The sequence below is a fragment of the Coffea arabica genome, chromosome 5e (assembly GCF_036785885.1).
Source record: "Coffea arabica cultivar ET-39 chromosome 5e, Coffea Arabica ET-39 HiFi, whole genome shotgun sequence".
NCBI lineage: Eukaryota > Viridiplantae > Streptophyta > Magnoliopsida > Gentianales > Rubiaceae > Coffea > Coffea arabica.
The window spans coordinates 7511466-7583554 of record NC_092318.1 but is presented as its reverse complement, the minus strand read 5'-3'; the positions used below and the strand labels follow the sequence as shown (position 1 = coordinate 7583554).

General features: G+C 36.7%; 1 protein-coding gene and 1 long non-coding RNA gene across 2 annotated transcripts; one reads left to right on the top strand and one right to left on the bottom strand.

Annotated features, from left to right (window-relative positions):
* The first annotated feature begins 36448 nt into the window (after positions 1-36448).
* Positions 36449-38038, top strand: LOC140006203 (uncharacterized). Its single transcript, XR_011813836.1, has 3 exons — positions 36449-36883; positions 37303-37451; positions 37841-38038. It is a non-coding gene; the product is annotated as an uncharacterized lncRNA (long non-coding RNA).
* Positions 38039-52711: 14673 nt separating this feature from the next.
* LOC113743815 (uncharacterized) lies at positions 52712-53458 on the bottom strand. Its single transcript, XM_027271915.2, has 2 exons — positions 53414-53458; positions 52712-53320 (listed from the first exon to the last, which is right to left on the bottom strand). The coding sequence occupies exons 1-2, from the start codon at positions 53456-53458 to the stop codon at positions 52712-52714; spliced, it is 654 nt and encodes a 217-aa protein (XP_027127716.2).
* Positions 53459-72089: the final 18631 nt, after the last annotated feature.

Here is a 72089-nt window from a genome sequence, read left to right as displayed (position 1 = left end):
CTTGAGAGCCACCCGTATCCTTTTTATCTCCACAATTAATGTGTGCCTTTGCTTACTTTTGATGAATTGAAATGAAAAACTTTATGCTTATGTGAACTTTGCTGATTGAGTGGTATTATCTCACTGGGCGTAAGCTCACCCTATTCCTTTTGTTTTCCTTACAGGAAAATAAATATTTTTGGACTGCAATTGATAGTTGGTTGTCGAATTGAGCTAGTTGGACATATCTTTTGTATAGCTCATTTATCGAAACCCTAAATGTACTTTTGGGACCGTTTCTCTTTTGATTTGGCAAACCAGACATGTATCCACTTTTGAATACTTTTGTATGCCACTTTGGCTTGTATCTGCTAAATTTCAACGTGTAAATATTTGCTTGATGATTGGTTGGGGTTTCAACGGGTCGGTTACTATTCATGGCCGACTACGATTTTATTTTTTTTATTTTGACATTTTGACTTGTTTACGCGCGTTTGTAAGATCCGGAACGTATTAAATCGCTCTAAACTGAACCGTTAGTCCTGGCGAGAGTTGGGCAGGCAGTCCGCTAACCCCTTTGGTTCGCCTTAGGGGAAGGTGGGGCTGTCACATACTCACCTTGCAACCTCAAGAAAAGAAACAATTTAGCACCTCCTCTTTCCAAACCACTCCACCAACTACCTTAATCCTATCTTACAAATGATTTTTATGGAGAAAGTTAGAGTTTTATCGGTTAGATTTGAAGATTGAGCAAGCTTGGGATGAAGAAAGTTGAAGGCTTCTCCTTTCTTTTCTCTCTAGGAGTTTCGGCCAAGAAGCTTGAAAAATGAAGATGATTTTGGTCAATTTTTGGTATTTAGTAAAGGTGATGAATAGTAAGTCAAATCCATCCTCCAATGGTTACATGACACTTGTCCATTCCTATGCTTGATCTCATCCTTTTGTCTCTCCTAACACCAATCCATTTAGGTAACCCCTAATTATCTCTTAATACCTAGTAAATTAATCCCTGTATACAAAACTTGCCTTAATCGGCCGAATTTTACCGCACAGACCCCACTAGCGGGTCCCACGTCCGGTATACACTCTTAATTTCTCATGAACTAACTTATACTAGAAAAATAATTTTAAAACTATATTTACGCATAAAAATTATCTAAAAATTTTTTCTAATAAAGCAAATATAGAAAAGGTGTGCAAGTAAATAAGATAAAGCCTAGAAAATAAAAAAAAATTTCGAGTTCTCATACTCTCTCCCCCTTAAAAGAATTTCGTCCTAGAAATTCCTTATCACCCTTCTCCGGGATACAAAAATTGTACTACTTCTTTCTCACAGTCAAATTGAGCACCATACTTAACAAACCAATCCGTACCCCCTTTTTCTGACCAGGCACATTGAAGTCTTTAGTATAATGTCTTCTTCCTTCCCAAATTGTAATTCTTATATACTATTCTAGTGGTCAAACAGTGGAATATTAGGATCTTACCTTCCACGCTTTCAAACGAGTCAGGGGCTTGATGTTGCTCTAGGGCATACATCCGAACCGACACCTTCGGTCCATTCTTTTGCCCTTTCAACTGATCAGGGTTGGTCGTGGTTGGATGTTGGTTCCTACTCCCTTATCGAGATCGGCCTGGACAGTTTGCGATTTGGTGATCCGCGATTCCACAACGTAGACATTTTCTTCCTTTCTTCGAGCAGACATCCTCCGTGTGATTCGACTTCCCATAGTACCCGTAGGGACCACGAAAAGCAGATACTGAGCCTCTCGATGATGCACAACTTGATATCCCCGGTAGTTGTACTCCCCCGTTTCCCCTTCCAATCTTAGGAGGCGTACCCTTATCCTCTTGCTTTGAGCTACTATTAGGCCTTTTTCTTGCCTTGAAAGTTTCTAACTTGTAACCTCGCGCTTTCAACTCGTTGAGCTTTCTCCACTGCATCACTAAAGGCGTTGAGTTGGGCTATAGCTAGGTCCTTCTAAATCTCAACGTTTAATCCTTGGACAAAATGCCGTATCCTCCTTTGCTCAGTCACGATTAGTTTAGGAGCGAATTTAGACAATCTGGTGAACTGGCTCTCATATTCGGCGACAGTTTGAGTTCCCTGCCGAAGTCTAATAAACTCATATTCTTTCTTTTCCTGGATCAGAGGTGGAAAATACTTCGTATTGAATTCTCTCATGAAATTCACCCACGTCCTTAGGGTATGTTCTCTTTCCCATTTCAGTTTTATGATATTCCACCAAGAACGGGCCGCTCCCTCCAGTTGGAAGATGGCAAATATCACCTGTCGCTCTTCGGTATAGTGTAGCGCGGCAAAATATCAATCATCTTCTCTATCTACCTCTCGGATACGTCAGGGTCTGGTCCGCCAAGAAATTTCGGTGGCGAAAACTTCTGAAATCGTTCGAGGGCTCTATCCCCACCCTCTATGTGATTACCAGGATTTTTCGGCTGATGAATAGGATTTTGGCCTTGATGTTCTACTACGTGAGCGAAAAGGTCGGTCATACGTTGGATAGCGGCAGCTACCTGAACGTTAGGGTCCACTCCAGGTTCGGGATTAGGTCCAGGCATTGGTTCCCGATTTCCTCCTTCATGAGGTTCCGCGCCCCCGGCCCCGTTCACTACGAGTACTCTCCATTTGGTTTAACCAGTCTAGGGTTGAACCGCGAATACAGTATTAAAATCAAAGTATGCAGGTACAAGTGATAAAAGTAGGCAATATACGTATAGCACATCTTTAGCAGACAAATCACACAGTAACAGTCAACCTGATACAAGCAAAAGGAAACATCCTTCGTGATACTAACTAAGCCAATGGTACAAGAGCAACCAATTAAAAGCTTTCCCCTCTCTAGGGCTCCTGCCATAATCTACGAGAATAACACAATTTATGTCATAGGCAGGGTTAATCATCCTTAACGATACCCTAACACATCACTTGACGTTCCATAGAATCAAATTTCTAGTCCGCCCAAGTCATTTCTAACCTAGGCTCTCATCTATTTAGTAGTTGGATACAAGAATCCCAAAATAAGATAATTCACAATTTGGGCTGGCCAGTCCCAAGGGTAATTCATCTACAATCGAGATTCTTACCTGACCTACAGATCTATTATCTCCAAGTACCACGATAAAGGTTTAAAACCTATAACATGTCATAATGCAATGCTTATGCTCAAAAGAGCACTTAAACATTTATACACATTCACAAAATCAGGACCATAACACCACTTGACCCCATGCTTACTCCGTGAAGAGACCACGCGAAACAGCTCTGATACCACCTGTGACAGTCCCACCTCCCCCTAAGACGAACCAAAGGGTTCGGCGGACCGTCTGCCCAACTCTCGCTAGGACTACTAAGACGATTATACATAAGTCAAAACGTTTCAGAATATAATAGCGCGCTTAAACAATTCAACCACCATGAAACGGAAAACGAAAATCGTAAGTCGAAGATGAATAGTGACTGCCACGTCACAATCAAGCCGGATTGGAGGTAGTGGCTGATCGAAATTTTTTCAAAAACCTTTATCAATCCGGCCAAGATCTGGCGAATTTTCTGCCGGATTCTCCTGCAGGATTCCCACCAAAATTTTTCCTTCTGCTTTCAAATTCCCAACCTTTCCGAAATCCAATCGAGAACAAATAACTTCATATAACCCTAGGGAAAACATTTCCAAGCCATAACAACACATGAACATGATTAACACTGTTATATATACACATGTTTGCAAATTTACAAATCCAAAATGAAAATGTTCGATCCAAAATACATTTAGGATTTTCAAATTGTCGAGGAGCTATACCCAAAAGAACAAAAGAATTTCTAATTAGCTCAACTCATTCTGCAAACCATCGAAGTTCCAAAAGATTGTTCCCTATAAGAAAAACAAGGATAACGGAACGGGGTGAGCTAGAAACTCAATGAGGTACCAAAAGTATAACAGTAGAAATCATGAGAAAACACTTTTAGGGCACATATACACATCAAGTAGGAGAAATGAACGAACACCACAATTTAAAGGATACAGGTGGCTCTCAGGAGCCAAATCCCCGTTGCAATACTTGATCCAGCCTCGTTGACCCTCCGTCAGCATTTAATGAAACACTCATGTCCGTAGACCCCTCTTACACCAAACAGGAACAGAAATGGTAATACTCGAGTATACCGGAATAAAAAATCCCCATACTCAAAGATTCCATAAGTACAGGCACCCATGGATTGTCAATTTCCTCGACTAAGCCCTTGCATGGCTCAATTTAATTATCTCCCCACGAGATTGAGCTCCGGTTTAACAGGAAAGTCGCTGGACTCACTTCCAAACGACATCATAACAAGCGCAAGTAACAGGTTCAAGTTCATAACAGGTACAAGTAATAGATTTTAATTTATACAGCACATGCAAGAGAACGAGTGTAATAAAGTACACCCTCGTCTCATTCAAAATAATAGAGTTCACAGTTATCCATGTCACAAATTTCAAGTATAGAGAAACCAATTAAACAACAATCCAGGGGAGTGGTACACTCACCAGTTCCAACAAGGATAATTTCAAAAGTTTTCTTCCCAAGTGTGGCTTTACTCGCCGGCACCTCGTAGAACAATCAAGAGCAAATACTTAAGACTTGACTCTAAGACCTAGTAAATGAAATTCTCAAGTAAAACTCGGTTACGAGTCATATGCCTATTTAAATGAACCAGTAATGCAAAGCAAAGAGGTGACTTCGGAGTGAAAAGATAACAATTGGTCTTAAAGTCATGAACAACCTCAAAACCCTACCTACAATGATTGACCAACTCTAAATTTGAAGTAGAAAATGAAAGTAAGATCAATACTAGGAAAACAAGATTTTCCAGTTTTGCGCAACCCTATATGAAAAATCACATCTCAAGTTTTGTAAGTCCAAAATTGATAAAAGTTATATCATTTGAAAATACATTCAAAGGGCTACAACTTTCCAGAAAACACCATGGTAAGATTCAGAACGCAAGTCAGTCAAATTCAAGTTTCAAGTTGCTGCTTATCCAGTGAAAGACAGAACAGGTACAAATTTTCAGTCAACTTTGAAAAATCACCATAAATTACACAGAAAGAAACAGGGTCTGAAATTTACACGGTTTATAGCCCTATGAATTTAGTTTAAAACGCAACAAACGGAACTCAATTCCGATTTTCCTACATCAAAATATAGTAGATTCCCCTAGACTGCTCAAGGGTCCTTCGAAAATTTCAGCAGCACTTCCCCTAGATTTCCGTACTTTACCATGCTACCATCAACCACCAAATTTCATAACAAACAATCACCATAGCACATACCAATCATAGTCTAGGGAACACCCTTAAGATACAACCAATTGGTAGCTCCAAAACTACCCCCAATCATGATCAAATTAAAACCCTAAAGTTGAAATTTTCCGTACAAAGCGGAAATTTTTCGCAACTAACTACAATTAACACACCAAAGTACGATTTAAACCATACCAAGCCATCATCCATGGCCAACCAACAGTAATCCTATAAAATCAGAAAAATCATGAATAAAATAAAAAGTCATCAATCTCTACCAAAAGTCATGAAATCTTTCACAAAATCACTTTATTAACTATCACAAGTCACTAATTTAACATCATCAAGAACAAAGAAAGAATTCTGTAGCTACTCACCTTGCAACCTCAAGAAAAGAAACAATTTAGCACCTCCTCTTACCAAACCACTCCACCAACTACCTTAATCCTATCTTACAAATGATTTTTATGGAGAAAGTTGGAGTTTTATCGGTTAGATTTGAAGATTGAGCAAGTTTGGGATGAAGAAAGTTGAAGGCTTCTCCTCTCTTTTCTCTCTAGGAGTTGCGGCCAAGAAGCTTGAAAAATGAAGATGATTTTGGCCAATTTTTGGTATTTAGTAAAGGTGATGAATAGTAAGTCAAATCCATCCTCCAATGGTTACATGACACTTGTCCATTCCTATGCTTGATCTCATCCTTTTGTCTCTCCTAACACCAATCCATTTAACTAACCCCTAATTATCTCTTAATACCTAGTAAATTAATCCCTGTATACAAAACTTACCTTAATCGGCCGAATTTTACCGCACTGACCCCACAAGCGGGTCCCACGTCCGGTATACACTCTTAATTTCTCATGAACTAACTTATATTAGAAAAATGATTTTAAAACTATATTTACGCATAAAAATTATCTAGAAAATTTTTCTAATAAAGCAAATATAGAAAAGGTGTGCAAGTAAATAAGATAAAACCTAGAAATTAAACAAAATTTTCGGGTTCTTACACTTTCTCCCTTTTAAAAGAATTTCGTCCTAGAAATTCCTTATCACCCTTCTCCGGGATACAAAAATTGTACTACTTCCTTCTCACAGTTAAATTGAGCACCATACTTAACTAATCAATCCGTCCCCCCTTTTTTCTGACCAGGCACATTGAAGTCTTTAGTATAATGTCTTATTCCTTCCCAAATTGTAATTCTTATATACCATTCTAGTGGTCAAACGGTGGAATATTAGGATCTTACCTTCCACGTTTTCAAACGAGTCAGGGGTTTGATGTTGCTCTAGGGCATACACCCGAGCCGACACTTTCGGTACATTCTTTTGCCCCTTCGACTGATCAGGGTTGGTCGTGGTTGGCTGTTGGTTCTTACTCCCTTATCGAGATTGGCCTGGATAGTTTGTGATTTGGTGATCTGCGCTCCCACAACGAAGACATTTTCTTCCTTTCTTCCAGCAGACATCCTCCGTGTGATTCGATTTCCCATAGTACCCGTAGGGACCACGGAAAGCAGAGACTGAGCCTCTCGATGATGCACCACTTGATATCCCCGGTAGATGTACTCCCCCGTTTTTCCTTCCAATCTTAGGAGGCGTACCCTTATCCCCTTGCTTTGAGCAACTATCAGGCCTTTTTCTTGGCTTGAAAGTTTCTAATTTGTAACCTTGCGCTTTCAACTCGTTGAACTTTCTCCACTGCATCACTAAAGGCGTTGAGTTTGGCTATAGCTAGGTCCTTCTGAATCTCAACGTTTAATTCTTGGACAAAATACCGTATCCTCCTTTGCTCAGTCACGATTAGTTCGGGAGCGAACTTAGACAATCTGGTGAACTGGCTCTCATATTCGGTGACAGTTTGAGTTCCCTGCCGAAGTCTAATAAACTCATCTTCTTTCTTTTCCTGGATCAGAGGTGAAAAATACTTCGTATTGAATTCTCTCATGAAATTCACCCACGTCCTTAGGGTTTGTTCTCTTTCCCATTTCAGTTTTATGATATTCCACCAAGAACGGGCCCCTCCCTCCAGTTGGAAGATGGCAAATGTCACCTGTCGCTCTTCGGTATAGTGTAGCGCGGCAAAATATCAATCATCTTCTCTAGCTACCTCTCGGCTATGTCAGGATCTGGTCCTCCAAGAAATTTCGGTGGCGAAAACTTCTGAAATCGTTCGAGGGCTCTATCCCCACCCTCTATATGATTACCAGGATTTTTCGGCTGATGAATAGGATTTGGCCTTGATGTTCTAATACGTGAGCGAAAAGGTCGGTCATACGTTGGCTAGCGGCAGCTACCTGAACGTTAGGGTCCACTCCAGGTTCGGGATTAGATCCAGGCATTGGTTCCCGATTTCCTCCTTCATGAGGTTCCGCGCCCCCGGTCCCGTCCACTACGAGTACTCTCCATTTGACTTAACCAATCTAGGGTTGAACCGCGAATACAGTATTAAAACCAAAGTATGCAGGTACAAGTGATAAAAGTAGGTAATATACGTATAGCACATCTTTAGCAGACAAATCACACAGTAACAGTCAATCTGATACAAGCAAAAGGAAACATCCTTCGTGTTACTAACTAAGCCAATGGTACAAGAGCAACCAATTAAAAGCTTTCCCCCCTCTAGGGCTCCTGCCATAATCTACGAGAATAACACAATTTATGTCTTAGGCAGGGTTAATCATCCTTAACGATACCCTAACACATCACATGACATTTCATAGAATCAAATTTTTAGTCCGCCCAAGTCATTTCTAACCTAGGCTCTCATCTATTTAGTAGTCGGATACAAGAATCCCAAAATAATATAATTCACAATTCGGGCTGGCTAGTCCCAAGGGTAATTCATATACAATCGAGATTCTTACTTGACATACAGATCTATTATCTCCAAGTACCACGATAAAGGTTTAAAACCTATAACATGTCATAATCCAAAGCTTATGCTCAAAAGAGCACTTAAACATTTATACACATTCACATAATCAGGACCATAACACCACTTGGCCCCATGCTCATTTCGCGAAGAGACCACGCGAAACAGCTCTGATACCACTTGTGACAGTCCCACCTCCCCCTAAGACGAACCAAAGGGTTCGGCAGACCGCCTGCCCAACTCTCGCCAGGACTACTAAGACGATTATACACAAGTCAAAACGTTTCGGAATATAATAGCGCGCTTAAACAATTCAACCACCATGAAACGGAAAACGAAAATCATAAGTCGAAGATGAATAGTGACTGCCACGTCACAATCCGGCCGGATTGGAGGCAGTGGCTGATCAAAATTTTTTCAAAAACCTTTGTCAATCCGGCCAAGATCTGGCCGGATTTTCTGCCGGATTCTCCTGCAGGATTCCCGCCAAAATTTTTCCTTCTGCTTTCAAATTCCCAACCTTTCCGAAATCCAATCGAGAACAAATAACTTCATATAACTCTAGGGAAAACATTTCCAAGCCATAACAACACATGAACATGATTAACACTGTTATATATACACATGTTTGCAAATTTACAAATCCAAAATGAAAATGTTCGATCCAAAATACATTTAGGATTTTCAAATTGTCGAGGAGCTATACCCAAAAGAACAAAAGAATTTCTAATTAGCTCAACTCATTCTGCAAACCATCGAAGTTCCAAAAGATTGTTCCCTATAAGGAAAATAAGGATAACGGAACGGGGTGAGCTAGAAACTCAATGAGGTACCAAAAGTATAACAGTAGAAATCATGAGAAAACACTTTTAGGGCACATATACACATCAAGTAGGTGAAATGAACGAACACCACAATTTAAAGGATACAGGTGGCTCTCAGGAGCCAAATCCCCGTTGCAATACTTGATCCAGCCTCGTTGACCCTCCGTCAGCATTTAATGAAACACTCATGTCCGTAGACCCCTCTTACGCCAAAATCCCGTTAACCAAACATACCCCTTACCGGGCCCGAACGCCAAACAGGAACATAAATGATAATACTCGAGTATACCGGAATCAAAATTCTCAATACTCAAAGATTCCATAAGTACAGGCACCCATGGATTGTCAATTTCCTCGATTAAGCCTTTGCATGGCTCAATTTAATTAACTCCCCATGAGGTTGAGCTCCGATTTAACAGGAAAGTCGCTGGACTCACTTCCAAATGACATCATAACAAGCGCAAGTAACAGGTTCAAGTTCATAACAGGTACAAGTAATAGATTTCAGTCTATACAGCACATGCAAGAGAACGAGTGTGATAAAGTACACCCTCGTCTCATTCAAAATAACAGAGTTCACAGTTATTCATGTCACAAATTTCAAGTATAGAGAAACCAATTAAACAACAATCCAGGGGAGTGGTACACTCACCAGTTCCAACAAGGATAATTTCAAAAGTTTCCTTCCTAATGTGGCTTTACTCGCCGGCACCTCGTAGAACAATCAAGGGCAAACACTTAAGACTTGACTCTAAGACCTAGTAAATGAAATTCGCAAGTAAAACTCGGTTACGAGTCATATGCCTATTTAAATGAACCAGTAATGCAAAGCAAAGAGGCGACTTCGGAGTGAAAAGGTAACAATTGGTCTTAAAGGCATGAACAACCTCAAAGCCCTACCTACAATGATTGACCAACTCCAAATTTGAAGTAGAAAATGAAAGTAAGATCAATACTAGGAAAACAAGATTTTTCAGTTTTGCGCAACCCTATATGAAAAATCACATCTCAAGTTTTGTAAGTCCAAAATTGATAAAAGTTATACCGTTTGAAAATACATTCAAAGGGCTACAACTTTCCAGAAAACACCATGGTAAGATTCAGAACGCAAGTCAGTCAAATTCAAGTTTCAAGTTGCTGCTTATCCAGTGAAAGACAGAACAGGTACAAATTTTCAGTCAACTTTGAAAAATCACCATAAATTACACAGAAAGAAACAGGGTCTGAAATTTACACGGTTTATAGCCCTATGAATTTAGTTTAAAACGCAACAAACGGAACTCAATTCCGATTTTCCTACATCAAAATATAGTAGATTCCCCTAGACTGCTCAAGGGTCCTTCGAAAATTTCAGCAGCACTTCCCCTAGATTTCCGTACTTTACCATGCTACCATCAACCACCAAATTTCATAACAAACAATCACCATAGCACATACCAATCATAGTCTAGGGAACACCCTTAAGATACAACCAATTGGTAGCTCCAAAACTACCCCCAATCATGATCAAATTAAAACCCTAAAGTTGAAATTTTCCGTACAAAGCGGAAATTTTTCGCAACTAACTACAATTAACACACCAAAGTACTATTTAAACCATACCAAGCCATCATCCATGGCCAACCAACAGTAATCCTATAAAATCAGAAAAATCATGAATAAAATAAAAAGTCATCAATCTCTACCAAAAGTCATGAAATCTTTCACAAAATCACTTTATTAACTATCACAAGTCACTAATTTAACATCATCAAGAACAAAGAAAGAATTCTGTAGCTACTCACCTTGCAACCTCAAGAAAAGAAACAATTTAGCATCTCCTCTTTCCAAACCACTCCACCAACTACCTTAATCCTATCTTACAAATGATTTTTATGGAGAAAGTTGGAGTTTTATCGGTTAGATTTGAAGATTGAGCAAGCTTGGGATGAAGAAAGTTGAAGGCTTCTCCTTTCTTTTCTCTCTAGGAGTTTCGGCCAAGAAGCTTGAAAAATGAAGATAATTTTGGTCAATTTTTAGTATTTAGTAAAGGTGATGAATAGTAAGTCAAATCCATCCTCCAATGGTTACATGACACTTGTCCATTCCTATGCTTGATCTCTTCCTTTTGTCTCTCCTAACACCAATCCATTTAGGTAACCCCTAATTATCTGTTAACACCTAATAAATTAATCCCTATATGCAAAACTTACCCTAATCGGCCAAATTTTACTGTACTGACTCCACTAGCGGGTCCCACGTCCGGTATACACTCTTAATTTCTCATGAACTAATTTATACTAGAAAAATGATTTTAAAACTATATTTATGCATAAAAATTATCTAAAATTTTTTTCTAATAAAGCAAATATAGAAAAGGCGTGCAAGTAAATAAGATAAAGTCTAGAAAATAAAAAAAAAATTTCGGGTTCTCACACCGATCACTTATGTTTCATAGATATAGATGAGCAGGAGTCTTTCTCAGTCAATTAATTCAGATACATGCAAGAAATTTAGCATTAATAAAAGTTTCCTTTCAGAGTTAATGTAAGGAACGGAATAAAATTCAGACGCTCTTCTTTTCCAATCAAACACTTTATCCCTAGTTACCCCTTTTGAACGTTCAGAATGATTATTTCGTTTGGCAACCCCTGAGAATCGTAAATCCCACACTAGAACAAATTTGAATTTTAACAGAAGAAAGCTGGAAAAGAAAAGAAAAACTTCAGAAGATGATGGGAAGGCAGAAGGTCGAAATAAAGGGAATGAAAGAAAAGAGAATCTCGGTTAAGCATAAATTGGGGCAAATTTTGAAAAGTTTGAAGGAATGGTAGAATGCTGAAAGAAAGGAAATGAAAGAAAAGAGAATCTCGATTAAGCATAAATTGGGGCAAATTTTGAAAATTTCAAAGAAATGGCAGAAGACTGAAAGAAAGGAAATGAAAGAAAAGAGAATCTAAGTTAAGAATAAACTAGGGCAAGTTTTGATTTAACCCTAAAATAGGGTTGATGCAACAATGCGATCTCAAATCATTTAAACTACTTTTGAAATCCGCTTTCAAGTCTTAATTTTTCTAAGCACTCCTGACTTCTATTCTTTGTAATATCTCTGTTAAGAAATTTTCTAATTAATTGGCAAATGATGTTCATATACTGATACCAAAAAATTTTTTAGATGTATTTCTGAATTGATTAGGTGTCTGGTTGACACTGCTCATCATGTGAAAACCCGCAAGGACGCCTTTAAAAGAGAAAAGGAGAAAGAAAAAAAGGAAAATAGGGGAAAAAAGAAAGAAAAAGGAAAAAACAAAAGGATGAAGGGTAATCTTGGTGAAAACCCGAAATGACGCTAAGGTAGGGTTGCACAAAGAAAGCAAAGGTGACTCAGTTCATTGGGATTCCTTTTCACATTGTGGTTTTTCTGCTGGCATGGAATTTCGAACGGATGATATCCAAAGGATCAAACGGGGCATTTTGTTAGAGGCCAAAGTATTTTGGTCATCAACATAGATTGCTGGATTTGTGATTCATTTCTTTAAAGTCATCTTTTCTTTCAATGCAAGTCGATGGTTGTGAGAACTCTCACTTTAAAATACAATTCTTCTAAACTACATACCTTGCCCTAAGATTTAAATCACTTATAACATGTCCTTGCCTTGCATTCTACATGCATTATAACATTCTCTGATATTGCACTTTATTACTTTTATTTGAATTGTAACATTTTCTTGAGTTGGTTTTATTTTATTTTACCACACACACTTCGATCAAATATTATTTAATTTGTGGTTGGGACTTTATATGATAGTTTAGAGGTGTTAAATAGATATTGGAACATTTGGAGGGTAGAAACATCATTAGTCAAAGATTAAGGGAAGAAAGGGCCAAGATTGGGTCAAGTGGCAAAACCCTAACCGCACATCTTGTTTGACCTAAGGATTAGAGTAATTTTAAACCAACTTTGCTTCATTTCTTTCCATTAATTTCGTCCACCATTAGAGCTTCCAAAGGAAGGAAGAAAACTCCATCTTCTTGCTTTTAAACTCTAGCTTGATCTTGAGCAAAAATCAAAAGTGAAGGACTTGAGTTAGTTGAGTAAACAACCTCCAACCCTAGTGTGTGTTTCAAGCAAGGAGCTTTGGTTTTGATGGTTTGTTTTGGTGGTTCAAGCTTCATATAAGAGAGGTACCTGAACCTTAAATCCTAGATTTCTTGTGATATATGATGTGTTTTAAGTTTTGATGACAAGCTAATAGTTGTTTGGATAGTATTTGTGGTGAATCTTCTTGAACTAAACAAGGGGTAGTAGGCTTGGTTGGTTTGCCTACCATGTGTTTGATGAAATATTTGAGCTTTGTTCATGGTTTTTCTTAAAGTAATAACATGTTTTAGACCCTTTTTGAGTTAAAGATAACACTTGACATGTTGTTTAAGTGAAAAACAATGATAGGATGAAGGTTGGTGTTGTATGAAGAACTAGTGGACTGTTTTGCTTCTCATGGCTGACCGGTTTTGAAGTGGGAGGTTTCTCCTTGATTTTATGGTCCATTTGCAATTTATTTAAGCCTAAGAAGCTTGGCTACACATTGGTTCATGGTTTGGTGTGAGTTGAATGAAAAATAAGCAAGAAAAGTGGTTGTTTTGAGCAAGTAGTGGGCTGTTTTGATTCCTTTGGTTGACTAGACTGTTTTGGCTCTTTAAATCAATTATTTGTGTTGCATTTTGAGCTCCCATGATACTAGTTAACTTGCTCCCCTGTTTATGAACGCTAGAAGATTGAATTGGGTGAGTTTGAACCAAAACAATGAAGTTAGCAACAAGAATTAGTGTAATTTTGTTAAGGCATTGAAGCTGATCAGAACTGAAAAATAAGCCATCTTTTCCGAGATACTGGTACTGATAGGAAATGAACTAGAGTGTGGATTTGGTACCGTTGGAAAGAACTTTGAGTCTAGTTTCCAACGCCGCTGACAACACCTGATTCCGACCTTCCTACAGTGAGATATAGCCATTTTTCCAAAACTGCACAGGCGCGACTGTTTTATCCGCGAAGAACACTTAGAGCTTGAATGAAACTTTTCTTTTGCCCAACTTTCTTGCACTTGTCAAACTTGTTTTCTTATGACTTTTACTGTATTTTGGGCCTAACTTACATGGTGAATTGAGTAGATTTAACCACTCACTTGGTCATCTAATGAGCTCACATTTGGATTGGAATTGAACCTAGATCATTAACAACTTTTACTCGTTACCCTAGGATTGGGAAACGGAGGTGAGGTTTACCGCGGAACTTGACGATTAAGCTCTGTATTTCTTAACAGGCGAGTATTCCAAGTACATGAAAATATTTACGTGGAATGTCTTCTTGCTTGAATAGCATGCTTATTTAGTTAAAGTAATTGCTTTTGAATTTATAATCCTTGGGATGAGGATATACTTTATCATATTCGATCCTTTGTAGTTCACTTCGTGACATTCATATGAAATGAAATGCTTTGTTTGCACTTGACATGTTGGTCACTCGGATGGTTATCCCACCGACTTACGTGTTAGATGCTCATTATTGTTAGACAATGCTAGGTACTTGATTTCTTGTCTCATAGACAAGTGTGTACTTTATTGCACTTAACCTCGCTTGACTAAACTTTTGATATTTTGTTAAAATATGTACTGGTTGTTTTGTTATAACTGATATGTGACCGAATTTGCTAAAGAGATTTCTAATTCTCTCCAGTTTTTCTTATTTGATCAAGTTTTCGTAACCATCCGATTTTCAACTGTTTGGACTTGAAATACTTGAAATGCTTGGAACATGATATGCTGAACTTAATTGTGACTTGAACCTGTTTAGGCGAGTGTGCTCTTATGTACCCTCAATTGACCCGACTTGACTAAGTACTTGCTATCTCCCTCACGCATGAACAAGTAACCTAATATGTATATGACCTGTATATATTTACTTGAAATACTTGGAATACTTGAGAATGTGAATTGCTGGACATTTCTTGTGACTTGATTCTGACTAGGCAAGTTGTCCTTATAGTGCTCGACCTCTCCTGTAAGGATCGAAGACAACCAAGTGGAAGAAATAAATAATGTAAAGATCACAAACGTAATAATAAGTAAATAAAAAGGAAAGAATAGCAAACCAATTAACTACCGAACTCCTCTTGAGCTTGTAGATTAATTCAAACAAGTTTCTTCAAGTTGATGAATTACAATCACTCTTGTGTACAAAGGAAGGTTCACCTCCTTCTTGTCCCGAACTCCACTCGATCAAATTAGAAAGTTTTACTATCCCTCAGGACAACCCTCACAGAACTACACTCATGAAGTATTCACGCACAAATGAAAAGTTTACTATGAACCTCACACCACTAAGATTACAAATCTTTCTTGAAGAGTGTTTTCTTACTAAAATTACTCTAGATCTTTTGTATCTTTAGTGTGCAAAAATTATTTGAAAATTCTGACCATACTCTATTTATAGGAGACCAATAAAGTGTTTCATTAATGCTTCCAACGGATAGAAAGTAGCTGAACAGTCAACTAGCCATTGGAGTATCGGACGTCCGGTACTCCTGTTTTTTACGTCCGACAGCAGGCAGTGAGTTTGAGAAATTTTTTTCAATTCTATTGGACGTCCGGTGCAAGCTCTTTGTGCGTCCAACAGCAAACAAAGAGATTCGAAAAGTCATCTTGTTTCTATCGGACGTTTGGTGGAGACATATTCAGCGTCCGATGGTTTCGTCGACTTTGAAGGATCCTATCGGACGTCTGATGCTTGCGTCCGATCGAGGTCAGTGAGCCAGGGAAAATGTCTTATTTCCTTCGGACGTCCGGTGATGGAGTTCTTCATGCGTCCGAAGTTGTGCAATGATTATCGGACTTCCGATCCAAGCGTCCGACAGCTTTCAGTAACCTTTGTCCTTTTCAATGCACTTGAACTTTGAATCTGATTTGTTTCATAGTTGAAAGTATTTCTTGAAGAGATATTAATATTATCCATTGTTTTGTAAACATCAAAAGTTAAGGACCAAGGTTAACATCCCCTTCTTGAATGATCTTGTACTCGCTTGTGCTTGCACTTGAATGATCTGTACTTGTGTTTGTGCTTGTGTTTGACTTGTAAGTGTTGAGCGCTAGTATGTACCATACTCAATCCGAGTGGGAGGTACCTCTCATCCCGTTTCAGTACTTTTATCCTGATTAAGTCAATTGGAGAGTTATCTTGTCGACACTAGTGCTGAGTGGTAGCATGTATCACACTCTATCCAAGTGGGAGGTGCATCTCATCCCATCTCAGTACCTCTATCCTGTTTTGTCGAGTGAAGTATTATGTTCTCGACTAATTGGTATGCTCGAATATTACCATCACTGTTTATTTCTGAATGCGGAGCGTTAAGTGATAACTAACGTCTCCAAACTTTATTGTGTGAGCATTGGACAACGGCCAACGACTCCAATCTTGATTACTGAATATTTGGGGGCTATAAGTCATATCTTGAATTACTATATATCTGGGACTATAAGTCCAACCTAGGGTTAGTTGGTTGAATCGAGCCGGCAAGGGCTTGGTCGAGGAGATCGACGAATCTTGAATACTTCTTGGACGTTCGAGCCCGGTAGGGGGTGATCGGTGGATGAAAACTGGTGTAAAATAGGGATCTATGAACGTTATACTTTCGTGGTTGACAGAGAATCAACGGATCTTGATCAAGCTACTGTGGAACTTGCTCCTGAGAGCAACCTATATCCTTTGACATGAATGTGTTCCTTACTGTACCCTTTTGCATGTTTTATCTGGCTACTTGCTTAATTATATACTGGATTATGATCTCATTGAAGTTGACTTGTTTCTCGATGTCTGAATATACTATCTTGTCTCGTATTTTATCTACTTAATTATTTGGAATCTCACTGGGCTTTTAGCTCATTCCACGCCATTTGTTTTCCTTACAGGAATGAGAACATGAGAGGTTGAATTGAGGAAAGCGTCGATCTTTCTAAGATTGTTAGTTGCTCGAGCGTGCACGTTATAGATATCTAGCCAGTTTGTTTGGTTCGATTTTTTGTAAGTTTGATTCTTTGATTGTATTTATAGGTCATGTGGATGTTAGGGGACCATGAGCGTATATGTTAAGGTTGTAATAACTATTATTTTTTTGAGGGTTTTATTTGTAAATTTTCATGATTTGTGACTGAGTACTAGCGAGAAATGGGCACGCCCTAGGGAGAGGTGGGGCTGTCACAATGGTTATTTTTTGCAATACTTTGGTTTTTGACATTTTTGTATAAAAATTCTTTGGGTGTTGCATAGTTTCATTTGTCTCATTGAATTTTATCAAATGACAATTTCCTCAATTTATCGAAAGGTGCATATGTATAAGTTTTCATGTTAAGTTAGCATTGGAAGTTAAGGCAACCGAGATGCAATTTGAGGTGCAAGGTCGGGTTTTGTAACATCGAGGAAAAAATGTCAAAATACTCATGTTTACACGTTTCTTGAAAGTCGGACCGATCGAATGGTTGTGGTATTATTTTGATTGTTTAACACAGCAAAACTGGAAAAAATTATTTTTGTAGTAAAGTCATGGAATGTCACCCAACAATTAAACATTCAGGGTTCAAATAGAAGAGGAAGTGCGAATCAAGGCCTTAAGGAGGAGTAACAATGCCACAATGCAAAGCAAATGATTGGTTGTATAAAAATTGATTCAAACTGGAGCAATTTTTGAAAAGATTCTTCAGGTAAGTATTCAAGAACTTTTTCATGCAATAACGTGTCTTTTATATCCGTTAGCATCGGGTCCAACCCACTAACGTGTCTTTTATATCTGTTAGCATCGGATCCAACCCACTAACATAGCTTCTATTACCGTTAGTATCGAATATATCACACTAACATGTTTTCTCTATCACCGTTAGTATCAAGTTTATCTCACTAACATATTTTTTCTTTCACCGTTAGCATCGAATATATCTCACTAACGTGTGTTGTGTTTTTCTATCACTGTTAGCATCGAATTTATCTCACTAACGCATTTTTCTTTCACCGTTAGTATCGAGTATATCTCACTAACGTGTGTTGTGTTTTTCTATCACCATTAGTATCGACTTTATTTCACTAACGTGTTTTTTCTTTCACCGTTAGTATCGAGTATATCTCACTAACATATTTTTTTGTCACCGTTAGCATCGAGTTTAGTGAGACTTTCACCGTTAGCATCGAGTTTATCTCACTAACGTGTTTTTTCTATCATCGTTAGCATCGAGTTTATCTCACTAACGTATTTTTTTATCACTGTTAGCATCGGGTTCATCCCACTAACGTGTCTTCCTACTTCCGTTGGGATTGAGTTTTATTCCACCAACCTCGGCAGGTTTGGGTTGTATCCCACTAACCGTTTTCATCTCGGTTGGACTTGAGTTTTATCCTACCAACCTCGGCAGGTTTGGGTTGTATCCTACTGACCTTTATATGTTTGCTTATTTCAGTTCCAGCAGAATAAATATAGATAAGTATTTGGTGTCTACATCTTTGTCTCGAATTTCTTCGAAACTCAGACAAATTTGAGACAAAGAGGGGTAAGCTGTAGACACCAAAATTTTATTTATTTAATTCAATTTTAGCTTTATTCTTTTTTATTATTCTTGTTTTATTTTATTTTATTAAATGATAGTTAGTATTTATTTTTTCTTATTTTTATAAATTAGATTCATAATTTTTAAGATATTTTTGCATTAAAATTCTGAAAAGGAAAATTTTCACAAAAATATGTTTTAATCATCTTAGATTCGATTTCTTTAAAATAAATGAAAATTTTGTAATGCAAATTTCAATTAGGAATTAGCTTTTTCTTTGTTTACCTAAATTGATTTTTGAAAAATAAAAATATAATAAATAATTAAAGATAAAAAAAGGATAGGTGGAGGCCATGCACCATGGCTAGGTGGGGTGAATGAAAATAGGACAAATGTCCTCATTTTGTTGACACCACATTTAGGGAGGGGGGTAGGTGGCAAGACACTTGAAACCATAGAAACATTTGGAAACAAAAAGAAAAAAATAACAGGGAAAAGGGAGAAGGAGATGGGTAGCTGAGGAGGGAAGAGAGAAAAAAGAGAAAGAGCAAGAAGCCAAAAAAAAAAAAGAAAGCCACGGGCTGAGGAGGGAAGAGAGAAAAAAGAGAAAAAGCGAGAGAGCTGGGGAGTGACGGGCTAAGGGAAAAGAAAAAACTGGGGGAAAAAGCAAGAAAAAGAACAAGGGTTTCGGGGAAGAGAGGAGAAACGGAAAAAGACAGAAGCAAAGGAAAGGAGGGAAAGGGCGGACGAAGAGAAAAACAGAGGGGCTGATTGAGGAAGAAACGAAGCAAGGAAAAGCAAGAAAGGGGGAACCTGGAAAATTGGGGGAGAGAGCTTCGTGGCAAACAAAAGAGAGAGAGCAAGAGAGATAGAAAGAGAACACAGAGGGAGATAGAGAAAACGAGAGAGGAAAAATATGTGAAAAAAAAAAGAAACAAGGAACAAGAAAAGAAAGCTGCAGACGGATGGAGAGTTTGAACCAGTAGCAAAAAGAACAGAGGAAGAGCTGGGGTAGCTGCCGCTTGCCGAAATCACCCACTGCCATCGCCATCAGAATTTCGAAAAAGCATTGTAAATAAGAAAAATTTCATTAGATCACCAATTCAAGGGAGGTACATTCTACTCCTTTATTTTGATTTTACTTGATCCTATGTGTTACTATGTGATTTTATGTGTGAAATTGCATGCTTGTTTGAATGTTTTTTATTTATTTATTCACTTTATTTATTTTAATTTTGTATATTTATTTTAATTTAATTTTTGATTATTTGAGAGGCATTTAAATGCCAAATTGTAATAGTTAGGTTATCATTTTATTTTATTTCATTCTTTACCCCTTTAGATTGTAGTTAGGGCCTGCTAATGTAATAGTTAAGTTTTTATTTGCTTTATTTGCTTTTTGTATTTTGTATGCCTATGTGTTACGTGTTACTCACTTTTTTAGGGTCTTGCATCTAGATATCATGCTTATGTGCTATGTGTTTTATGTGATATTATGTGTTTACTTGCTTTTATTATATTTATATGAATAGTTTAGTTATAATTAATGCATGACATCACCACACTAGTTCAACGCTAGTTGTGGCATTTTTTTTGGATTCAACATTAGTCCAACGCTAATTGTGGAGAAACAAGATAGAAAACCTCTAACTCCAACCTTGAATCTTGCTTTGTTTGAGTTGAAACCACAAAACTAAACCGATTAAACTAACACCAAAGAGCTAAGGAAGCTTGTTGTGGAGTTGTTTGAAGAAAAATAGCTTGGTTCTTCACTTTCTTCAAGTGTTTTGGAACATATAAATCTAAAACTTCCTTTTCCTTTCTTGTTTTAGCAAAATATGGGATAGATGTCTTGAATCTTGAATTATGTTGGATGATACTCTAGTTTTGGTAAAGAATAGCGAATTTCAGCTAGGGTTTGTGATTTTTCAACTTTGATTTATGATGGTTATCTCTAATATGTTGGTATTGAGCTTGGAAATGGAATTTGTGAGATGATTAGTGGCTTGATTGTGATGTTTAGCCTTAAAAGATGAACTCTTAGCTTTGTCAAGCAATTTCCGGCTTTGATGAGTAGTTTTAGGGTTGATATGCAAAATTCCAGCATTTGGTGGTGAATTTCAGTTCTGCACTGTTTCTGGACTCAACTTGGGCTGCGAATTTCTCTATGTTTTAGATTGAATCTGTGACGGTCCCACCTTCCCCTAAAGCGAACCAAAAGGATTCGGCGGATCGCTTACCCAACTCTTGTCAGGACTCGCTACAGTTCTCAAATAAATTACAATGTAAATCTCAAATATTATATCAAATACTCCACGAATTTACATACTACAAGTGAATCAAAATTCAAAATATACATGAGATATTCTATCCGGTCACACTAATAAGTTAATACAAGTGTTTCCTTTGCCTCGAGCCCTGTGGAGAGGAAATAAATATTTTGGGGTGAGTTAGAAACTCAGTGAGTGTCCAGTAAAAATCAATAATCAAATAAGTTACATAATAGTGCATTTAGATGATGTCATGAATCAGTGATCAAATGTAGGTCTATGTCTTAACTTCGAAACGCCATAAGATTCATCTCAATCCGATAAGTGTAGATTCAGTTGTGATTAAAATGCCAAAAGGTGAGAGTAACTTGATGATTTTAGAATTTCCTTTGCTTGACATGATATTTGTGATCTAGGATTTGGACTTGAGTAAGGAAACTATCTATGATGGATGAGGATCATGAGCTGTGATTGGTAAGTGATTCCAAAACTGTTTCCAAAGTTACTTTTCAAACTATTTCTTGCACTGTTTACTCGATTGTATATCATGTGTGCTTGCATGTGTGCCATGCAATAATTTAGCTCAAATGAGTGCTTGGAAGTCTTGTGCTTAACACCAATGTCTCCACCTTAATGACACTTGACTTGCCTTGAATGTTGGAGCACCGATGGCTCTCTTGTATTGCTTGATTATTACTTGATTTATTTGAGTGTTGGATGTTTAAGTACAATGATTTCACCAAAAGCATGAAAGTTATAAGGAATTGAGTTAGCTTTCGACCTGCAAAATTTCAGATCAATTGGATCATTTTAGCTCATGATTTGGCCAGAGTACTCCTGACTGGACAAAACCTCTAATTTTCCTAACCTATTTTTAATGAGCTTCTGACTATCCATTTTTTACCCTAAAAATGCGAAAACTGGGTGTCGATGTCTCATAGGAAATGTAGGTCCATGTCTTATCTTCGAAACGCCATAAAATATACCTCGATCCGATCTACCTAGCTACAGTTATGACCAAAACCCTGAAGGATGACAAATCCGCCATTTATAAGTTCTTCTTTAAACTGGTTTTCAGCTTTAGTTCATGGCGATAAGTTATTATTTGGTTTGTTTGGTTAGTTTTGAGGCCTTGAATAGGTGTATATGGTTGGTTATCACTTGTGGTTGGATTGGAGGTTTGTTGGCTTGTGAATCCAAGTTGTACTTGGATGGAAAAATGGATAAATACAAAGGGCATGCTACCCAAATTTTCGCTCGAAGGTTCAGTGAGTGAACTCGAGACTTGAGCAACGACTCGAGGTTGAAGCGAACTTCGATTGTTTATGGTATTCGAGTTTTCTTTAGTAAAAGGTACATAAGTTGAAATTTTTGCCGAAACTCGTACCCTTTAAAAAGTAAAAGTAGCAACCCTTAAAAATACAATTTTCTCGATTTTCCATACCAAGTGCGACTTCCAAAGTATAAATCACTTCTTTATCGAAACTAAAAGAGCGAGTATGAATTTTCTAGAGTTTGATAAGCCATATGACTACTACTTAAACAAGTTTCATTTACTTGATTTTCTTAAAGCGAAACTCCTATGTTTTGAACCCTAGTGGATTTTAAACTCTTAAATGATATTTTATCGCAGATTTAGACTCCAACCAAGGAGTTGTACCTAAGCATGATTTTAACAAGCACTAAGTCTTTGGTGAGTGCTTCCAAGTACATGATTGAACATGATACTTGATTTAAATACTTGATATTTGATTAGTTTGGTTAGGCGAGTGTGTACTTTATTACACTTGACCTAACTCAACTAAACACTTGATATCTCATTCATGCATGTACAAGTAACTTGATTTGCATGTTACCTGTATATTGACTTCAAATACTTGAAATGTGTAGAAATGTGACATGCTTGGCATTATTTGTGACTTGGTCAGGGCTAGGTGAGTGTGCCCTTATTCGCACTTGACCTCCCCTTCTTGAATCATCGTGTAATTGTTTGAACTTAATTAACCTGTACTTGAGTTTGTACTTGTGTTTGACTTTTAAGTGTTGAGCGGCAGCATGTACCACACACAATTTGAGTGAGAGGTGCCTCTCATTCGCTCTCCGTACTTTTATCTTGATTAAGTCGATTCGAGATGTTATCTCATAGACTATACTCACTTCTTGGGGACCTAAACCCCACTGGCTAGTTAATCGAGTCGAGCCGGCAAGGGCTTGGTCGATTAGATAACGAATCATGGGTATCTAGTTTTGTCGAGTAGAGTGTTATCTCCTCGACTAATCGGTATGCCCGAGTATTACTACACATGTTTATCTTGTTGTTCGGGCCCGATAAGGGGGTTTGATTGGTGGACGGAGATTGAAGTTAAAGTGGTGTACTATTGGACTGGTTACTTTACTTGAAAGTTGACGGAGTGTCAACTACTACTTGATCAAGCTATAGTGAAGCAACGGGAATTTGGCTCTTGAGAGCCATCTTTATTCTTATACTTTGAAATGATTATTACTTGTCGTGTTATTGTTTCTTTTATAAACTTTTACACTCGCTCATTTTAAGAGTTCAAGTTTTATATATGGCCAACTTGCTACTTGGGTCTGCATGAAATTTTGGAACCTTACTGAGCTTTAACTCACTCTATTCCGTTAAATTTGTTTTCCTTACAGGGGGTACGAGCGAGGACGTGAAACTGGTACAAACTAGCATAGTGAAGTTTTTGAATTTTTGCGATTGCACTCGTGCTAATGCTCGGTTAGGGTTGAATGTTTGTGAAATTCATATCGTTTGTTATATTTGGGATTATATGAATGTTTGGAATAGAGATGAATGTATATGTACGTTCCAAACTTGGGAACCGTTATTCCATTTACTCTTGAGGTTGTGAACTATTTTATTTGAAATAAGTGAGTGAGTCCTGGCGAGAGTTGGGCAGTCGGTTTGCTAAACCCTAGGGCACGCCCTAGGAGAAGATAGGGTCGTCACAGATACAACTTACTACATAAAGGAGTCACTACACATTTTTCAAAGATACAACTATTCTAGATAACACATCACTCATTTTCTAACGTCGAATATGATAGCAGATTCACCACAGCTTTGTCCATTGTTTTGGGTAATTCCTCAATTGATGTCTAAGTTTGTCGTATCCACAACAAGCACCCGTTTCAAATAACACATTCCAGTATGAGTTTTCTTACAAACTTCACACTTAGTAACTACAACTCTCTTCTTGAAGTATCTATTCTTTCTTTCTATCATAACATGTTTATTTTCATTAAACTCTTTGCGTTTCCCTTTGGTTTCATGGAAGCTTCTTTCACTACTTTTAACTTGGTTGCTAGTAATGTCTCAAAATGCAACTTGAGTAGTTGAATGCACCAATTCAAAATCATTTCACATCTTCTCTAGTTTCCCTTCATATTTTCTGTTTAGTTCCATATTCTTGGTCAATAGCTCAGTTTTCTCCACATACTCTTGTTTTCATCGTCCTTCCCAGTATTTAATCAATTTCGTTTAAAACTCTACCTCTTTTCGAAGAATCTCTATTTCCTCATGTATAGCTTTCGAATTCCTCCTATCGCCAAGTTATTTAATCTCAAATGATAGCCCCATAAACAAATCAAAGTATCCAAAGAAGTAACTAGTCACAACTTGAAACTCTAACCATATAACTATTATGTTCGTTTGCTTCTAATCTAGTCATGAAACTTGATCTAAACACAAGTAGAGTAATACCTCATGATACTACGATACTTACTTTTATTCTTAGGTCTTAGTAAGAAGGGTTACCATTATCGCTTATGCACATAATATAACACTAAATCATACTCCTTAAAAATCATTCTTCTATGTTTAAATTTCCAAAGTTCCACGCTCTAATTCACTTTTCACTATGCACTTATTTTCAAATGGCATGTTCAAGAAGAAACTATGACTTCTTACCCTAATAGTGCTTTTTAATATTCAATCAAAATGATCATCTTACTTTCACCGAAGGTTACATACAAGATTAGAACCCAAATCTTTTTTTTCCTCAGAATCTCCATACATAATCCAAAACTCTCAATCTCAAATAATGTACAATTTTACAATTCTATCAAAGTACTAATCACTAACACAAAAGTGTCATTCATATTTCACCATGAATAGGCCACTCCTTGAAACTGGAATAATCTTTCTCTTGGGTTCCTTAAGACATCAAAGATAAGGATCATATTCACTAACCAATGTTCAACTACTTTGGGGTCAGGTCTTTTAGAGAACTTAGGTAGAGAACATCTCTTTCTCTTTTCTTTTTTAAAGTCCTTCTAGAGTTCTAACATTTCCCATATCTTGGTCTCTAAATTGGTTTGCAAGCCCAACTCCTTGATCATGTTGGGATGCTAAACATTCTAAAAGATTTGTCATCCAATTTATGGTCATTGCTACTTGGTTCCCTATCTCGGTCCTGGGTTACTGATTTGGTCGGCCATAATTTCCAGTCACCCCTCCTTAATCTTGGGGTTGTCTAGGCCTACGTGGATATTCTCCAATATCATTTCCCTAACTCTCTTTCCTACACAAGTCCACATATATATATACACATAGAAGGATAGGAATCAGTTAGGTATGTAAGCAAGGGTAATCAATCAAGAGTCCAAAATACCAAAATACATTTATTTGAAATCACAAGACAAAGACATACTTAGTTTAAATCAGTCTATATCAAAATCAAGTAAACACATAACAAATCTGCACACTCATAGGAGAATTGAAATAGGTGTGCAATACTAACACTTTAAACATTCACAACAACGAATAAAGTTCAAATCTAACTACCATCTATCGAAACCCTAACCAAACATTTACTGGATTAGTCCAAGATAACATTCATCACTCCAATCTCCTCGATCGGCTCAATTTCAAGTTCAATACTAGAATCCTCCGTGCCTTGACCTTTGCCATTATAACTTATCTCAAATTCACGTCTGATTTCTATTCGCATCATAATGCGATATATGATACCCTTCCCAATTCACAAGTATTCCATCAGGAGAAGTATTCAATACTCAAGTACAAAAATCAGAAACTAGGAGAATTCATGACTCAGGCCGTACGTTCCCAAGTGCAAATCAACCAAGTTTAAGATTTCGACTCAACATACATATCTATCATCTCCAAGTACCGTGATAAAGGTTTTACATCTATAACATTCATGATTCACAACTTACGCTCAAGAAAAGCACCTAGTCCTTTATACTTATTCATATAATCGGGACCATAACACCACTTGCCCCAAACTCACCCCGCGCAGAAACTACCCGAGGTGGCTATGATACCACCTGTGACAGTGCCACCTCCCCCTAGGGCATACCCTAGAGGTTAGCGGATTGCCTGCCCAACTCTCGCCAGGACTACTAAACCAAAGTTCACATAAAGTACTAAAACGCGCAATTTAACTTCCATTCATCAACCCAAAACTATATACAATGGAGTCGCTAAAAATTCAACTTAAAATACAAGCTAGAGTATCCAAATTTATACAAATACATGTAAAGTTTACTAATACAAAGGAGTTTAAACAAAATAAAACTAAAACTAACTCAACTTTTTCCCCAAAATCACGCTCTCAAAACTTTGCCCCTGTAAGGAAAACAAAGGGGTAACAGGGTGAGCTTTCGCCCAATGATGTGCCAAAGGCCACGCAGTCACAAACCACATAGCTAAACATTTAATCGATCAAATATAAGCATCAAATGATGGAATAAGTACCGCAACTCATACAGAGCAGTTCAAGTAAAAGGATACAGGTGGCTCTCAAGAGCCAATTTCCCATTGCGTTAATTTAATCCAAACCCGTTGATACTCTGTCAACGTTTAAAGAAGCAAAAATAATGACTGTAGATCTCTACTTTACACCAGTTTTCGTCCACCAAACATACCTCTTGCCAAGCCCAAACACCAAAGAGAAACAGTGATGGTAATACTCGAGTATACCTAAGCAAGAACAAGTATGGTCGATGAGATAATTCTCCAATCGACTTAATCAAGACAAAGATACTGAGATGGAAATGAGAGGCACCTCCCACTTGAATTAATTGTAGTACATACTGTCGCTCAGCACTTACAAGTCAAGCACAAGTACAAACACAAGTACAGGTCAATCGAGTTCAAGCAAGTACAAGATCATTCAAGAAGGGGAGGATGAGTGTGATGAAGTACACCCTCGCTTCATCAAGTCCAATATTCAACACATAACATGTGGTATCATCCAAATCAAGATATGAAGAAACATGCACTTGACACTCACTAATTTAAACAAAATAATGTCAAAAGTTCCCCTCCGGGTTATGTCCTTGATCACCAACAAACCTTAAGAATAACCAAGATAAATTATTATGGTTCAACCATTCAAAACTTAGGTGAACCAAAGAAAATCCAAGTAACTACTAGTGCAAAGATGTAAATATGGTTTTGGAGTGAAAAGAGAACATTTGCACCCAAGGGACATGACTAACCAAGGAGTTCCTCATTCGAATTCGTAGCTGGAATTTCCCGCAATAAATAGCTAAAAAACAACCAACCTCGAGGTTAAAGTGAAACAAATGCAACTAGAAAGCATGCTAGAAGAAACCATCACTTTTCCTCTTATTTTACACATGATTTTGTCAAATTTTCAACTTATACACTACCATCAAAGTGCACTCAAAAAATCACATATAACCTAAGTCCAAACCAACCCAAAATCATCCCTCTTATATCACTTATTTCACAAGAAAGAAGGAAATAAAAATTTCAGCAGCACTTCCCCTATTTTCTTTACTTTTCCATCCAAACTCAACACCTATATTCATCTCAATCCAACCTCAATCACAACCACAAGTTATAGACTATAAGTACATTTGTTTAAAGCCACAAAACCACCCAAAAAATAACCAATTTCTACCTCAAAAATCAACCACAACAAAGCTGAAATTTGTAACCCTAAGCTGAAAGTTTCATCTACAAGCTGAAATTTTCCATAAGCAAGCCAAAATAACTTATAAAAGCTAGCAAATTCACATGGAAAAACTATCAAATCATGGCCAAGCTCAAACATCATATAAAAGCTAAAATTTCACCATCAAAGCTGAAATTTTTGAATCACCACTCAAACCATGAAATTTCTCATGAAAACTACCAAAATCAAGCCCGAAATCCTCTCATAGGCAAGTAATAAAAGAAAAGAGAGTTTCTTGATATAGTTACCTTAATACCCTAAGAAGAAATGCAAACCAATTGCTTCTTTCTCCCAAATCAGTTCACTAAAGCCCTTAATCCACCTTAGATGTCACCTTTTATGGAGTAGTTTGCAAGATTAAAGGTTAAAACTCAAGATTCAGGCAAGATTGGAAGTTGGAAGTTGAAGTTTTTCTCTCTTTTCTTCACTCAAAATTTCGGCCTAAGGAAGGGGAAAGGTGATAGGATTTTGGCCAATTTTTTTTGTTAATTAAAGAGTTAAGAAAGGTCTTAGTCAAAGTCAAAATCCAAGGCTTTTGTGACAAGTGGCTTGCTATGGTTAATACTCATCCTATTGTCTCCCAAATGCTAAAATATCTTGCCAATCTCTAACTATCCCTTAACACCTTATAAAATAATATTCTTTTGTACAAAACTCCTTCTATTCTTCAAAAATTTATCGCACTTACCGCATTAGCGGGTCCTACTTCCATAATGCACTACGAACTTAACATGCACTAACTTATACAAGAAAAATGATTTAAAACTTGACTCACTTATAAAAATATTTAGGAAATTTAAGGCAATAAAGTAAAGTAAAGAAAATGTATTCGAAGAAATAAAATAAAATAAAGAAATTGTTTCAGGTCCTCACATATCATATAACTTAGCATGTAGTAAATTACCCCAAACTGGAAATCACCCATAGTTGCTTTCTCCAGTGGATAAATGCTTGACTAGTTTTTATTTACTATGTATTAAACTTCTCCAAATTGGAAATTCCAAGTTCATGTTCTTGGAATTCACAGTTGTTCTATTAGAACAAAAACTATAGACATTAAATAGAAAAAATTAGCAATATTTATAACAATTATAAAATCAACTCTAACAAAATTATAAACAATAATAATATATTAATAAACAAATACAGCGGGGTCAGGCACGAGTATTTTGCTTTCTCTACAAATCATTAGTAAGTGTATTCCTTTGCCAATGTGGGAAAACAAAGTATTCTTTTGCCAACAATTGAGACTGACTTTTGTATTAGATTAAAGTAAATTATACTCTTTTGTCAACCAAAAAGATTTAGTTATTTAGCACTATTTAAGAAATAGGGAGAGGACAGCGGGGGTTAGAATCTAGGATCTCTCATTTTCAAAATCTCAACCTTAACCAGTAGACCACCAAAAAAAAAAAAAGAATTGAACCTTTTGGAAGGAAAAAATTTTCCAAAAGGTTCTTTTAACATGTTTCCCAATTATCTTTCAATCTCATATGCACTATTTCATATAAAAGTAGTGCAATAATATTCTTCCAAAATTTTTCCAAATACAGTCCAGGTGGAACTCTAACCTTGTGCTCACTTATGATTCATTCTATACTTATCCTCTCCTTTACATCCTAATGAGAAAGTTTTTTATTTGGCCATTAGGGATTAAAAAATTCCACTAAATCGCAATCACATATATCCGTTTTATTCCTTAACAATTAAGACATAATTTAATGAAACTGAAATATAAAGATAATTGGTGTTTAGGTAGAAGTCCCCAAGAGCTGATTTGGTGTGCGGAAAACACCCACCATGTATACTTTTGCTTGTTTTTTCTATTAAATTAATTGGAGAGGCCTAGGTTAATATTGGAATCAAACCATCTAGGATTTTAATATCTAATACATTATGATTTCCTTCCATGTTTCTTCTGTAAATGTTCATCTTAGAAATTCGAGTTTAACATTGTATTCATATCTCTATTCTATTAGTGGATGGACAACAAAGTTGATCATAGGAATCACATCAATCAAGTTCCATGATTTTCACAACTCTGATGATAAGATTTTTTGAGAATCTACCATTTAAAGAAAACAAATATGTTAAGACACCTCTTGCCGAAGTAGTTTGTGTAGTATTACACATGCTAAAAAAATTAGATTAATCAAGTACTAGTCTTACCTATCTCAACAAATTTTAAAATGGTTGTAGCTCATATATATATATATATATATATATCTTTGCAATTTGGAATGATTGTACTAGATGAATCATTTTCTAATATTTTGGAAACCATGATTTAAAAGTTGAACATCAAATTCATATTCAAATTGTTCCCAAGTATGAATGACTAATTTAGAATATATTGCACATTTTGTTTAATAATCTAACGCAGTTTTCATTGTTTGTAATAAGATTCTTGTGAGCCTTAAACACTTTCTATTGTACCGAAACTTAGGAATTCTAATATATCTATTTATTATCTATTATCTACTTTTGTAAGTCTTGATGCATGGTATTTTAAGTTTTACTATATTGTGATCATTTTTGCCCCTTGTTGCACAAAGCAAAAGTTCAACTAGTTTTTGTGCCTGTCAGGCTTTTTATGGACACCAAATAAAATTATGATAAATGATCCAGGTGCTCATCTTACTCTTTTTGGCATCTGAAAAAAGTAATTAAATTCAAGCAAAATTTTAGGATTGTGTAACTTTTTATCTTTTAAAGGCATAAAAAAGCAACCTTGTGAATTGGAATTGGAAAATAGGATAATGAACGTAAGATATTTACTAGTCACATAGATGAAATTTGCGATCTACTCATTTCTCATGAAAGAAAACATCTTTCTTTTCGCCCTCATAGTATGAACCAGAAAGAATACTCTACTCAATCTAATGCTCTATTTTCTCATGCTTAGGTTCTTCAAACGATTATCAGATACAAAACTGGAGAAAATGTTCAATGAAGTTATTCTTACTGCAAGGGTTCTCACATTTTTTCATTTATAATTTACCTTTTGTACATCATTTCTTGAATTTGATTGCGATGGTTCGTTTTATATTGACTTTTATTATAGCTTTAGCTAATTATCACTTAAATGTGAAAGTGAAACTTTTAGTCAATTAACAAAACAAACGAATGAAAGGAAAACCAAAATATTACTTGTACATAAACTTTATAAGTAACATCATATATTGCTTTTGTAACATAAATAGTAACATGTGTCCATATATGCCTATGCATTGCATGTTAATGGGCAAGAAATACTTCCAACTTTATTACACAGCCATCAGAACTAACTTTTAACTAGGTGCAGCTTCATCTCTCGATAGGTTTATGGTCAATGGGGCTCACCTTAGTATTGTCTTGTTCAATAGGATGTATGTAACTAGAGTCTATTTTAATGCTGTTCAGGTCCTGCTGCTTGCCCAACCTCATTTTCAGTGTCGCTAATGCAATCGGTAATAGTTGATAAATCATATATCTGCATAAGACCTCGACGAATGTCACAAAACTTATCCCTTAGAGTAGTCTTCAGTTTATGATACTTTTCCTCCCAATGACGACGAAGTTTGTATTCCTCATACGCCGTTTTGCCGTCTTCTTCCATAATCCTTATCTTTTCCTCCAACTCAACAATCCTATCTCTCAAAAGTTTGTTTTCTATATGGTAGGTTTCATTTTCCCTATGTAGCCTATCCCTTTCTTCACCAACATGAAACACCACCTCATTAGGAAAATCATTCCCGCACTGACAAAAGTGGGTTGGAACATATTTATGAAGGGCTTTGTTTTGTCCAGGACGAAAGTAAATTCCTTGCTTGCTTTGTCTAGCCATATCCTACAAGTAGATAATAGCAATAATTCAACAATTAATTGCTGTATTTTTAAAATCCAATTATTGCTAAAATGGGTAAAACTACTCTCATAAGCTTTATATCAATCCTATCTTGGTTTGTAGTGTAAGTTTTGATGCTCAGAATTGTGACTACCCGAATTATGCATATCATCAATATAAGCTCTCCAATAACCAAAGTACATACATAAAATTTTCATATACGGAAAATTAATAATAAAGATAATCCTCTAGGGCCATAGATCAAAAGAGGTTATATGACTAGAACAGTTAAGTTGAGCACTTTTTTTGGATAAAAAATCTTTTATCCTCCTATGGTTTGGTGCTTTATCACATAACTCCTCTATGGTTTAAAAATCTATATATAACCCTCTCATGATTTGGATTAAAGTATCACCATTAGTTTTTCTATTAAAACTCATGGTCAATAGTAAAAAGTCAAAAACAAACTAATAAATTGACAAATTTACCCTTTCACTACTTTTTTCTTAATTTCTTTTTTCCGTCTCTCTCTCTCTCTCTCTCTCTCTCTTTCTCTGGGAAGAGAAGAGATGATTTTGAAAACCTAAATTTTGGTCTACAAAATCTTAATTTTCTCCAAATACAAAAGAGATGGAAAGGAAATAAAAATGAATAAACAAGAAGCAAAAAAGATGGAAGCAAAATATAAAACAAATAAATAAGAAACAAAAAGTACCAAATCTTTTTTTGACTATAAATATGGGTTTTCAAGCCCAAATTTTTAATGGTATTTTCTAATTCTTATTTTTCTACATTTTTATTTCAATTTCTTCTTTTTTTATATTTTGGAGGAAAAAAAGAAGTAATGAATGGGTAAACTTGTCAAGTTATAAGTTTGACTTTAACTTTCTACTATTGATCATTTATTTTAACAGAAAAACTAATGGTGACACTTTAAACTAAATCAAGAGTGGGTTATAAATAGGATTTTAAACTATAGAGGGTAATGTGATAAAGCACAAAACCACAGAAGGGTAAAAGGTAATTAACCCTTTTTTTTAGGGCAAACCTGTACAGGGGAGATGCTAGTTCCAAATCATATTAATTGACAAAAGATGTACAATGCACTAGGATGGGGAGGAGGTGGCCAAACCTGACCTCTATGAAAAAAACTAATCTAATGTTACATAGAAAATTGCTTAATATGAGGGATTGACAAAGAATCTAAGCGTACTATATTCCTGACATGTATTATATAGGATAAAAATAACACTTATATATATATATATATATCCACATGCACTCACACACACATAAGTCTTTCTACCTACACCATCAACATAAATATATATATATATATATCCACATGTACTCACACACACACAAGTCTTTCTACCTACACCATCAACATAACAAATCTTGTATACCAGCAAGTGTGGATGGATGATACATATTATTTATTCAACTTTTAGTTTTCTCTTTGCATATGTGTTATACATCTATATCTAATAATGTTAAAAATTACCTACACTTTACAAAAATATATGTACCTACTAATGAAAAAAAACACCTACACTTAATATATATTGTGGGTGGCTGTGTATAATCCATTACAAGATAATGCATTCATAACTTATCATATTTAGTTTCCTCCTTAAGCTTCAATGTCCTTTTGCAAACTACTTCCATAAAATATGCAGCAAGCTGTATATGAGTGTATAGACAGAACTAGGGGACAAGGAGTAGAGGTGTTCAAAATGGTTAGATATCACATAATCCAATCCACTATTTGTGAATATTTGATCTGTTGAATCATATGTAGATCATATCACATAGATATCAAAAGGCTCTTCTAATCCAATGTGGATTGAATTTTTTATGATATGTGGATATTCGATCCAATTGGCATAGTGTTTTTCATTTTTGTTTTTCATTTTATAGAATAAATTTAACATTAAAACTATTAATCTACGCTTATTTGATCTCCTTTTACATATTTCTGGTGTCTAACTTCTTTTTCAATGATAGGCTTTGTATGGATTAGATGTTTCTAAGGCGCTTTTTAAAAACTTTACTTTAGTGATGTATGTAAAAATTTTTTACTATAGATAGTTCATTTGAATTTGGTGTTTTTGAAGTTGTATTTTGAGGTGTTTTAGAATTTAAAATTTTTAAAGTATTTTTTATAAATTTATTAAAAATTTTCCTATAACCCATCACGACCCACCACTGGCAGTAGCCATCCTCCCCTCCCCTTCTCTCTCTCTCTCTCTCTCTCCATTCCTCTTTCCCTCTCCTCCTTTTCTTTTCCCCTCCTCATTTTCTTTTCCCCGCCACCTCATTTTTCTCCTTTCTCTCACCCCATCCAGCCCCTTATTTGCCTCCGGCTCCCCTTTTCCATAGATCTCTGGTCGCATGATTTTCGTGAAAATCCAATACTTTCATGCCATTTTACTTATTGAGATTTATAGAATTAAAGAAAAAGTAATTGGATGGATAGCATCGAATATCCAATTGATTTAATATGCTAAAAACAGATATGCACTTCAGAGAATTTAGATATCGATCAAAAAATGAAAGATGCGAATCAAGTTAGCCATTTAGTTTACAAATTTAATATTTGATCTATGAACACCATAATGAAGAGGTGCTTGCTACCATCCTCCAACTATTAGTAAATTAGATGTTTTACCCTTAAAAGATTGACAATACTTAAAAATATTTTTATAAATTTAAACTTTTGCCCCAAAAACAACTTGAAAGTACTCTATGTAATATAATTAAGCATAGATATGTTAATGTATACCACCTTAAAAAAAAATTTCCGGTCTAGATTATGTCCTAGTGAGGCCTTTTTCACCAATGCACTTTTATAAAAGTATTATTAAATTTATAGAAAATAATACAGATGTTCACAATCATGTCTAATAGGCACAATTTGATAGAAAATTTTTTTCATAAACAAACAACTAGCAAAACAATTTGTTTTTATATAGAATGAAATGACTAATAATATTACTAAATTTACAGTAGTCAAGTGGAATAAAAAATATTACTGACCTTATCTTCTCTAGAAGAGGATGTTAAAGAGTTGACCAATTTGAAAATCTATGAACAGGGTTTTAATTCAAAACAACCTATTTATAGTGCTTTAGAAGCGATCCTTCTACGGGCTTCTCTAGAACTACATAGATTTACCCAATATTGATCAGAAGTGGTCCAATAGGCAATGAGCAACAAGAAATAGGAAAAAGATTGGGCAAATTGTCTAGTTTGGGAAGGGGCCAAGCAGGAAGAAAATTTTAATATAGAGACAAGAGTATCGGAGATGGAGTTGCTATAGGGATGAAAAGGGGAATGATAGGAAAAATAGATTGTAATTTGGTCGTAGAAGAAGGAGAGAGAGGTGAAAAAAAATAAATTAAGAATTGGAGAAGATCTAGTTGGGGAGAGAAAAGAGAGAGGACAAAAAGAGAGAAAAACAATAGGGATTTGGGAGAGAGCGAAGTTGGTGAGCAAGAAAAGAGAGGTAGGCTATCTAGTCGTGAGAAAGAGTAGTAGAGACGGAGAAGGAGTATTAAAGAGAGGAGGATTAGACTAGGAGGGGGACAAGGGATGACAAATAGGTGATGGGAAGTGTACAAGGTAGAGAAAAGGGGAAGATGGTAAGGGCTAGAGATATTGTGGAATGGCAATGTTTAGCATTGGGATTACCGTTGGTGGTACGGAATGGAGAAAGTTACAGGGGGCGGAGGAAGAGGTATAAAAGGGGAAAGGATGATGTAAAGGGAGTAAAGAGGTGTGGAAATAGTGGTGGATAGGGTGTTGATATTTGTGTAATACTATGTCGTTTTAAGTGTTTTTGAGGTTTTTTATTTTTTTATTTTTCTTTTCTATTTTTTGGGTGCCTTTTGGTGTTTTTGGCCATTTTATAATGTTGTTGCTGCATATGTATGTTTGGGAACAATTTATTTGAGAATATTCGAAATCCAAACAAAATCTAGATTTTTGGAAAGGAGCATTAATAGATGTGATAGAATTTAAGTGTAGGATATGATTGCCGCTTCTTATACTATACCGCGATAAAAGACGAGGGGATAGTGCTATCAAATAATGTACCTCTCTTATTGAAAATGTGCAACTACCTTTTCATTTTATCTTTAGATCCTTGTCATCATTAACTTTTTATTTCATTAAATTAATCTCTATTGATGACCAAAGTTATTGAATTACAGTTAGATTATGTGACTTAATAAACCATAATACTATTCAAAATAAATTACTACAATGGCATCTTTTTTTCAATAAATGGGAGATTTCAAATTTGAAATTTCTCATTTACACTCTTTCTCCTGATACCATCCAACCCATCCCTCCCCCCTACTACAATGTCATCTATTAGAGTTATTTTTATCAATAATTTAAAGTTGCATAAACTTCACAAGCAATTAATAATAAAATATGACAATAAATATGGATAAAGATTCTTTAATTATTCAACCAACTAAATTAAGATAGGCAAGAGAAAACTATTTCTTAGTCCTACACATTTAAGTAAAAAAATTTAATATGTTTCTAATTTCTTAATTTCGTAAAAATCAATTAAAGATTTTAGGGAAATTTGGCAATTTTGTTCCTAAACATTTTCCCTAAAACCAATTTAGCCCTTAATGACTTTCTTTGACCAATTTAGTCCTCCCACTATATTTTTCGTTTCCTTGTGAGTCGTCTATAATGGCAAAACCTATTTTTGCCTTGGCCCATCTCCAGTCAAGGGTATTTTTGAAATGTTGGGCTAAATCATGCAATATAAAGGAATAATGTGACGCCCGGAAGAAGAAGAAAAGGAAATGAATTTCTGACTAGAAATGTTTTTGGGGAATCCAGTCGGAAATCCGGCCAGTTCTTGGCCAGATACCTGGCCGGATTGCCTTGGAGTTTTGAAAAAAATATGATTCGCCACTGCCTTGAATCCGGCCTGGAATCCGGCCAGAAATCCGGCCGGATTGTGACGTGTCACAGTCGGCAGCCAAGTTTGACTGGCTGTTTTCCTTCATTCTTATCTTGTTTTGGCTGAATTTGGTCTTCATTTTTGCTCCTTTTTGGCCGGCCACTTTGAGAGGAAAAACCAAGAGAGTTTCCTCAACTTCAACTTCCATTTTGCTCAAATCTTGAGTTTTCACCGATGGTCTTGCAAAATACTCCATAAAAGTGACTTGCTAAGGAAGATTAAAGAAGGTAGTGGAGTGGTTTTGGCAAAGAAACTCTAAGTTACTATCTTTCTTGAGTTTTAAGGTAAGGTGCTAAGGAACTTCCTCTTTGTTCTTAATAATGGTAAAATAGTGGTTTCTAGTGGCTAAAATTGTTATTTTGTGGAAGATTTATGGTTGAAAGTAGAGTTTTGCTAAATTTTAGATTTATTGGTGATTTTTCTAATTTTATATGATAATCATTGGTTGGCCATGGAATGATAGATTGATATGGTGTAAAATGAAGCTTGTGTATATTAGTTGTGATGGTTTGCGGAAAATTTCCGTTTGTAGGGTAAATTTCAGTTCTAGGGTTTTGAATTGGGGCTTTCTTGTGATTAGTATTGGAGCTATTAATTGGCTCAAGTGGAAGGGTATTGTGGCCCTAATTAGGTGTGTTTTATAGTCTATGCTTTGTATGTGTACTTGTGATTGAATTGAGATGTGATTGGTAATGTATTGTAGGAGGGAAAATAAGGAAATTAAGGGGAAGTGTTGTCCAATCTTTGAGAGCATTTGATTGCTTTGAGTGAGTGGACTCTTGGTAGAAATGAAGGGTTTGGACTCGAGCAATGCAATGAGTTATGATGGATGAGATTCATGAGCTGTGGTTGGTGAGTGATTCCTCAACTATTTGCAAAGTTACTTTTCAAACTATTTCTTGCATTGCATACTCGATTGCATATCATGAGTGCTTGCATGTGGACCATGGCATATTTTGGCTCAAATGAGTACTTGGAATTCGTATGCTTAGAACCAACGTCTCCACCCCTGATTATTTGGAGCAAATGGCTCCCTTGTACTGTGTGACTGACTGGATCCACTTGAGCGTTGGAGTTCTAAGTACGATAATTTCACTGGCTCACAAGAGCAATAAACGTACATTTGATCATTGATTCATAATCTTATTTAAATGCACTATTGTGAAGCTTATTTGATTACTGATTTTATTGGACACTCGCTGAGCTTCTAGCTCACCCCAAAAATAATTTTCTCCCCACAGGGCTCGAGGCAAAGGAAGCTTGTATTAAGTTCTCTGTGTGACTTGATGGATTATCTCCTGTACAGTTTGTTTTAGATTCATCTTGTGTAATATTTGAGCCTGATATTGTAATTGTAATTATTTGAGAACTGAGGACTTTTGTCTTATTCGGGGAATTGTACCACTATTTGAAATTTGTAATGTATGTAAGTATATGTTCTAAGCTTGGAAATGTTATTTCGTTTGTTATTGAGGATTGTACCCTATGTTATTGGATGTGATTGATGTAATTTAATTGAGGACTGTAGTGAGTGAGTGAGTCCCGGCGAGAGTTGGGCAGGCGGTCCGCTAAACCCTTTGGTTCATCTTAGGGGAAGGTGGGGCTGTCACAAATAAAAGGTACAAAACAATAAAAAAAAACTAGAATAGGAAAAAGCACAAAAACACAAAACAAAAGGAAAAATGAGCCAGTCCAAATTGCCATTTCACTATTCTTCCCCTCCTTTGAATTTCCATACATTTTGTGGAAAATCTCAATCATAAAACTGCATGATTCAATTCCAAATTCAAGAAAAAAATAAGGAAGGTTAATTTTAGTGGACTGGCCGCCGTCTTCATAGCTCACAGAGGCGTTGTTGCTACTTCCCCGATAGCATCTATTAGCACTATGGCTAGCCATTAGTTTGCTCAAGGTGCTATATCTAGTAGTACTACCAGTAGCAGCAATTCATATTCTAATGAAAAATTTCAGTGATTTTTAGGTAATTATTCTGATATGGTTCAGACGTTGAGTTTCATTGTTGGAGCAACTATAGCAAATAAAATGCATGCTCACAAGATGCTACTATAAGGAATCATAGAGATAAAAGTAGCGAAAAATTAAAATTTTTGATTCCTCGGAGAACCTTTAGCCTTGATAAAACACATGCAATTAAAAGGGTGTTCAAGTGTATTACCTCAATCAATGAAAAAACACACGAACAATAGGAGCGTTTGATGCAGAGAGAGATGAGAGATCCATATAGCCACTCAAATGTTCGACCTCTAATGGTGATCCATACCAGCCCTTTAGCCAAAAGCTCCAAGGCCGAATTAGTTTAAGCTAGATTAGCGCTAACTATTGCCAAGACATTTTCCATAAATTAGTTGAGAAAAATCCTATTTTTTCACCATAAAAAATGCCCTAATAAGAGAAATAAGAGATGCGATTTTTCTCTTTTTTTTGGACTAATTTTAGGTATTTTTCCTCTAAAGATTTTTTTAAAAAAAATCTCACAAAATAATTTGTGTATCAATTAGTCTTGCTAGCAAAAACTTAGTGAGTATTTATAGATAAATAAGTTATATATATCCTTATAAAAACTTGAAACCAGTTTTCAATAGGATTCAACTTCCTTATTCTAATATAACACTTATATTTGGAAGATTTAAACTTATTTGCACTACAAGTGTCTCAAGTTCAATTTGTCTCATAAATTAAATTATAAGTTAAAAAACTTATCTTTCAAATCCCCACTTGAAATTCATTTAATCCAACTAAAGAAGTTCTTAATGTGTGTGACTCGTTAGGTTCCCAAATACATTTGTAATAAGAGCAAGTCACAGTTCATCATTGATAAGAACTAGATATATTAAAACTCTTTTGATTTATTATTGATTTAACTAATCAATCAACTCATTCTTATAGATTAAGATTGGCATCTAGCAATGCATCCTGACCACAAAATAATGAGAAAGTCAAGTGGAGGATTTCACCTTTCAATGAATGTTTACCCTGTAATTAATATCTTTTTATCACACTTATCTCACATTAATCATGGAATAAGTCATGCCAATTCCATTATGTGATTGATTGATATGAACTCAGTCGAAGACGAACCCCGTATTTCACAAGTTTAGAAACTAGACGATTAATACCAACGGTTTGGTAGCCGGAAAAATCGACCTTAATTAATTCTAGAAATCATGAACATGTTGATATAATCTCAACCCCATAACCAATCGAATTAACGAACCAAAGTTACAAGGTAGAAGGCGCCACAATTCAACGTGGTCTTGAATTGATAAGTCTAAAACTTGAACATTCGAGAAACTCTAAAGTATTCAAGAGGATGCTTCTAAGAAGCCAAGAGAGAATTCTCTCTCCTCACACCAATAAATGGCTGGAAAATATCACTCATATCATCTTAATTGATAGAAACGTTTGGCTGAAGGTATTTATAACCTTAAAGACATAAGATTCCTAATCAAATTTGGAAATAAATGACTAATTACCTAAAACCCTAATTGGTTGGACTTAAGGTCACAAGACCTTGACAGTTTATTCCATTTAACTAGGGACTCAATTAACACTTAAACCAACCCAAATTTAACCACTAACAATGCTAGAAAATTTATTACACAAACGTCTAAGCATTAAACATAAAAACAGCTTTGAGAATGCATCCTTGTACTCTTCCTTCGACTTCAATCACTACTTGAACTCATGTAGATCCTAGAATTGCATCATTCCCCTCCGCTTGGAAGAGATTTGTCCCCAAATCAATGACTTGTTTGGACAGCATCAACATTGGACACAACTTTATGATGACTAGCCATTCCACATGTCGTTTGTGCAACCGTAAGATGCATGTGAACTTGAATGGAACACAGAACCAAACACACAAAGGGGCATTATTCAGCATGTTAGGAACATCTCTCGGATTGTGCTTGACACAAGCATTGATGTCGCCCAACATACGAGGCAGTAAAGGATCAAAATCCACCTCATATGATTCACACGAACTAGTAAAATGTGACGTAGACAAAAGGAACAATTGGGAACCAGATTCTGGAGGCTGGAACAAGCTTGGAAAACCTTGATCCTCTACTAGTAAATAGCTCTCAAAACCGGCAGCAACTAGCACTACAATGTGCACGAAATCTAGTTGGATCTTGCTAGGCAAATCTAGAAACTGTTGGACAGCTTCAATACCTCTCCTTGAACTGTGACTATGCCCATCTTCAAGTGAAACAGCCTCACATGACAAAGATTGCATGAGTTGGTAGAGTAGGGACTTGACACTTAAGACACAAACTCCTTGGAAGCTCGTGAACTCGCCAACGGATTTAAGCATGGGGCAAGGCAAGAAAAATGTGACTGCACCTTGTTCAACCTGCACAAAAGAAGAGGTACTAAACAAAACAAATGTTAGCGGAGTAGGAAACAAATTGCCTCACATGGTTTTGGTTTGTGCGAACATGCTTAGTTTCCCCTCTTTTCTTTCCACTATGGCTGACTAATTTTTGCTTTTTCCTTTTCTACCTTTTTCGGCCCTTTGCTCACTTTGCACACTCTTTTGTTTACATTCAACTTTATCTAACTCCCACTCCCTTTGAAGCATCTCTTGATCTTTTCACACTTGCTTAGGGGTAAGTGGAGTAAGAATAATCTTTCTATCTCTGTGAACAAAAGAATATTTGTTAGTACGACCTTCACAAATAACCTTTTTATCGTATTGCCATGGTCGTCCCAAGATGATGTGAGTGGCTTGCATCGGTACTACACTGCACAATAGCTCATCTTCATATCTACCAATGCTAAATTGCACAGGAGCTTGTTAATGAACTTCACCACAATCACAAAACCATTGCAGCTTATAGGGTCTAGGATGATCACAAAGAGGTAGTTGCAACTTCTTCACCATTAATACTCATTTTCATCATCCGTGACAATCTCACCACTAGGTAAGATGATCATAGCTCGCAGGTTAGGGCATTGACTAGCTATGTGTCCACGCCCTTGGCATTTAAAACATTTATTATCACAAAGTCGAGGTGGATGAATCATGACCAAACTTATGAGCAAACTTCGAATCTGTTTTTGGGAGTTCTTGTCTCGGCCTTGAAGGTGTAGCATTGGCTGGGAGCTTTTCTTCCTTTCTTGGTGGTGTAGGTCGGGATATAGGTAGAGTGTAATTCGGTGAATACCGTCCTTGATGTGAGGACCTAGAAAAAAATTTGTTAATTTACTTAGTCTAAATACATGGTATTTTATTTATTTAGTCATCTATTTGTTTATTTATTGATTTGATAATGATTTTGTTTTAGGACTTTTATTAAATTTTACATGTGAAAATTTGTGTGTGGGGTAAAATACAAATTTTCCTTTTTAGTGGGGTGTGAAAGGAACTTTTGAAAAAAAGGAGGACTTTAGTGCACTAAGAGAGAGAATTGGGACACTTGGAGCTAAAGAACTCTAGAAGGTGACAAGTGTTGGGACACTTGGAAGCTAGAAACCACAAGAAGGTGACACTTGGCCTAGAACCCACTAGAAGGTGACATGTGTCACCATAAGAACCAAGTTTTTCTTTAAGACTTTTGACCAAACTTTCTTACCAATTTATCTTCCATTTCTTGTCTTCAAAAATAACAAACAAAACATAAGAGAAAGAGAGAGAGAGAGAGAGAGGGACGAAATATTTGGAGAAGAAAAAGAGAAGAAAAGATCAATTTTTTTCCTCCATTTTTGCTTCAAATCTTCCCCAACTTTGGATGATTCTTGGAATCTTGCTTAAGCTTGGAAGAAAGTCTTGCTTAGGGGCAACTCTTGGAGGAAACTTGGACTTGTTGCTTGATTGAAATTGCTAGGAGAGGTATTGGCTTAAAACCCTTTTTTTTCCTTCAAGTTTCTAGTAGATTTGTAGCTAGAAAAATTGAATCTTTGATAGGTTTTCTTGAAACCTTGATCTAGATAGATGACTTGAGGAAAATTTCTTATATTTTCATGGCAAGCTAGGTAGATGACTTGAGGTTCATTCTTGTGCTTTTATGATGAATGTGTATGGTAGATTTTGGTGTTTTAAAGCTTGATGTTGTGGCTTGTGTGTATATTTCTTGGAAAACTTGAATCTTGGTTCGATTTTGTTGCAAATTTTGGTGGAAAAATTCTGTTTTGAAAGCTTCTTGATGGCCAAAATTTTTGAGTGCTATTAGCCCTTATTTTCAAGAAATTTTGGGGGAAATCTTACTCCACAAACTATATTGGACATTAAACTTTGATTGTGAGTTGGCTTTGAACCAAAATCATTAGCTTAAGTGGGAAGGTTGAGTCAAGGGTTGCTGAAAATTTTGTTCCACAGGAGACTCTGAGCAGCCTTGGAAAATCTATTGTATCCTAGTGTAGAAAAATCCAAATTGAGTTCTGCTTATTGAGTTTGAAACTAGATTCAGAGTGCATTCTATCGTGAAAATTTCACAATTTTCTCAATTTCTATGAATATCTATGATTTTCCAAAGTTGACTGAATTTTCACACCTGCTCTGTTTTCTACCTGATGAAGTAGCAATTTGAGACTAGAATTTGACTAATTTATGGATAGAATCTTCCAAATGTGTATTCTGTAAAATTGTAGTCCTTTGAGTCTATTTTTTAACAGTATAAAGTTTATAAATTTTGAACTTAAGAAATTTGAGATATGATTTTCCAAATAGTGTCACGCAAAACTGGAGAAAATTCTGTTTTCTAAACTTGTCCTTGCTTCCATTTCCAACTTTAAGTTGAAGTTGTTAAACCATTTTGAACTTGGTTTTATGAGTGGAATTGAGGTTTAAATGAAAGGAAATGAGTTTCTTCAAATCATTTTAGGCCGGACAATTTCCAACTTTGTATTTTGAAAATCTTGTTCTAATTTCTTCAAACGTTTGACTATAATCGATGCTCTTGTGCTCCAAATGACTTTTGCAACGTTGATTTAGTAAACACATAAGATTTTTTCCTCGATTGCAACATGCAAATATTATATAAAACGTGTAAATTGTTGCATTTTTTAAATGAAGTTTTGAAACCTCAACTTCTTCATATATTTTGGCTTTGTATTGCTAGTCTTTTATTATAGTATATGACCACAGGACTCGAGAGAGTTCAAGAGAATGAACCGGGGTTAAAGTGAAGGGTTGCAATTGATTGGTGAGTGTTTCAATGGTATGGTTTGACTTGTACTTGATTCAAAATGCTATTTTGATTGGATTATCGATTGATTGGAATGCTAGCTCTCTTGAATTGATATTGGCTAGGCGAGTGTGTACTTTATCGCACTCGATCTAATTTGACTAGATCGTTGTCCTTCTATTTATATATGAAATGATATATATGTGCTTGACTTGAAGTCATTTGGGTATGTTACCAGTAATCGTTGAATTCCTGACGGAGCTAAGTGCTACGTCCAAAATGGACGGGAGCCACCTCTAGAATCCGAATATAGATTATTGCCATTGAATTCCTGACGGAGCTAAGTGCTACGTCTAAAATGGACTGGAGCCACCTCTAGAGTCCAAGTATGGATGATTGATCTTGAATAACCGAACGAAGCTAAGTGCTGTGTGGGTTGCTACGGGGGCCACCTCTAGAGCCCGTACGAGCCACCTCTAGCGTCCGTATCTATCTAGTATCCTTTCAATGTTTAAATTATTGTTCATCCTTGTATTTACTTGAACGAATAATTGAATGCATGCATGAACGTTATTGTTTATCAAGTATTTTACATTGAAAGATTCCTATTACAATTAATTACTCCACTACCAGTTTTTAAAGTTGAGTATCGATTTACTTGAACCTATATTACTTGGGAAAACATCCTTGCATGTTAAATTGTGTTATTCTCTTATTTGGCCTGTTTACCTGGAATGCTCACTGGGCGTAAGCTCATTCCATATTTTGTTTTCCTTAACAGGATTTGGATCCGAGAGTGCTCAAGAATACTGTTGAAAGGTTTTGAGAGACTTTAAGTTTTTATTTTAGTAGAAATGATTGTAGTGTATATATTTTTGGGTTATAATTAAGATAGACACCGAATGATGAATATTTTGTACGCGAACCTATGTAATAGCTTTTGGATGTATGTAAATGTTATTTTAGGGTGTAATGAATATTATTTTGGTTAGTTTAAAAATTTCAAGTAATTCTTGCTATGGATTGTAGTGAGTCCTGGCGAGAGTTGTGTAGGTGGTCCGCTGACCCCTTTGGTTCGCCTTTGGGGAAAGTGGGATCGTCACATTTGACCTCTTCTCTTGAGCCTCTGCTCAATCTAGATAACTTTCTCCACCAAGTCGTTAAGCTCCACATATTGCTGCAACTCAACAAGTTCAGCTATCTCGAGTCTCAATCCATTCAAGAACCTTACCATAGTTGCTTCCCTATCTTCATTAATGTCAGCCCGCAGCATGAATACCTCCATATCTTTGAAATAATTTTCAACACTATGCTCCTCTTGGGTCAAGGTTTGCAACTTTTGGAATAAGTCTTGATGGTAGTGACTAGGCATGAATCTCTTCCTCATGATGTGTTTCAATTCTGCCCATGTACTAACAGCTGGCTCACCACATCTTCTCATACTAGTCGATAGTTGATCCTACCACACACTGGCGTAATCGGTGAACTTTTTGCTCCTCGAAATATGTATTGCAATGAAACACCAATTTAATCCTTCTTTCCCACTCAAGATACGCATCCAGATTGGACTTGCCTTGGAAAGATGGAATCTTCATTTTGATGCCCTTTATAGCATCTCCAACTGGTCTAGTGTTTCTTCTTCGGTGCCTTTGTCAAAAGTCATCCTCGGAGTTAGAGTCACTAAACTCATTGGAATGATGTCTTCTATGGCTTCTATTACCTCCATGGCTGCTTTTGGAGCTTTCATGATTTTTTTTCCAGCCTATCCATCCATTCAAGAAGGGACTCTATTGTCATGGTCATTCACTGTTAGAAATCTCCAATTAGAGCTTCAATTCGGAATGTAGAGTTAGCTGCTGGAAGTTGTCCTTCACAAGACATGGCTTAGTTATACCTGCAAGAAATGTTAGTAGAAACAGAGAAAATTTGCCTCTCACACTTCCTCATGTATTTCGCTCTTACGCTCGTGTATCACACAAGTGTATGAATTTCTCTAATAAGCTCACCAATTCTCTCAATGGCACTCGTGTAATCCCCTTGAAGAAGCTAGAATCTCTCAAGAGTGTTTCAAATCAACTTACCAATTGAAAGCCTCTTAGATGCAGCAAATTTGTAAAGAATGTAATGAAGATTTAAGACGCAAAGGGACTCTACTTTATGCAAGAGATTACACACAATAAGAACCGAAATATGACTAAAAATTTGAGGTGATATGAAGGATTATATTAACTCAAAAGACACTAAGAACACGTTGAAAATTTTCAGATTTATGGCTGAAATACTACACCAGAATTTGGAAGTTTGTCAACTTCGACTCAAGACTCAATTTAGGAAACTAATAACCTTTATAGTCCAAAACTGATTTCAACTACTTGAGCTAACAATATCCGACCAGATTATGGAAATAGACTCCAAATATGTGATTTTTGGTTGGGCAAACAGATTAAGAAAAATTTTGGAACACAAGCCTTGATGGCAGAATTTCTTTGGGAACCTAGAAAACCTTCTACCTGATTTCTTGTGGATGGAATTTGGAAATTGGTTTATTGACCAGATTTGGAAAATTGTTTTAGGGAACTTGAATTCGTTTTTATGAAAACAAGAGGTGGTTTCAAGACTTCCCTAAATGGCTTAATCAAGTCCAAGTTGGACAAGGTGATGCTACCAAATTTTGGTAAGTAACAAACCAAGTCAACTTAGAATTCCATTTGCAAGCCTCTTTTTTTTCTTGAGATTTGATCCGTACCAGATTTTCTTCTTCTTCTTTTTTTTTCATGAAACAATTATTTTCTTTCTTTTCTTTTCAATTCGGATCAAGCACTCAAGGAACAAGAACATAATCAGCCACAGCTTCACTTATTCAAGAAATGGTTTAGGGCTTTGCAAAAGTCCAAGATTTGCAGGCTTGGTTCAAGATTATCAAGTAACCCTAGTTTTCAACCCAAGAACTTCAAGATTTTCTAGAAAGTATTCAAGATTCTTATTAGGAGATTTCAGGAACTTCAAACACTTCCAAGAACAAGAACAACCAGTGACAATTTTGACACAAAACACAAGAAACAGTCACGGATTCACGAGAAATACTAATGTTCAGATTTTTTTTTAACACTAAATGATTTCAAGACTCAAGAAACAAGACAACAAGACCCATGAATATGATGTAACAAGAATGGAAGTTCAGACAGCCAAGAAAACACACGAACAACAAGCAAAAGACGTAAACAGCAAGGTATAACAAGAAATCCTAGCGACTCAATTTTTTTTTGCAGGAATAAAACTAAATAAAAACAATACTCAAATCCGAACTATGAATCAAGAATAAGATTCAAAAGCTAGAATTAAAGGGATATAATCTGAATACCATCAACTAGCTCTGATGCCAGATGATATGAACCCCGTCGAAGACGAAACCCGTATTTCACAAGCCCCGGACCTAGACGATTAATACCAACGTTTGGCAACGGCAAATTCGACCCTAATTAATTCTAGAAGTCATGAACATATTGATATAATCTCAACCCATAACTAATCAAATTAATGAACCAAAGTTGCAAGGTAGAAGGTGCCACAATTCAACGTGATCTTGCATTGATAAACCTAAAACTTGAACACTCGAGAAACTCTAAAGTATTCAAGAGGATGCTTCTAAGAAGTCAAGAGAGAACTCTCTCTCTTCACACCAATAGATGGCTGAAAAATATCACTCATCATCTTAATTGATAGAAACGTTTGGCTGAAGGTAGTTATAACCTTCAAGACACAAGATTCCTAATCAAATTTGGAAACAAATGAATAATTACCTAAAACCCTAATCGGCTGGACTTAAGGTCACAAGACCTTGATTGTTTATTCCATCTAACTAAGCACTCAATTAACACTTAAACCAACCCAAATTTAACCACTAACAATGCTGGAAAATTTATTAAACAAACATCTAAGCATTAAACATAAAAACAGCTTCGAGAATGAATCCTTCTACTCTTCCTTCGGCTTCAATCACCACTTGAACTCATGTAGATCCTCAGATTGCATCATTAATGCTCTTTTTCTTGTACCAAAATATAACTCCTAAAAAAACAAGTACTTAGAAAAACCTTTCTAAGAGTCATTCACTTAGTACTAAGATTTCTTGAGTTGTATTCTACAAGTGGCCATAAATGAGATAACTCCTCTTTCACAAGAGATGGTAAATTCTTAAAGATTATTCACTACCTTTTATTATTTCAAGTATATGCCCATTTGTTAATGTTTTGACCATTCCCTTTTACGGGAGCAAAAAATAAACACAAAGGATAACAATCCATGATAATTCTAAATCAAAGGATCACTTACATAAAGCGACATTTAAAAATTAATCTTTTTGGTACAAAAGAAATCTCCATGCGGATCATCTAGTGAACTTAGTTATACTATCAAGCACTCATATACTAATTTAGATGTCTCACATACCATAGTAAATGAGATCTACTACTTCTCTAATGGAAGCAGCATAGTATATGCTAGTCTAACCATAGTAACAATGTCCCAATCTTGTTAATATTTTGACTAGATATTTAAGAATAACATTTATATTTAATCAAATGATCCTCATCATCATAATATTTATGATCTCATTGACCAAGTTTATTCTTGGAAATTTATCATACAAGTGTAAATATACAAGCAATGAATATGATAAAGATGTCATTTATTAATGCATAAATAGTTCAAGTACATTTAAAATCCCTAAAAAATGATTGTCTTTAGGGCATACATACTTTCATTCTCCCACTTGCACTAAAGCTAATCACTCATATGTCTGTGACTATATGAAGTCACATGACTATCATGTTGTTTTTGAGACAATAGTTTAGTTAAAAGATCTGCTATGTTCCTATCCATGGGGACTCATTATATCTTTACATCTTTTTTTACCAATGATCCCTCTAATTAGATGAAAACACTTTAACACATGTTTTGATCGTTTATGACACCTTGTGATGTGAAATGAAAAATTAGCAACACCCTTCATGTATCAATCAAAGTTTAATACTAATTTTGAAGCTTTAAGGTGCTCTAATCAAGTCTTTGATTCAAGTGAAGAAATTTGAGAGCTAGCTTGTGTGACGACCCCACCTCCCCCTAGGGCATACCCCAGGGTTTAGCGACCGTCTGTCCATCTCTCACTAGGACTCGCTCACTTACATCAAGTGAAATAGTTTACAACCTCAAGAGTCAATGAAATAACAGTTTCCAAACTTGGAACGTACATTTACATTCATTTCTATCTCAAACATTCATACAATCCCAAACAAATCAAAAGATATGACTTTCAGATACAATCAACCCTAATTGAGCATTAGCGCGAGTACAATCGCCAAAATTTCAAAAACTAGACTATGCTAGCCTGTACCAGTATTACGCCCTCGCTCGTACCCCCTGTAAGGAAAACAAAACTAATAGAGTGAGGTAAAACTCAGTGAGGTTCCAAATAGCAAGTTGACCATTAATTAAAAGTGAAAGTATCAAAGTGGCGAGCATAACAAGTCAAGAAAATGAGCAATAACACTTCGTATATCCAATCATTAAGTATTCAACATTTCAAGTAAAAGGATACAGTCGCTTTTACAAACTAGCTCCACCATAACTTGATCAAGTAGTAGTTGACACTCCATCAACTATCAAGAAAAGTAACCAATCCAGTAGTACACCACTTAACTCCAATCTCCATCTACTAATCAAACCCCTTACCGGGCCCGAACTCCAAGATAAACACTGGTGGTAATACTCGAGCATACCAATTAGTCGAGGAGATAACACTCCACGCAACAAAACTAAATACCCAGGGTTCGTTATCTAATCGACCAGACCCTTGCCGGCTCGACTCGATTAACTAGCCATAGGGATTCCAGACAGTATGCAAGTCATATACATGTATATCAAGTCAATAGCAACCAATGAACAAGAATATATCACATTAAGGCAAGTGCGATAAAGTACACCCTTACCCGACCAAACCAATCAAATATTATCCGATCACGTTGGCAAAGCATTTAAATCAAGTATCAAGTTCAATCATGCACTTGGAAGCACTCACCAATGGCTTAGTGCATTTCAAAACCACGTTCAAGTGCAACTCCCTGATTGGAGTTCAAATCTGCGATAAAATACCATTTAACGGTTTAAAATCAATTAGAATTCAAACTATAGGAGTTTCGCTTAAAGAAAATCAAGTAAATGAAACTCACTTAAGTAGTATTCATTTTACTTATCAAACCGTAGAAAATTCATGCTCGTTCTTTTGACTTTGATAAAGAAGCGATTAAAACTCTTAAGTTCGCAAATTGGTCTAAAAGACGAGGAAAACGTATTTCTAGTGGTCGCTACTTTCGACTTTTAAAGGGTATAAGATATGGCAAAATTTCAGCTTATATACCTCTACTAAAGGAAACTTGCATACTGTAACAATTCAAGTTCAATTCAACCAAGAATCGCCGCTCAAGTTCCAATTTCGCTCGCTTATCCTACGAAAGAAAATTTGGGCAGCGTTTCCCCTTGTTTTTACTCATTTTTCCAGCCATTAAGGCTACATTGTTTTTCCTCAAATCAACCCAATTCAAACACCACAACAAGAATATCAATATAGCTCTTCATCTAGGCTTAAAACCATCAAATGATAACTCATTTCCAACAAGTAACCATCCAAGATCAAAGCTGGAAATTTCTTTACAAAGCTAAAAATTCATCTTTTAAGGCTAAAAATCACAATCAAGCCACTCACAAATTCCATATCCAAGCTCAATACCAACATTTGATAGCTAAACAACATAATCAAGGCTAAAAAAAATTACCAAACCCTAGCTGAAATTTCATAATCAACACCAAAACTAGAGTATCATTCAATATATTCCAAGATTCAAAGCTTCTACTGTATATTAAAATAAGAAAGAAAAAGGAAGTTTTAGACTTATACCTTCCAAAACACTTGAAAAAAGTGAAGAACCAAGCTCTTTCTCTCAAGACTTTCACCATTCCTAGCTTCCTAAGCACCAAGATGAATGTTTAATCGGTTTAGATTTGATGATTCAACTCAAACAATGCTAGAATCAAGGTTGGAATTGAAAGTTTTCCTCTCTTGTTTTTCCCTTCAAGCTCTCGGCCAAGACAAGCACAAAGTGAAGGAAACTTAGCCAAAATGCAAGATAAGAAGGAAAGAAATTAGTTTGGTCAACCATCTTTAGATTGCCAACACTTGTCACCACAAGATGGCTTCTTATTTTTTTTTCTTTTCTCCCCTTTCTTGAGTCATGAATTTCTGCTGCTTTAAGGGATATTTTAGGGCTGATTAGCTCAAATAAAAACAAGAGGATTAGGGCAATAAAGTAGTGGTCGAGTGGTGTATTCGATCGGTAGCAAATGGTGCACGTCGGTTCAAACTGATTTTCCTTAACTCTCACGTGCTTGTGTTTCAACTTATGATTCACTAACTTATTAATAGCACTTCTAATCACACATTTCCTCTTATTTAATAGTCACTCTTAACCACCAAATTTAGTACACACACCTCACCAATTAATCACACAACGCAAAAACTCTAGTTTACCCTAACTACAAAAGTAAAGGTAAAACTCTTGATTCTATTATTTATTACAACTATTGAGGGAGTAAATGAGTAGTAAAGATATTATAAAGTAATTTATTCAAAATAAAAGGGAATTTTAAGAAAATATGGAGAATTTTGCAAGTCCTCACACTCTCTCCCCCTTAAAAGAATTTCGACCTCGAAATTCATACATTTATTCGTAAATAGTTCAGGGTACTTCTCTTGCATGTCTGTCTCTAACTCCCAAGTTGTTTCCTCCACCTCATGGTATTTCCATAGAACCTTAACCAGTGGAATCTGCTTATTTCTCAAGTCCTTCACATTCCGATCTAGTATTCGAATAGGCCGTTCCTCATAGGTCAAAAACTCGTGAAGCTCAATATCTTCTGGTGGCAAAACATGAGTCGGATCCGGGTGATATTTCTCAAGTAAAGAAACATGAAAAACATCATGGATTCGAGATAAACTAGCTAGTAACTCTAGTCGATAAGCCACATTTCCTATCCGTTGAAGTATACTAAAAGGTCCTATATATCTTGGTTGCAACTTCTTTTGCTTTCCTGCCTTGATCTTTCTCTTCAGTGGAGTAACCTTAAGAAATACCTTGTCCCCTACTTCAAACTCCAAATCCTTTTTTCGATGGTCGGCATAACTCTTTTGTCAATTTCGGACCGTTTGAATCCTCTGACGTATCACTTTTACCCTTTCATAGGTTTTCTCAACCCACGGTATTGTTACCGGATCTATAATCATCCTCTCTCCTACTTCATCCCAATAGATCGGTGATCGACATCTTCGTCCATAAAGTGCTTCATATGGGGCCATTTGAATAGACGAGTAATAAATGTTGTTATATGCGAACTCAACCAGTGTCAAATATTGGCTCCAACTCCCTCCAAAATCTACAATACAAGTTCTCAACATATCCTCAAGAGTTTGGATGTTTCTCTCTGACTATCTATCGGTTTGAGGATGATAGGCCGTACTATAGTTCAACTTAGTTCCTAGAGTCTCTTGTAACTGCTGCCAAAAGCGGAATACAAATCTAGGGTCTCTATCTGATACTATGCTCACTGGTACCCCATGTAACCTCACAACTTCATTCATATAGAGTTTGGCAAGTTTCTCCAAAGAATATTTCATATTAACTGGCAGAAAATATGCAGTCTTAGTTAATCGGTCCATTATCACCCAAATTGCATCATGACCCCTTTGAGTTTGTGATAGTCCAGATACAAAATCCATCGTTATGTGCTCCCATTTCCATTCAAGTATCTCTAAAGGCTGTAACAGACCGACGGTTTTTGATACTCAACTTTTACTTGTTGACACGTAAGGCACTTTTGTACAAACTGAGCAATCTCCGTTTTCATATTGTCCCACTAATACAGACTTTTGAGATTCTGGTACATCTTACTACTACTTGGATGCACCGTATACCTAGAGCGGTGAGATTCTTCCAAAATCTCCCTTTTCAGTTCCTCATCCTTTGCTACAAAAACGCGATTTCGGAACCTTAGAATCCCATCAGGACCTAGGTTAAAATCAGATAATTCTCCTTTCTTCACTCTTTTCACCCACTTTTGTACTGTTGGCTCTTTCTTTTGACCCTCTTTAATTCTATCCAATATTGTCGACTTCATCTCAATATTTTCAAAAATAACTTTATGCGGCTCAAGACGAGGGTTCCATTCACAAACATTTTCTAACAGGCCCCACTTTCCTACCATTAAACTTGCTAATTGAGCCTTCCGACTTAAAGCATCTGCTATAACATTGGCCTTTCGTGGATAGTAAATAATGGTACAATCGTAATCTTCTAAGAACTCCACCCACCGACGTTGTCTCAGATTTAGCTCCTTCTCGGAGAATAAGTATTTAAGACTCTTATGGTCTGTATATACCTCAAATGTCACTCCATAGAAATCATGCGGCCATTTTTTCAAAGCAAACACAATGGCTGCGAGTTCTAAATCATAGGTTGGATAATTCTGCTCATGAGATTTTAACTTCCGATAGGCAATTACATTCCTATGTTACATTAAAACACCCCCCAATCCTTCTCTCGAAGCGTCGGTATAAACCGTATAGCTATCATTCCCATTTGGCAAAGCCAACACTGGTGCCATGGTCAATCGCTTCTTAAGCTCCTGGAAACTAGTCTCACACTTAACATCCCAAATATATTTCCCTTGTTTCTTTGTCAAATTCATTAGGGGTCACGCAATCCTTTAGAAATTCTTTATAAACCGATGGTAATACCTCGTTAGACCAAAAAAGCTTCGAAACTCAGTAGGATTCTCCGACCTTTTCCATTTGGCAACCACTTCAACTTTAACCGGATCTACGATAAGTCCGTCTTTTGAGATTATATGGCCTAGAAACGATACCTTCTCTAGCCAGAACTAGCACTTACTAAACTTGGCAAACAACTGGTGCTTTTTAAGGATTTGCAATACTATTCTCAAGTGTTGTTCATGCTTCTCTTTTGTCTTAAAATACATCAGAATGTCATCAAAAAACATCACCACGAACCTATCCAAATAAGGTTTAAACACCCGATGCACTAAATCTATGAATGCAGCTGGGGCATTGGTTAAGCTAAAAGGCATCACTGCAAACTCGTAATGCCCATATCGAGTGTTAAAGGTAGTTTTGGGCATATCCTCCTTCCTAATTCTCAATTGGTAATACCCTTGTCGAAAATCTAAGTTAGAAAACACCACAGCCCCTTGTAGTTGGTCGAATAACTCGTCAATGTGGGGCAAAGGATATTTATTCTTAATGGTCACTGCATTCAACTATCGATAATCAATACACAACCTCAAACTACCGTCCTTCTTATTGACAAAAAGCACTGGAGCGCCCCAAGGTGACTCGCTCTCATGTATAAATCCCTATTCTAGCAAGTCTTACAATTGAAATTTCAACTCCTTAAATTCAGCGGGCGCCATCCGATAAGGGATTTTTGAGATGGGAGTAGTTCCAGGTGTTAGGTCAATCTTAAAGTTAATTTCTCTCTTGAGTGGCAATGATATCAATTCGTCCGGGAATACATCTGGATATTCACTTATCACCGGCATCTCTTCTAATTTACCCTTTTCTCCTGGGGTATTAACTAGAAAAATTAGATACCCCCATGCCCCATTATTTAGCAATTTTCTAATCCTAATTCCCAAAATAAGGGCAGATGAGGCTAGAATAGCTCTTACATCTAGTTTTAAAGTCGCCTCACTAGGTATGCAAAACTCGACCACCTTTGTGTGGCAATCTACTCGAGTATGATAACAAGCTAGCCAGTCCATCCCTATAATAACGTCATACCCCTTAATGGTTAGACTTATAAGGTCAACTATTAATTTCTGCTCACTAACCCAAATGTCACAGTTTCTATACACCTCATTAGCAAGTAAAGATTAATTATCCGTAGGTGTTCTAACTTCTAGGTATGGTAGCCTTTCGGCCTTTACATCAATTCCACACATAAAAGTACGGCTAACAAAAGAATGGATTGCACCAGGGTCTATCAAAATCTTGGCCAAACGATGGAAAACAGGAATCTTACCTTTCACTACCTCCGATGTTTCAGGTACCGATTGTTGGTCCAAGGCGTACACTCCAGCTGGCACCCTTGGCCTGGTCCCTCTTACATTGGTCGGTTTAGGGTTTGATTTGCTAGCTGGTTGGGCATCACTAATCAGTGGGCAATTGGCGATCTGATACTCAGTACTTCCACACCTCAAGTACTTTCAAGCCTTTCACTAGCAGTTATCCTCATTATGGTTGGATTTCCCACAGTACGCACAAGACACTCGAGGGGCGGATGTCTAGCCTCCCTGCGAGGCACCTCTCGCCTGTCCCCTTCCATCTAGGGCTCCTCTTGGAGTAACTCCTCTAGATGTCTCTGACATTCTTCCACCGCCAGCTTCTCGACCCACTTTAGGAAGTAGCATACCCCGATCACCTTCTACCTGCCCCTGACTTTCACTAAGTGCACCCCTCTTCTTTGCATGAAAGGCCTTCACTTGCGCTCTTACGATTTCTATCCTTTGGGGTTTCTCCAGAACCTCCGTGAATGTATTAATTTGTGCCGCTGCCAAGGCTTCTTCTATTTCTACATTTAGTCCCTGCACGAACCGCCTCACCCTCCTTTACTCCGTAGCTATCAATTCGAGAGTAAACTTGGATAACTTGGTGAACTGAGTCTCATACTCAGATACACTTAGGGTTCCTTGACGGAGATTAATAAAATCGTCCTCTCTCTTCTCCTAGACTATCGGTGGGAGATATTTCTCGTTAAACTCCCGCACGAAATTCAACCAGATCCATGCTATCCCCTCTCTCTCCCACTTGGCCCTAATTACATTCCACCATGCTCTAACTGATCCCTCAAATTGAAATACAGTAAAATGCACCTGTCTTTCCTCCATATAGTTTAAGGCAACAAAAATATTAGTCATCGTCTCCAACCATCTCTCAGCTACCTCAGGATTCGGTCCTCCAAAAAACTTGGGAGGGTAAAAGTTTTGGAATCGTTCTAGGGCCCTATCTTCCCCTACTTCAAGGTCTCTAGGCTGATTTACAGGGGCTTGACCCTGCTGCTCTACTAAATGAACGAGAATATTGGTCATTTGTTGGATGGTCGTTGCCACCTGATCCCCTCCTTTGGCTCGGGATCCAGGTTGTGGCTCAACTGTTGCACCTCTTTCCTCTCTCGGTTCTTGTACTGGTTCTTGTGTCTGTCTAACCCCACAGCCACGGCTAGAACCGCATCCTTGGGTAGTTTCACGGTCCTGACTTCTCCTGCCTTCCATGCTTCTTTTGGATAATAGATTATATAGATATAAGCAAAATAAAGTGGCAATAAAGCTCAATAAAAACATTTCTAAATCATAAAGTAAAGGCAATAAAACACGTTTAAAATAAACATTTCCTTTATATACATATCAAAATAAACCACATAACCAGTCATGGAGTACTGTACATGCGAATATAATCAAGTCAAGAGCTGATAACAGCCAAGGGACATAGAATAAAAAGCAAATACTATGTATATCAACCTTAACACATCAATATCAAAAACAAAAGGTGACGTGTCACCCTCAACTATGTCCCTAACTACCTCACGAAATCCCTCGAAACCCTAAATCCCTAGTCTAGTCAGTCACCGATCCGACCGACTCTGCCTCCTCCTCGGGATCCTTCTCAGGATCCTTCTCGAGATCACTAGGGGCAGCGTTCCCTTGACCTCCCTCAGCCAAGTTCTGTACTACTTCCCCCACCAGAGCCCCACACTCAGTCAAAATATTATCGGTTCGGTATCTTACTTCCCTTACTACTCGAGCAACGCGACCATTAGCCTCCTGAGCCTGCTTTCAAAAGGCATTAGTTCGCTCTTGCTCCTCAAGAATATAAGTTTCAAGCTCACCGATCCTAGTTGCTTGCATCTTCACTACAGCCTGCAGACGCTCAATCTCCTTCTGGCATCTACGATCGGCACTACCCAATCGTCTCCTCTCATCGGCTATAGCAAGAGCTACCCTATCAGGGTAGGAATAGGTCCACCAACAGTCACAGTGTTGGACCCTACATCTTGGAGCCCATCGACATACAGGCCCTCCGGGATGCTCCTGGTAGGTAAGTACTCGCCAAGGTCGTTCGGCATTCCCATTCTCGCCATTTCCTTCCATTGCCTACAGTACAAGTAACAGTGCAAGAATAAGCAATTTAAACCAAGACAAGCACCTATTCTCTAGGGTTTCACACTTAAACAATAATACTCAAGCTGTATCATGTATAAATCACTTAATCTACCTAGACCAATTCAAACCTAGGCTCTAATATCACTTGTGATGACCCCACCTCCCCCTAGGGTGTACCCCAGGGTTTAGTGGACCGCCTGCCCAACTCTCGCCAGGACTCACTCACTTATTTCAAGTAAAATAGTTTACAATCTCAAGAGTCAATGAAATAATAGTTCCTAAACTTGGAACGTACATTTACATTCATTTCTATCTCAAACATTCATACAATCCCAAACAAAACAAAAGATATGTGTTCCAGATACATTCAACCCTAATTGAGCATTAGCGCGAGTACAATCGTCAAAATTTCAAAAACTAGACTATGCTAGCCTGTACTAGCCTCACGCCCTCGCTCGTACCCCCTGTAAGGAAAAAAAAACTAATAGAGTGAGATAAAGCTCAGTGAGGTTCCAAATAGCAAGTTGACCATTAATTAAAAGTGAAAGTATCAAAGTGGCGAGCATAACAAGTCAAAAAAATGAGTAATAACACTTCGTATAGCCAATCATTAAGTATTCAACATTTCAAGTAAAAGGATACAGTCACTTTTGCAAACTAGCTCCACCATAGTTTGATTAAGTAGTAGTTGACACTCCGTCAACTATCAAGTAAAGTAACCAGTCCAGTAGTACACCACTTAACTCCAATCTCCGTCCACCAATCAAACCCCTTAACGGCCCCGAACTCCAAGATAAACACTGGTGGTAATACTCGAACATACCAATTAGTCGAGAAGATAATACTCCACTCGACAAAACTAGAGACCTACGGTTTGTTATCTAATCGACCAGACCCTTGCCGGCTCGACTCAATTAACTAGCCACAGAATTTCAAGAATTCCAAACAGTATGCAAGTCATATACATGTATATCAAGTCAATAACAACCAATGAACAAGAATAAATCACATTAGGGCAAGTGCGAGAAAGTACACCTTTACCCGATCAAACGAATTAAATATTATTCGATCACGTTGGTGTAGACACCAAAAATTTTATTTATTTGGTTTTTTAGTTTTATCTCTCATTAAATTCAATTTTAGCTTTATTCTTGTTTTATTTTATTTTATTGATTAGATATTAGTTAGTTTTTCTTATACTTATAAAATTAGGAGGTATTTTTTGCATTATATTTCTAAAAAAAAGGAAAAATCCTCACAAAAATTTAAAATTGGTTTTAGCCCTTTAGATTTGGATTTAAAGCACTTTAATGGCAATAAATTTTCTATTAAGAATTAATTTCTGTTGTTTAAAGTTGAATGAAAAAAGAAAAAAAGGGAACACGAGCTATTTCTTCATTTTACAAGCTTCGGACAACACAGAAAAATTGCAGCTGGCCATTTCTTCCATTTTTACTCATTTTCATTGCATTTGTTTTCCTCCAAGTACTCTCAGTACAATGCCAACGCATCTTGGTGCTAAGTTCCAGAATCAATGCCCATCTAAGGGCTCAAATTCTTGCCAAAAATGCAGCTCCAATCTCCTCCCTTTGTTCTAGGTTTTGGAGGATTTCGGTAGCTATAAAAGCTGAGGATAACAAGTAAAGGGGGGGTGGCGGCTAAGATTGGAGTGAGAGAGAGCCGAGAGATTGAGAGAGCTTCAAGAGAGGTCTAAGAGCAAGAGAGAGAAAAAAGTAACGGGCTGGGAAAGGAGAACTGAGCGAGAGAGATACAGAACAAGGAACCAGAAACCGAGAGAGAGCGAGGGAGAGAGCAACGGAAAGAGAACTGGAACAGAGGGCAAGAAGCTACAGAAAGGGAGACCGAGAAGAGAAGGAAGACTTTTGAGCCGCGGGCCAGAGATTTTCTCACCATCTTCAGGGTTTTCCTAAGATTATCGCACGTCCGAAATGTCTGCTGGGGTAGAAGGTAATCATCTCTGTTCTTGGTTCTCCGTGAAACATTCATGATTAGATTTCAGATCTGATAAGTTTTGTGTGGGATTTTACAGCTTGTGTATTCATGGTTGTTTCTTTTATTTGAGTCCGGTTTTGATGTTTTCGCTCCCTCTAGCAGCCCAATGGAGTAGTTAGTTTTTTTTTTCTTTTTTTCGTTGAAAAGAATTCGTTGCTTAATCCTACCTTCGTTGAGTGAAATCTAATGGATAATGTTTGGTGAAGATTTTGCTCTAAGTTGCTTGTTGATCTGATAGGCCGCAGACTTAAAAATCAGAATTTTGTAAGGTTTCATGAACAAATCTGGTTTCTGCTAGCTCAGATTTTACTTTTGTTTGCGCTTAGTATCAAATCCTGATGAGATGTTTGGGAGTTTTTCTATAAGTTTTTCCTGATGAATTCATGAGGCTTGCTTGAGTCATAGTTTGGTTGCATTCGTGCATGAAAGGCTGCTGCAACATGTCTGAAGTTTTGTTTTTTGTTGCCACGATGTTGGTAGATTTGTTTTTTCCTGTGAGTGACTGAAGTTTGTATAGCTAGATTTCTTCTTGGGTCTGCTGGTTGTTGGAAGGTGATGCTATTGTGTGCGATTGCTGCAATTTATTGCAGCAAAGTATGGTATCATAGCAGGCCATAACATAAACATTGTTTTGTAAATGAGTAAAAGCGTTCGCTACCCCAAAGTTCCTTTTTTTTGCTGATTCTATGATTTCCTTGTTGATTTCAGTGAAGTGTACAATGGTACTTGGTTGCCTAGTTTAGAAATTTGATGTTTGGTGCAAAAGTTTAGATCAAAGTCATGCATTTGAACCAGAAATATGCGCTTGTAAACAAGAATGCAGCAAGGTTCATTTTTGGTTGATGGAGCATATGAAATTAGCTCCAGAAGTTTGTTTTCCTCATGGTTTTTATGAGAACTTTCATGACATGCTTCCAAGAATCCATTTGTTGATAGGTGTTCGGCCATGTTTAGCTAAATTTAGCTCAAAAGTGTTGTGTGAATTTTTGTTTGCCGAAAGTTGCTTGGAGTTGCAGAAGCTTGTGCATGAAAAACTATAGCAGAAACGGCAGGAAGAAAATAGCTTCAGCTTTGGCCGAAAGCTTTTGATTGCATGCATGCAAATCTTTCAAAATTTGCATTCCAACCCCACATGTTCCTCCTCATGTTACAAAGGCCCAATTATGTTCTAATTCCTTGCAATTAGGTTCTAAAGTGATGGCATTTTGAACCATTACTTGACCTTTTCATTACTTATGGACCTTTGAAGTTCCCAAAATATTCTATTTGGACTTGAATGATTGTTTTAATGCTTCCAATTGGGTCCTTATTTAGTGAACATGGACTGTTTTAGCCGTTTAAATGTTTTTAATGGTTCAATTTCATAGTTATTTATGATGCCTTGACCTTTTCTCTTATTTTGGAGGGTAAATAAACAATTTCACTTCATTAGGACTCCAACTCAAGAGAGGTACACCCTATCCCTTATTTCTTATTTTATTTGATCATATGTGCCCTATGTGACTTTCCGTGTTTAAATTGCATGCCTCTTGAAAGTGTTTTATATTTATTATTTCATTTACTTATTCATTGGCTTTAGTTTTGTATATTCATTTTTATAGTTCAATTTTGGTCATTTGAAAGGCACTTGAATGCCACAATTGTAATAGTTAGGTATTTATCTTAATTATTTATTTTATTTCCCATTTTAGATTGTAGTAGGGCCCCCCCCTAATGTAATAGATAGGGCTTCATTTACTTTATTTGCCTTGCGTGATTTGCATGCTTACTTGCTATGTGTTACTGCTTTCCTAGGATTTAGCATCTAGATATGCATGCTTATGCGTTATGTGAATTACGTGCTCACATGCCTACTTGCTTTAACTATGCCCATTTACTTGTATATATGGTGAATGTAAATGTACGATATAACCGTGGCTAGTCCAATGCTAGTCATGGTTACTTATTCCCGATCGCTCACAAGTCCAATTCTTGTGAGAGAGCATTAGTAAAGGGCTAGTCCAATGCTAGACCCAATAGGGCCGTCCCTCGCTAGTACATACTCGCATGCCTTCACTACATTTTCATGCATTTTTCTTAGTATTTTTTACGTTTTTGCATGATCCCTTACCCTTTTCCCACATTCAAAGTATGATCTTTAGGATTTTGCATTTCACTCTAGTCATTAGGGTCATTTGCCTGATTAGGTTAGGGAGTTGCTCTTTTGGTAAGGGGGATGGACGAGTTTGGCTACACATAACCTTAGCACGCTCATTCTTTTTCTAACCAAAAGGAAAAGCAAAAGTCACGATTTAGGGTCTACCCGTACCCGTCTTGCTTGCATTCTTCTAGGGTTCATGCGTTTCATTTACTCACTATTACTTGGCACTCTCACTTCATATACTATTACTTTTTCCACATGTTCACTTCACATCTCACACATTCTCACTCTACAACTAGCACTTTACATACTACCACTGAGCACACATGCACTTCACACCATCACTTTACATACCTCACCCTACACCCCCATTTGCACACTCCCACTTACACGCTATTATTTTTATTATTACTTTTTTCACTTCACACAAGCTCATGTTTTCACATTGCATACATTCATTCCATTCATTTTTTCGTCATTAGCATTACTCGTGACCTCTTGGAGGGCTTATCCTTAGCTATCACAACTCATGTGATTTAGTCCGATCGAGCCTCTAAGAGATATTGGTCCTTTTCGATTCCTCATTAGGTTTAGGATTGCATTCATATTAGTTACATCCAAATGCCATACATCTTCTGGTTAGAAATTAGGAAAATCATTACTAAATCATGCAACTAGCTTAGGCTAGGTTGAGAGGGTGTCTTAAACATGTCTTTGCCTCCCTCTCTTCAATTGTGACCCCCGAACCATTTTTCTCTGATTTATCGTAGATTTTGGAGTCAATTTAAAAAGGTTTTACATTTTTTTGGGTGATTTGGTACACCTTAACTCAATACCAAGTGGCGACTCCTATATTTTACCAAAACCTTTTTAGATTACTATTTTTGACCAAACCGTCGCATTTAAAAAGTCCCATGGCCTTTCCCTTTATTTCTCACATTAACACACTTCACACATTTCATGCACACTACGCATTATGACTTCAAACAACTTTTCTTTATTTTTTCTCAAAAATAGGGCGCGACAGCTTGGCGACTCCACTGAGGACTTCCTAAGTGGGTCCGAGCACTTGATTTATTTATTCTTTTCCTTTTTTACCCTTTTCATGTATTGTGTTTGGATGTTTAGGGTTGCATTTTTTCTTTTTTAGGATTTTTACATTTCGCGCGTATCAACTCACTCTCTCACCCATTTGTATACAATTGATTTGATGGATGGATTGTTTATTTATGTTATCCCGCGCTTTGCATTGCATTGGGATGGGGGAACATTACCTTAGAGCTTCGCATTGGTTCTCGATCCCTCCCCTCCAAATCGAGCACTAGCATACGTGCATACGCTTTATTTGTTATCCCTCATTTATTTTTCTTTTAGTGGCTTATCACGCCACTCTTCCCTATTAGGATTAGGCAACCCACTTGGACGTGTGACCGCGACACGACATGTGCGTAGCATGATCCGAGGGGTTACTCAAATTTTCATTTTAAGCTTTGGGTTGATAGCCTTCAACTTTTAGTCGAAAATTGAGGATTTTTGATAGATTCACTCTGACATGTGGCACGACGTGTGCGTAGCAGTGTCTGGGGAATCGCTCGAGCCACCGACAAAGAACCTTGGGATTGATGATTTTTGGTTTCCAAGTCTGAAGACTCGGGGACCTAAAACCTATCGAATCTAGATGCATTAGTGAGCCAATATCGCATGCATCCATGATAGTTTGCCTAGGGTAGAGTCTGCCTTACCCTATTAGGGACACTATTCATAAGGGGAGGGATCCAACCCCTCTTTTCCTTTTATTGCTTTATCTCTTTGTATTGCTTTGCTACAATGTGTTAAGTGTATTTATCTGATTGAACTAACTCTTCTTGATTTTGTCTCCATTGCATTCATAAGCCTTAAAAAATAAGTCCTGGCATGTTACTCTCTAGGAGCCTACCCTATTTGATGTGACACGTTTAAATTTAATGTTTCGTATTTGCAGCATGAATACATTTCATTTTAGGCTCACCCCGACATACAAAAGGGGTTCCTTTAGATCATGTTTCATTTGTGTACTGCACATTTATTCGCTGTGATAAATGGCATCATGCATAAACTCTAGAAAGGGAATGCTATTTAGGGGATCCCACGTTAGAAATAAACCGCCCTGTGTCTCGGATACTTAATCCAAGGAGACTTGCACGTTTATATTTTTGTACCATCCAAAGGGGTAGTGCACAAGGTAAGGTAGAATCCGATCCTTTCCATGACCCTGGAGCGATCTTTGGTACATTAAAATATGAACATCTAACAATCATCTTTTGGCCATTTTATCAGAATTGGTAAAAATCCCTTGCTTAAAGGACATTAATTTGAAGAAATTCACAAATAATTCTTCATTGATTGAGACAATATATCAAGGCCAAATTTTGATTTTAGAAGGGTCATAAACTAATGCATCGCAATGATTCTTTGAAACTACCAATGGGTAGACAATTCATTTGATTTTCAAATAAACCATCCAATTTCATCCAATCCATTTTTTTAAAAAAAAGTAAATCATTAACTCAATTCATCATCAAGTTCATTCAATTCATTTGATTAGTTTATTCATTTTTAGGGAGGTCCATTCTATTTTGAATAAATTATCGATTCATTTAATTAGTTTACTCGATTTTAATTCAATTCATTCGACCATTTGCACATTTTTTAGAGCAATTCAATCATTTTTGAATAAATTATCAATTTCAATTCTTTTGACCAATTTGCCCTTTTTAGGGTGATCAAGTCAATTTTTGAATAAGTTATCAAATTTCATTCAATTCATTTGGCCAGTTTACCTTTTTTGGGGTGATCTAGTCATTTTTGAATAAATCTTCAAATTCATTCAAATTTCATTTGATCAAACGTATCCATTTTTTTTAGGGCAATCTAGTAAACTTCATCAATTTTGTCCGATCCGTTGGACCCGTCTATCCTCTTTTAGGGTTTTGATCTAAAAGTTCACTGAAAACCTAGTCAAGACATGGTTCTGTCACATCAGTATATGTGTTAATCAAAACAATTAATCTATTCGGATTTGGTCCTAGTTCTGTTGAAAAAATGTCTCTTCTCACTTTAATTGGCCAAATTTTCTAATTATTTTTACTCAAATATCAATGAGTTGATCGGATCCATCAGGTATGGTATAGTGCCTGCTCTGAAGGATTACATTTTTATGCTAGGCCAACCCTTGGCATAAAAGGGCTCCCCCATAGGACATGTATACCGATTTTACAATTTTACTTACTAACTCTGGGTATTTTTTCTTTTATTTTTTCCTATCCCCTACATTTATAGAAAAAGTTTCAATAAGATAAAAATATTTCTCTATATCTGATAACAGTTTTGGTCTAATGAATTTTGAAAATTACAAGTATTACTTGATTTTTGGGCAGACCCTACAAAGTAAATTTGAAGAATTCATTTGAAAGCTCTCGTGTAAAACATTTAAAAGATTTCATGATTTAGTTGCTCAAAAAAAAAAAGAGCTATTAAGAGAGAAAAGTGTGTATATATGTGTAAAGGACTTCTCTAGAATTTTTCTTTTCTCATATGTGTTATATTTGAAAGAAAATTTTTCAAACATTTGCAATAATGAAGCTTTTATCGTTTCGTATATATTCATGTACATTTTATTCTTTTGCTCATTGAGAGATTTCATGATGAATTTTAAGAAATAAGACCAAATTGAGATTTTTCAACCTCTTGCCTGAAAATTCACACTAGATTGGTGATCTGAGTTATACAATAAGAGTGTTCGAAATTAAAAGAGATCACTCCAACTGACTGGCCTGTCTCGAAAGACCTAATGCAATACCTTTTCTCTTTCACTATACAATTCATATTTTGTCCACTTCTATTGACCCCCAAAATCAGTCACATTGATTGACAAACCACAAATTGGGGCAATCTTTGCTTGGAAAAATGCTCACTGGTCTAACCAGATTCAATCACATCTAAGTGAAAGCAAAAATGTACATTATTCTTGTTTGTTTTGAAAATTTGGAATGATACTTCGAGTATTCGTTTCTCTATCTTTGCAGATTTTACCATTTGCTCTCCCATTTGAGCCTTTAAAAGAATAATTTTATTTCAAATAAGAGCCTTAATGATCACTACCCTACATTTGAAAAATTTTTAAATATCAAAAGGGAATGGATTCTTAATGAGCTATTCTTTACCTTGGTTGTTATGAGGCGTAAGAATGATACTTTGGTCATCATTTCTACAACCTAAACACTGTTTACCCCTTGTGTCCTTATTTGAGCTAAAATGGGTGGTTCTTTTCAAAAGCACTTATGATCGTACCCCACACTGGGGAAGGAGATTGGAGAATTTGAAAAAAGAGAAAAAATGCTAAAATTCAAGAAGAAAAGAGAGAATTTCAAATTGGGGAAATTTGATTCTATCTGGGGTTCAATTTTGAAAAAGAAAAGAAAGAGAGAAAGAGAAAAGAAAAAGGAAGAGTATTGTCCGATGGATCACTTATGGATGAACAGAAGTCTTCCTCAATCAATTAATTCAGATACATGCAACAAATTTCACATTAATGAAAGTTTCCTTTCAGAGTTAATGTAAGGAACAGAATAAAAAGTCAGGTCCTCTTCTTTTCCAATCAAAAACTCTATCCCTAGTTATCCCTTTTGAACTTTCAGAAAAAATTATTTGTTTGGCAACCACTGAGAATCGCAAACCCCACACTGGGGCAAGTTTGAGTTGCAAAGGAAAGAAAAGTTTCAAGAGGTGAAAAGTGATAAAGTAACAAAAGAAAAAGAAAAAAAATGAAGGAAAAGAGAACCTCGGTTAAATATAAACTGAGGCAAACTTTGAAAAGTTCAAAAGGAAAGCAGAAGGCCAAAAAGAAAAGAGAGAGAAGAAAATGAAAGAAAAAATAGCCTCAATTGAGAATGAATTAGGGCAAGTTTTGATTTAATCTTAAAAATAGGGTTGATGCAACGATGCGATCTCAGATCACTTAAACCACTTTTGAAATCCGCTTTCAAACCTTAACTTTTCTAAACACCCCACCAGACCCCATTACAAAAGTCGAAAGTCCTGACTTCTGTTCTTTGCAATGGTTCTGTCAAGAAAATTTCTGATGATAAAAATTTTAGCTGTATTTTTTGAATTGATTAGGTATGAGGTTGACACTGCTCACCATGTGAAAACCCGCAAGGTCGAAAAAAAAAAGAAGCAAAAAGTGAGCGAAACAAATGCAAAACAAAAATGCAAAAAGATTCGATGTTGAAAGTCCCTGTTGGGTGATTATACAAGTCAAACAAAGGTCAAGATCTTTGAATCCAAAATTGGGGCAATTTTTTTGGAGAAAATACGATCTTCGATGCAATGTTCTTGAAAATTATTTCTTTAACTATTGTCTTCAAGCCACATTACAAGCTCGTAAAGTCCATCGCTGACTTATCCCTCATGACAATTCGAAGTAAGGATTATGCTTCTAAGGACTCCATCAATCATTCGGGATCATAAGGCCATAACCAGTTTTCACATGTTTAACTATCCTTTCCACCCATATGTTACAAGCTTATAAAACTTATATGTTGACCAAGTTTTCTTAAGAAATAAGAGTGACAAACTATTTGTTTTCACTAAGATGTGATATTGAATGGGTTACATACAATTTGGGCACAAGAACAAGACAGATCCTAACCTCTCATTTTCCTTAACCACCTCAAAGTCAGAAATAATACCCACTTGATTGGTCCTGAAAGACGAGCTAACAAGAAGTGGTGACCCATTACCCTAAGCATCGATGCTAAAGTGAGGAAGGAATCTTCTATAATTTGGTATTATTTTGAGAAATTCATCATGAAATTTTCTTTATGAGTTTAAGCAAGACGTTTAATTTTCTTCACATTATATGTTAGGAAACATAGTTTCTTACTTTGTTCAAAATAAATGGAGAGTCATCCGAACAAAATTTTTGCAATCGAATGGGCCCACACTGAGGCAAATTTTTATTTGTGAGATTTTACAAAATAAGCCCACACTGGGGCAAATTTTTGTAACACATTTGAGGATTTCATCTAAAAGTCAAATAAGATATTTTTGAATCAATCATACTGTTCTTTATATGAGTAGTAGGTGCATCAATTCAAAAAAAAAATAATTTTAAGCCCATATTGTACTTTGGTAAGTCCCCTGTGCAGGTATTCATGGCTGAAATCGACGAAAAAGCATCTAGTGATGTGGAAGGTCGATACCGAAGAAGGAGAAGAAAAAAGAAAAAATGGCCCTACACTGGGGCAAATTATTTTTGAAAAGATTCTTTCGAAACTCAAAAAAATCAAAAATCAATCAAATTTAATTTCTTGTTTCTTGACAAATCAAATTTAATTTCTTTTTGAAACATTATCACGGCAGACTCGGGTTTAATTCTACTGACCGATTCTCAAGGCAGGCTCGGGTGTTGATCCCACTGACCAATTGACAAAATGAAGGCACGCTCGAGTATGGATCCCACTGACCAATTGAAAGCAGGCTCGGGTGTTGATCCCACTAATCAATTAACCAAGTGAAGGCAGGCTCGGGTATTCATCCCACTGACCAAAATGAAAGTAGGCTCGGGTATTCATCCCACTGACCAAGTGACGGCAGGCTCGGGTTTAATCCCACTGACCGATTCTCAAGGCAGGCTCGGGTGTTGATCCCGCTGACCAATTGATCAAATCAAGGCAGGCTCGGGTTTAATCCCACTGACCAATTCTCACGGCAGGTTTGGGTTTAATCCCACTGACCGATTATCACGGCAGGCTCGATGTTAATCCCACTGACCAATTCTCAAGGCAGATTCGGGTAGTATCCCACTGACCAATTTGCCAAGTGATGGCAGGCTCGGGTGTTGATCCCACTGACCAAGTGAAGGCATGTTTGGGTTTAATCCCACTGACCAATTTGCCAAGTGATGGCAGGTTCGGGTGTTGATCCCACTGATCAAGTGAAGGCAGGTTTGGGTTTAATCCCACTGACCAATTCTTAAGGCAGGCTCGGGTAGTATCCCACTGACCAATTTGCCAAGTAATGGCAGGCTCGGGTGTTGATCCCACTGACCAAGTGAATGATCAAGTGAATGGCAGGTTCAGGTAGTATCCCACTGACCAATTTGCCAAGTGACGGTAGGCTCGAATGTTGATCCCACTGACCAAGTGAAGGCAGGCTTGGGTTTAATTCTATTGACCAATTATCAAGGCAGGCTCGAGTTTAATCCCACTGACCGATTATCAAGGCAGGCTCGGGTGCTATCCCACTGACCGATTCTCAAGGCAGGTTCAGATTTAATCCCACTGACCGATTATCACGGCAGGTTCGGTGTTAATTCCACTGACTGATTATCAATGCAGGCTCGAGTGTTATCCCACTGACCAATTCTCAAGGCAAGTTCGGATTCAATCCCACTGACTGATTGTCAAGGTATTTCATTTACACTGCCACTAAACATAGGTGAGTTCCACTAGTGAGCACTTCATTTTCACTGCCACTAAACATGGGTCAGTCCCACTAGTGAGCATTTCATTTACACGGCCACTAAACATCGGTCAGTCCCACTAGTGAGCATTCCATTTGTATCGGCACTAAACATGGGTCAGTCCCACTAGTGAGCATTTCATTTACATCGCCACTAAACATGGGTCAATTCTACTAGTGAGCATTTCATTTACACGGCCACTAAACATGGGTTAGTCTCACTAGTGAGCACTTCCTTTACACTGCCACTAAACATGGGTTAGTCCCACTAGTCAGTATTTCATCTTATCGTTGACATGGGTCAGTCCCACTAACACTTCCTTTCACTTCACTTCATCCCGTTGGGTTTGGATTTTGTGCCACCAACCTCGGCAGGCTTGGGTTATATCCCACTGACCGATGTCATGGCAGCTTCGGGTCAGTCCCGTTTTAAATTTCTTGCTCGGGTCAGTCCCGTTTTAAAATTTTTTTTTTTGCTTCAGTTAGTCCCATTTAAATTTCTTGTTCGAGTCAGTCCCGTCTCAAATTTCTCCTCTGGGTCAGTCCCATTTTAAAATTTTTGTTAAAGGGGTCAGTCCTCATTTCAAAGACGTCAGTCGTTCGAGTAGTTTGCAGCCGAATAACACAGGTGAGCATTTGGTGTCTACGTCTTTGTCTCGAGTTTCTTCGAAACTCAGACAAAGAGGGGCAAACTGTAGACACCAAAAATTTTATTTATTTGATTTTATAGTTTTATCTCTCATTAAATTCAATTTTAGCTTTATTCTTGTTTTATTTTATTTTATTGATTAGATAATAGTTAGTTTTGCTTATACTTATAAAATTAGGAGGTATTTTTTGTATTATATTTCTAAAAAAAAAGGAAAAATCCTCACAAAATTTCAAAATTTATTTTAGCCCTTTAGATTTGGATTTAAAGCACTTTAATGGCAATAAATTTTCTATTAAGAATTAATTTCTGTTGTTTAAAGTTGAATGAAACAAGAAAAAAAGGGGACACACACTATTTCTTCATTTTACAAGCTTCGGACAACACAAAAAAATTGCAGCTGGCCATTTCTTCCTATTTACTCATTTCCGTTGCATTTTTTTTTCCTACAAGTACTCTCAGTACAATGCCAACGCATCTTGTTGCTAAGTTCCAGAATCAATGCCCATCTAAGGGCTCAAATTCTTGCCAAAAATGCAGCTCCAATCTCCTCCCTTTGTTCTAGGTTTTGGAGGATTTCGGTAGCTATAAAAGCTGAGGATAACAAGTAAAGGGGGGGTGGCGGCTAAGATTGGAGTGAGAGAGAGCCGAGAGATTGAGAGAGCTTCAAGAGAGGTCTAAGAGCAAGAGAGAGAAAAAAGTAACGGGCTGGGAATGGAGAACTGAGCGAGAGAGATACAGAACAAGGAACCAGAAACCGAGAGAGAGCGAGGGAGAGAGCAACGGAAAGAGAGCTGAAACAGAGGGCAAGAAGCTACAGAAAGGGAGACCGAGAGAGAAGGAAGAGTTTTGAGCCGCGGGCCAGAGATTTTCTTACCATCTTCAGGGTTTTCCTAAGATTATCGCACGTCTGAAATGTCTGCTGGGGTAGAAGGTAATCATCTCTGTTCTTGGTTCTCCGTGAAACATTCATGATTAGATTTCAGATCTGATAAGTTTTGTGTGGGATTTTACAGCTTGTGTATTCATGGCTGTTTCTTTTATTTGAGTCCGGTTTTGATGTTTTCGCTCCCTCTAGCAGCCCAATGGAGTAGTTAGTTTTTTTTTTCTTTTTTTCGTTGAAAAGAATTCGTTGCTTAATCCTACCTTCGTTGAGTGAAATCTAATGGATAATGTTTGGTGAAGATTTTGCTCTAAGTTGCTTGTTGATCTGATAGGCCGCAGACTTAAAAATCAGAATTTTGTAAGGTTTCATGAACAAATCTGGTTTCTGCTAGCTCAGATTTTACTTTTGTTTGCGCTTAGTATCAAATCCTGATGAGATGTTTGGGAGTTTTTCTATAAGTTTTTCCTGATGAATTCATGAGGCTTGCTTGAGTCATAGTTTGGTTGCATTCGTGCATGAAAGGCTGCTGCAACAGGTCTGAAGTTTTGTTTTTTGTTGCCACGATGTTGGTAGATTTGTTTTTTCCTATGGGTGACTGAAGTTTCTTTAGCTAGATTTCATCTTGGGTCTGCTGGTTGTTGGAAGGTGATGCTATTGTGTGCGATTGCTGCAATTTATTGCAGCAAAGTATGGTATCATAGCAGGCCATAACATAAACATTGTTTTGTAAATGAGTAAAAGCGTTCGCTACCCCAAAGTTCCTTTTTTTTGCTGATTCTATGATTTCCTTGTTGATTTCAGTGAAGTGTACAATGGTACTTGGTTGCCTAGTTTAGAAATTTGATGTTTGGTGCAAAAGTTTAGATCAAAGTCATGCATTTGAACCAGAAATATGCGCTTGTAAACAAGAATGCAGCAGGGTTCATTTTTGGTTGATGGAGCATACGAAAGTAGCTCCAGAAGTTAGTTTTCCTCATGGTTTTTATGAGAACTTGCATGACATGCTTCCAAGAATCCATTTGTTGATAGGTGTTCGGCCGTGTTTAGCTAAATTTAGCTCAAAAGTGTTGTGTGAATTTTTGTTTGTCGAAAGTTGCTTGGAGTTGCAGAAGCTTGTGCTTGGAAAACTATAGCAGAAACGGCAGGAAGAAAATAGCTTAAGCTTTGGATTGCATGCATGCAAATCTTTCAAAATTTGCATTCCAACCCCACATGTCCCTCCTCATGTTACAAAGGCCCAATTATGTTCTAATTCCTTGCAATTAGGTCCTAAAGTGATTGCATTTTGAACCATTACTTGACCTTTTCATTACTTATGGACGTTTGAAATTCCCAAAATATTCTAATTGGACTTGAATGATTGGTTAATGCTTCCAATTGGGTCCTTATTTAGTGAAGATGGACTGTTTTAGTCGTTTAAATGTTTTTAATGGTTCAATTTCATAGTTATTTATGATGCCTTGACCTTTTCTCTTATTTTGGAGGGTAAATAAGCAATTTCACTTCATTAGGGCCCCAACTCAAGGAAGGTACACCATATCCCTTATTTCTTACTTTATTTGATCCTATGTGCCCTATGTGACTTTCCGTGTTTAAATTGCATGCCTCTTGAAAGTGTTTTATATTTATTATTTCATTTACTTATTCATTGGCTTTAGTTTTGTATATTCATTTTTATAGTTCAATTTTGGTCATTTGAAAGGCACTTGAATGCCACAATTGTAATAGTTAGGTATTTATCTTAATTATTTATTTTATTTTCCCTTTTAGATTGTAGTAGGGCCCCCCCTAATGTAATAGATAGGGCTTCCTTTACTTTATTTGCCTTGCGTGATTTGCATGGTTACTTGCTATGTGTTACTGCTTT

Bases quoted from the DNA above. Each gene is read 5' to 3' on its own strand.
- LOC113743815 (XM_027271915.2), bottom strand. From the start codon at position 53,458: ATGGCACCAGTGTTGGCTTTGCCAAATGGGAATGATAGCTATACG. The intron at 53,321-53,413 runs GTTTATACCGAC...TCTCATGAGCAG, and splicing joins ATGGGAATGATAGCTATACG to AATTATCCAACCTATGATTT.